Genomic DNA, 72089 nt, shown 5'->3' with positions numbered 1-72089 from the left:
TTCTAATTTCCTAGGTTTTGAGTAGCAGCATTTCTCTACCCTGGAGTTGAGATTTTTTATCTCTGGTTGCTAAAGACTGAGTCATCGAATTAAATGTTAGCCTATCTGCTTGGTGGCTTCTTCAATTACACAGTTGTTTTATGCATTGCTTATAATGCCTGGTCACGCTTTGGAAGACAAAATATAAATAATTTAACCAGCGGTAACAATATTGCATGATGTCAGCATTCAAGAGGTCCTCTAGGCATAGCACAATGTAGAGGATCTGTGACTACACGTGTATGTAAATCAGTCTTCAACTTCATTGGTGTTGCATAGCCAATTACAGGGAAAAGGAAGGACTCAATAGTTGTAAAGTTACATTTCCAACCAAAGTCACATTGGTGCCCTCTTGATGCCTTAGAAATGGCAGGGAATTCTGGGAGTTGCAGTTCCAACTCATCCATCTCAGTAGAAAGACCCCTGCCTTAGAGACAGTCCACACCAGGAAACCAAACACTAATTCTACATTTATTGTAACATCACAGAAGAGAATCTTACAAGTCTGAAAGTTCCTCTTTGCTTCATCACTTTTACTTTCCCTAAAACTACGGAGGGTCCCTTCTAAGACAGTTTCTCCATTTCCACTTCTCCTTTGGATTCAGATTTCCTTTATCTAGGCTGTGGTGTAGACTAAAATAAGGTACAAATAAAATAAAATAAAATAAAATAAAAAGCCAACATTCCAAGTTATATTTGAAATGCATATCAGAATTGCTAGAAAAGAGGAACAAAATGGTTGTTTTTAATCAGAGTTCTTAGTTCAGAATATCTGTAACTCAATTGTTACTATATATCCTCCACATAATAATGTACATGTAGGAAGCCATAACATTTGTTACTATTTTATGTTTCTCTGGTTGTGGGAAGAAACGGCTGGCCCTGGTTCACATTGTGCCCCAGATGAAGGGTACATACATGCAGTGGCGTAGCGTGGGGGGTGAAGGGGGGGCCGGCCGCACCGGGCGCAACATCTGGGGGGGCGCCCATTAAGCTCGCCGGAGGGGGACGATTCTGCTTCACCGAGGCTCGGAGGAGCGAGCGAGTGGGCGGAGCATAGAAAGCAACCGCATTTGCTGCGCCCAGCCAGAGCGGGATCCCGTCCTCTCGCGGCTGCGGTTCGCCTCCTTTCTCGGGTGGGGGTGGGGAGGCTTGGCGGCGTCTCGCCTCCCTCTCTTTCTCCCGCCGCGGCTCTCCTCCGCTTGGCTCTCAACCTGCAAGCCCGCCCCCCCCCGACCCAGCTCCCGCCCCCATCTCCTTTCCCGGAGGTAAAGGTAAAGATGAGATCCCCCCATCTCTCTTAGATTCAGAAGACCCGGTTGCTGAAGTCGTGAACTCGCCGGGTCGCGCCCGTCTTCACGGGGCCTGAATGAAGGCGTCGGTGTTAAATCTAAATAACCAATCCATCACCCTCCATTTAAGCAAGAGGAACGGATAGGCAGTTCTCAAAATCACTCGGCGGCTGCCCCTGATCTTGAACTTCCTCTTAACCAAGACAAACGGGAGCTCCCAGGTTGAGAATTCGGAGGAGCTTCCCCTCGGCCGTGGAAGTTCACTTTTGAGACAGCCGCTATCTTTGGGCAATTGGTTTCACTGGGTTTCTATTGTGGGGTAAGGAGGGGGAGGGGGGCAATGTACCTTGTCCGGAAGGTATTGAGGAGAGGAGGAAGGTGACTGGAGAGGGACGGAAGTCCAGGTAGCGCCAAGTTCCTGAAATCTCTGCCAGAAAAGGAAGGAAGAGAACGGCGCTTGTCCTAGTCCTAGTTGGGAAGAGGAATCTGCCTGAAATTGACTAGTCAACGGGACTTCAGAGTTTTCCCTTTGGGGGGGTAGGTCCGAGAAATTGACAAGACCCACTCTTGAATCCGTGTTGAATTTAATAAGGTCACTTTATAGTCCAATCCCCTCCGTGCTGAGAAGTAGCCGAAGCAAGTTCCGTGAGATTCATTCCCAGGTAAGCAGAGACTTCCCAGTACGTTCGACTACAGCATCCCTCATCCTTGATTGACCCTGGACGAATTGGTGATGACTGGGACTTGAAATCCAGGACATCGAGCGAGCCCGGGTTGGGAGGGGAAAGGGGGAGGAAGGGGGTAGCCTGGACTGTGGGTCTGCAGGAGGCAACAATCTGGAATATGGACAATTTGGAATAACCTTGGGAAGCTGAGGCATTGTAAGTTGGAAGTCATTGTTTGTTGCCTAACATGTTGGGTCACCCCACACCACATGCTAAGCCATAAACCGTGGTTGGTATCCAGGGTTTAGGACAAGATGGAGAAAACTAGCCAATTGTGGGATCATAAATCTTGATGAAGCCCATCATCGCTCCATGTGATGTATGCACTCAATCTACAAACGTAGTCCAAGCCTATTCACATCTGTTGTAAGGTCATTCTCTTGTGGGGTTTATCTTGACATCCACTAAGAGTGGAACAAACATGCCCCATTAACCATTTTCAACGCCATGTCCTCTCTTTGTCTCATCCTAAATCACAGCTGAGGCACCTTAAAGTTGCCTTGTTTCAGTTTTAAACTAGCATTTTCCCTCTTCTCCAGAGACCCTTTTTTGCCTTGAACCTAACTCAGGGGTAGGCAACCTTGGCTCTTTTATGACTCATGGACTTCAACTCCCAGAATTCCTGAGCTAGTGGAAGAGACTCGAGTGCTAAAATCCACGGGTTAGGGGGCGCAAATTACTTTCCTTGCCCCGGGTGCTGACAACCCACGCTACGCCACTGCATACATGCAAACTAGACTAGACATTACCCGTGCTGATTTTTCAACAGGGCAACAAGATTCTCCCTGGAGGAACTGGTCCCCAAAGTAGTAAAGATTCAAGCTATATGGGTAAAAGCCAGCATATATTATTACCTGGATGATGTGTACTGAAGGAACAGTTTGTGAAGACCACCAAGTGGTGTAAATGATTAAGGTATTGAACTAGGAAAAGAGAGACTAGATTGTGGTCCATTCTTTACCACAGGAGCTCACTGGGTAACTTTGGACCAGTCCTTCTCCTTAAGCTCAACCTACCTCACAGGGTTTTTTCTGGGAAAAATAGAAGACAGCACTGTGTGAACTGCTTTGAGCTCCTGTCCAAAGGAAATTGAACATCTACAGAACCTGTTGGTCAAGGAATTCTGGCTGGAGGAGTTCAAGAGAAAGGCCCTCTCTGCCATGGCTCCTGTCCTATGGAACATCTTATCCACTGAGATGAGATTGGCTCCCACAAGCATGGCTCTGACTGACAAACCCAACCAAGCAAACATCTTCAAGACATTCCAACCTCTTAATATAAAACTTTATTGAGTACACCATTTTGGCACGTATGAAAGCAAAACCAGCTCTGGCAAACCCCAAGCCAAACCTCTATAGTACAAGTGTAGAATTCCCCCCCCAATCCATGAACAGATCACATTGCCCAATTAGGAGCAAATATATTGTTATGAGAAAATGTCTCTGAGTTGGCCAGACAACTAGTGCCTTGTCCTTGAATCTCATTGTCTGCTTTCTTTATCTTTGAGCCTGCATTCCATTTCCCCATCCTCCCCCCCCAAATTCTATTTCCCCATCCTCCCCCCAAGAAGCAATAATTGTTGCACCAGCAAAGCGAGCTTGAAGCTTAGCACCCAACTTTTTATAATTCTATAGGAGCCTGAAGACCTGGCTCTGCCAGATGGCCTGAGGTCCTGATGAGGGAACATCACATTAGAGGTGGTTGTTGAATTAAAAGGCAATTCCACCTCCCACCCCGATATATCCTGTTCCGTCCCTTTCCATCTTTTAACTACATCTTAATTTATTTGTTACGTTTTTAATGTTTTAATTGTCATTTGCTACAGAATAGATGGCAAATAAATTCAATAAATAACAAATATTAAATCTAAATCAAAACCATCATCATCATGAACAGTTGCCTGAAACAGGGAGAGAGATGTATAATCCTTCTATCTTCACCCAGTAGTGACTGAATCCATTTATCAGGTACTGGAAATAAGATTTTCTTTTTAAAAAAAAGATTTGCAATACAATATATATATAAGATACCCAACTACCCTATGTTGTATGTAGATATTCAGTTGACTTTAAAAGCACTGTGTGGCTGCAAAATTTAAAAGCATGACCAATGTTAAACATGGTTTTTCTCCTCTCCAGAAAGCCCAGTCTCTTTAAATGATGGTCACACAACAGAAAGGGACGTAGAACTATCTTGGCCTTTCATGCACTGGGGACCCTAAGGGGGTGGCTGGGGAACAAATAGAATTACTTTTTGCAATTGCAATAATGCTCCCCGTGTTTCTGTGTCAATGCATCACTGATTTGTCAAGGTGGTGTGAGGGTTTTTCTTTTCCTTGGTGATTAAAGTAGCAGTTCCCTCATTAAAGCTTATAAACCAAATAGGGGGCGGCTGGATTTTAACTGCTTCTCACTGTACCACTCCTTGGAATCACCTTATTATAATGCATTGGTTGGGGGCAGTCAGAAGTGTGAACAAAAGGAGAAAAGACTGGCAAAAAGGAGCAAAGGAAATCATTTTTAAAACTCCAGCTCCTGGCCTGCTGTTAATCCCCAATTCTGCTTTGAGAACAAAATATTTGGGATGACGAGCAAATTATGCTCAGAAGTTTATTCTCATCATTGCAACCTTCAGCCGCTTTAAGGAATGCTGGTGACAAGCAGAATGTTCCATTCTGAAGGATGGATTAAGTCAATAATGAACCGGGAATCACAAGAAGGCAAAATCAAAGGATTGCAGACAGTTGAGATTCCTAGATTCCCTTCCCTTAACATTTGGATTTGTTTGCCTACATCTCCTAGAATGCTATAATTGGGGGTTTTAAGGACCTAAAAGAATGGAGGAAAGTCATTCAAGTTGCAAGCTGTTTTGTGCAAGATTGAGTGATCAGGCAAGATTTTGTGCATACTCATTTCTAAAATCTGGGGAAATATTATGAGATCTATTAATTCCTTGTCAACCTCACTAACTAGAGCAGACCAGGAAAACAACTCCACAGGAAATGTAAAACTATTGAGTTTGGCTATAATAACAGAATCTGGCAAGTCTGATTGTGCTATATCTTCTCGTTCTTCCTATAGTTCGGTGAATTAGGGAGGTATCTAAGCCACTTCCCAAAGTCAGCTGTTCTAGACTTAATAAATGTTCAGCCCCTTTTACCTAGATCAGTGTTTCTCGACCTCAGGAACTTTTAAGATATGTGGACTTCAACTCCCAGAATTCCCTAGCCAGCAACCGTAAAGTCCCTAAGGTTGAGAAATAGTGGCCTAAGTAGTGGTGCCTCATATTATCATCAAGACATTTACTTTCTCCATCCCTCAACATTCCTGGCTGAGGGAGAGTGTCCAATACATTCCAAGACCAAAACAATAATACCTAAAAACTCAAACAATGGATGTTCCCCAATCTAATTAATACTTCTTCACAGAGTGGAGCCTATTCAATTTGTAGCTTATCATGCCAAAACACAGCTTGGAGACAGCAAGGTAAACACAGCCTGACAGGTATTTGACACAATACATGTTTTTGTAGCACAAGAAGTTTAGTTTATCATGATCTACATGAGCCAACATGCATACATGGAAAGCAAGATTTGATTAGGGAAACCCTATCCTTGTCCTGAAAATGGACATGCTGTTTCTCAAAAATCCCTTGCAGATAGTTATCCAAGTTTTCTTTCAACACCTCTAGGGAATGAGCAGCCTCTTTTGACAGCTTGTTCTACTGATGAATTGTTTCTACAGTAGGAAATTCTTTCTTAAATTTAACTCATAAAGACCTTTCTGAAAGTGTTCTTTATACAGAACCCTCCTGATCAATGATGAGAGATGCTGGAGTTGTTAGTACCCATCCTGATCTAATCTGAAATCATTTCATTACACACTATATTATTTATTGTTTAAAATATGTTTGACCATGCTAGCTCAATAAGCTGCTAGCAAAACATCCAATACATCAACAGGAGTAGATGTTTGAATATATGTGTATGTACATTTGCAACAACAGCAAATGCTCAGGAAAATCAAATAATAAAAATATGAATGACTAATGTGAATGACCTAGAATAAAATGCAGGAAAAAATACTAAAGCAAAGTCTTCTAACAGCTGGTAGACTGCAGTAGTTTCATGACAGGTATTCTTGATGAAATTCTCATTTTATAGATCACAAATAATGTCCTAATATATTCATCCACGATATATTGAATTGGGCACAAATTTAGCACAGTGGTAGTTACTCCGTTCTGAGCGTTCTATGACAAAAAAAGCCCTGCTGGTAGGTATTAACATTATGTCTCTCAGGAAATTTTAATTTATTTAATCTCATGAATTTTACTAAATTGCTAATTAAATCTGAATAAAATTAAATAGCAATAAAGTAATATTTCTGATGAAAGAAAATTTTTGATATTACATACAATGTTGCACCTTCTAAGTAAGACTTTTCAAATGCGTTTTGCAATATTGAATTGTTTTTCTAAAATATATTAATTTATAGTTTAATTAGCACCCCTCCTAATTAATTCACCAGAGATGGTTTTAAGAAGTACTATAGTACTAAGCATAATTGGAGAGTAAAATCTCTTGATATGAGAGTAGTTTTGCATGTGCATGCTTAGGATCTACTTCTAAAGCAATTAATTTAATTTAAATTAAATTGTACTGATACTTTGGGGTTTATATTATATCTACCAGTTTATACACACACACACGCACACACACACACAGACACACAGAGAGAGAGAGAGAGAGAGAGAATATATATGTGTGTGTATAGAACTAAGGAAATGCTTATTTTAAAGAAAACATTTTCAAAATTCATTAGTTGGGTGTGTCAGCTTTTTAATTTTATGAAATTGGCATCCTTGCTCTGTTGGATAGTTTCCAAACTACAATGAATTTCTTGCTCCAACCAAGTAAAACAAAAACACAGATATGCATCTATTAATCAGTAGAATAGAAGGTTTAAGATTAGTTACAACTCATCCCTCTGATTTCCAACAAACATAGGGTAGATGGATTAATGCATAATTATTATAATTTTCATTTAACAAAATTATTTTAAAGTATGTTCCTACAATCTATATGTGTGTTTTTCTAGATTAGAATTCTCCTTGAAATATTTTAATAATAATTCATTAAAAAGTATTACTCAACAATCAAACTGAAACTTAAGTTGGTTTTTAATTTTGAAATTATAATTATTCTGGTTAGGTTTTGGTCAGGGCTTTTTTTGTCATAGAACGCTCAGAACAGAGTTCCAACACCTTTTTTGGATGGAACCTTGTAGGGTAGGCAAGGCGGGTTGTATGACATGTGTGAGTTCTGGCACCTTTTTCTTTTACAAAAAAAGCACTGGTTTTGGTTATGTTTTGATTATGGCATTCCCAAGATCAATCCTCCAGACATGCAGCCCAATATATTTGAGAACATCTGATCTATAGAGCTGTTGCAACATCTGATCTATGGAACCTTGGTGGCGCAGTGGTTAGAATGCAGTATTGCAGGATAACTCTGCCCACTATCTGTAGTTCGATCCTGATGGGCTCAAGATTAACTCATCCTTCCATTCTACGAGGTTGGTGAAATGAGGAACCAGACTGTTGGGAGCAATATGCTAACTCTATAAACCACTTAGAGAGCTCTGCAAAGCACTATGGAGCGGTATATAAGTCTCTTTAAGTGCTACTGCACTTAAATGTCTTCAACATTCTTAAGCAGAGTAGCACAATGTGGAATGAAATATAGAATAGAATAGAATAGAATAGAATAGAATAGAATAGAATAGAATAGAATAGAATAGAATAGAATAGAATAGAATAGAATAGAATAGAATAGAATAGAATAGAATAGAATAGAATAGAATAGAATAGAATAGAATAGAATAGAATAGAATAGAAAGGGACCTTGGAGGTCTTCTGGTTCAGCCCCCTGCTCAAGTAGGAGAACCTATTCCATCTCAGACAAGGGACTGTCTAGCCTCTTTTTAAAAATCTCCAGTGATGGAGCACCCACGATTTATGGGGGCAAGCTATTCCACTGGTTAATTGTCCTCACTGTCAGTAAGTTTCTCCTTAATTCCAGGTTGCTTCTCTCTTTGATCAGTTTCCAACCATTGTTTCTTGTCCTGTCCTCTGGTGCTTTAGTGAACATGACCCCTTCTTCTTTGTGGCAGCCCCTCAAATACTGGAATACTGCTGTCATGTCTTCCCTATTTCTTCTTTTCATTAGACTAGCCAAACCCAAGTCCTGCAGCCAGGGTCTGTTTTTTTCCCCTTTTTTCCCCAATCCTCAGGTACTTTCCCAGTGCTCCAGGATTTTTGAATGTATGGTGCAATGGTTCTGAGATAACATCTGACAGCTCCTTCAGAACTCTGGGATGTTGTCTGTAGGGTTCCGGTGATTTATATTTGTGAAGGTTGGATAGGTGTTCTCTTACCATTTTCCTGCTTATTTTAATTTTTGTTTCTAGATTGTCTTTTGCAGTGGTTTTTTTGGTATGTTGCGCTATAATTTCTTTTTGTGTGAAGACTGATGCAAAGAATGAGCTAGGCAGCTCTGCTTTCTCCCTACTGCCTGTTACTTCCTTGCCATCTTCTCTCTTTAGCGGACCTACAATTTCCTTGACTTTTTTCTTGTAATTAGTAAGTTGAAAGAAACTTTTTTTATTATTCTTGATTTCGACTGCAAGTCTTTGTTCATTCTGAGCCTTTGCTTTCCTGACTTCATCTTTGCGTGTTCTGGCTGTCTGCTGATAATCGGCCTTAGTTATGTGCCCCTCTTTCCATTTTTTGTATTTGTCCTTTTTGTCTTTCAGTTTGTCAGAGCGGTCTTTGTGCAGCCATGCTGGTTTCTTCTTGAATTTCTTGTTTTTCTTTTTTAGTGGTATTGTGCTGGTATGGGCTTTTATGATCCCATTTTTCAGTGTTAACGTAATATAGAATGAACTGTAAGCCCTGAGATCTATGCAAAAAAGTGGGTTAAAGGAGACATTACCTCCAACCTCCCATAGCCCATACTTTTCCAAAGACCAAATGGGAAATGGAGAACCCTCCTTTTTACATATAATGTTATTCAAATTTTGAATATAGAATAACAGGAAGGGAGGGAGGGAAGAACCCTCCTGAAAATGTTTTCTGGCTTGTTTGGAGTAATCGAGTTTCTGATTAGAATCTGACTCTGGACTATCAGCATGATAAATGTTTGTTAGCCCAATCAGAGACACCTAATAGAAACTGTGAACAAAAATAAGATACTCTTCAGGTTCAGCATCAAAAGGCCTTATATGGAGAAGAAATCCCTGGGAGATATTGTCCACTTGGCTGAAATCCCTTGATTTTTTTTCTTTTTGGCACCAAGTCAAGAAGTCCATAATATACCACTATATTTAACATTTATGAGAAACTATGTTCACCGATAAAGGAATTTATGTTAGCATTTGGGGTTACAGTTTTAGACACACTTTGGATACATCTTTTTTCCTGCTGAAAATCAGTGGAAGATTTGTACCTTCAATGGTTAGTGTTTTTCCAGCAAATTTGACAGGTATAATCAAAGGTTGTTTGAACAAATTGGAAAAAAGAGGTTGAGTTATTCTTGATTTCTTTCAATTAGAAAAAAATCATGTATTGTTCACCCAAATATCACTCCTATAAATCCTGGGTCATCTTGCAACCCAAGCAATTCTCACTAGATAAATGCTTATTTTTCTTAATACTTTAAACAAATTCATTTGCAGTCTGCTTAATTAATTCTAACACTTAGAACAATTAAAGATAATAATAACAGCATTTGCATAGCAGTTTGCAATTACAAAAAGCAATGCAATTACACCAATTAGTTAAACTAATTAAACTAATGCAGTACTCATTTATCTACCACTGCTACATTCATTTACACACAGTTCTCTGTTCTGGAAACAGCACTTTTGAAGGAAAAATATGTATATATTTCTACATTGCTTGTTTAGTTTATCTTTATTTCTAGGTTATATATACAATCTCAGGGATAGTTGAATTGTTTTGATAAATAAATTAAATTTAAAATTATTAACACCTCTCTGGCATGGAAGGAACCAGGACTGAAAAGTTAACAAAATGACAAAGCTTAAAGTTGGTTAAGAACTGAGATGAATCAGACCAAATGCCTGTCTTGTTCATCATTTGGATCCCCCAGTGATCAACTGTATGCTTATGGGAAGATTACATAGTAAACCCCCCCATTTATCTTAAACATAACTGGCATGTTATTACCTCTAGAGGTAATATATAATCCCCAACTATAGTATGAACTGGTACAGTTTCAATAAAGCTGTAACATGTGGTTTTTAAATATGTACATTGGCACTAAAAGGTCTTGCTGAGATCTGACATGCAGACTTAAGAGCCTATGAGGAAAAATATGGGAGTGGGCCATATGCCAAACAGAAAGGAACAGTGTAAAGAGGTTACAAGACCTAGTTCATCTTCTGAGGGTGGAAAAAGACAAAAAATATGAGAATAGAGGGTTATCAAGGGAAATCAACAGCATGGCTTCAAATCAAGGATATAACGTGGTGATCTTCACCAACCTGGTGTGCCCAATTGTACTGTCCTAAATGTCTCAATCATTATGTTGGCAGAGGATTATGGTAGATGTAGTTTATAACAGTTGGAGTCCTCTAGGTTGACAAAGGCCACAATAAAAATAATATTTTGTTGCAGTGTGAGGGTCTTTTATACCAACTTTTCTCAGTTGGATGACCGGAGGAAAAGGGAGGGGAAAGCATTTTACATGCGTGCATGTGCACGGGGCCACGAGCACACACGTGATGCAAATGGGGCAGGGCTAGCACTTGTGTGATACTTGCTAGGCCTGCCCCATTCTTGTGAGGCACAGTGCCATCCATTTTTGAGCCCACAGCACAGCACAGCGGCATCCCATTTTCCCCTGAGGCGCAGAGTTGTCCTGTTTTCATGCCCCATGGCACAGCAGCCTGTTTTCAAACCATGCAGCACAAAGCCATCCATTTTTGTGCCCACAGCGTGGTGTCATCATCCCGTTTTTTTTTTTACCAGGTGCGGCGGCATCACATTTTCACATGCTGCTACCGTGAGTGGGTGAGTGTGCATGCACACATGCACGCACTGGTCAGCCTGTCCTGTGGCCCGGTGGCCAGCAGGTCACGGCCCACAACCAGTCCATGACCCACAAGTTGGGGACCTCTGTTTTATATGCAGCAGATCTCTTGCCCTTGTCCTTTCATCTGTGTTGGCACACAATAATCTCAGTCAACTCATGTCCATCAAACCAGCTGTGACAGAAGAAGAACTACTCAAGATTTCAAAAATGATTTTGCAGAAGCTTTTTTTTTTGAGATTGGCTGCCTTCACAAAAACACATGGTTTGGTTTCAAGGTGTTTCTGAAAGTTTGGGGGATGATAACAGCGACAGAATGGTGGTGCTGTTAACCTGAAGTTGCACATGACTAGTGAACAGCTCCAAAAAGTCATGACTTTTCACATTGTGATTTTAAGGAACAGCAGCAAAAGCATTCACTCTTGCGGAACAGAAGCAACAAAATTCACAAAGATGTTTTTGTACTACAGCTTAACATTTCTAAACTGTTGCTTCAGCTTGAATTGAATTCAAAATACTCTATTCAGATGTACAGTTTTAGCATTTAAGAATCTGCAGAAGCTATCAAAACACTGAATGTGAATTGGAAGCCCCCTTGTGGAATGTAACTATTTAGAAGAAACACCGTGGATTTTATTTAACTGCGGTTACACCATGGACTCTGTTATCATTTCTGGCACTCTAGATGATCTTTTTATTATTATTTTCATAATAATAGCTGCTACAGGTTTTTTTTTTCATTCACCATCCGCCAGGCCCCTCTGCAACTCAGTTTAACCCAGAAGACTTGGAATTAAGCTGATTTTGTGCCATTGATTTAATAGGACAAAATCATCTTAAATCCAATTACTTCAGGTTAACTGAGTTGTGGAACAGTCGGTAAGAGACAGACAGCAGTGAACAAAGGCAAATGCAATTATTATGAAGGGGGATAAAAATAAAGCTCCAAGCATCAGAATTCTACCCTGTCATTTTATGGAGTATCAACAGAATTCAATAATTCTACTCGATATTTAAAGGGCTTATGTTGTTTGAAGCGTTTAACTGGGAATGAAGACTTGCCTGATCTCCTCTTTATATCTGCTGGAATCCAAGAATCTCCTAGTTGAGTTTTGCTGAAATGATATGCTCTACATATGGACCGCTCCTTGCACCACTCCTATTTTTAGAATTACTTCCATTTTATTAAGGGACAATGCTAAAAATGGTCTTCGCATACTTTCTATAGTACCAGATTTCTGCAAATTTTGCACTGTGCAGATTTCCCAATGATAAGTTCCCCAAAGTGACTGTCAATCAATATAACTGTCTCAATTTTTTTCCATTCCTCAACATGAAGCAAATTCCTTTATACTCACACACAAAAACCTGCAAACCTTTACAGAAGGTAAGCTGCTTCCATAAAACAAAGGAAGTCCATCCAACTACAAATGTTTGTCGATCAAAAACAGGTCAGAAAGCAATATCCTTAAAAATACCATTCCATCGAATTATTTCAGATAGCACCAGGTTTTAGAGGTTCCCCCAAAGGTGTGCCTTGCTAACTTTGACTGATTTAACTAAGCTGAATAGGGACAGGTAAGGATAGTGTATGGATGAGAGATATTGGGAAATCCCAGAAGGCAATGGCAAATATTGTTGCCAAGATGTATCAATAAAGTCATCAGGAATCAACCTTCACTTAAAAAGGCCTCATCTTATTTTCCTTGTTGATATTCAAGAAAGATTTTGGCAGCTGGGACAGTGGTTAAATACGGAAGGTAATATGGCCAAATTACTGCATACAAATAATATATGAGCTATGTCTGATATCTCCGGAGCAACACAAATACTGTACATTTGTTCCAGAGATAGATGGTATAGCTCATATATTATTTGTATACCAATTGCATAAGAAAGATGAATCATTGGATGAATGGCCCATTGGCATCCATACTGTAAACAATATATTTCATGTGTGGTCAGAAACCAAATATTACATACAACTCAGCCCTAGAACTGAGAACTGCATACAGATGTACAGTTTGTTGCAGATATAGGATTTGTTTTTCCTTTACGTTCTGCCTTTCTCTTTTGTTATACATGGTCTTATTATTTTCTATTTTGATATGACCTTATGGCTAATCAATAAATTATGGTGGTCACACAGTGTCTATACTGGGTTTGGCACTTTTGTCCACCTATCAAGTCCTTCCCAAGGATAGGCAGATGTGGATGTTTAATGATGTTAAAGGTATCATTGCAGGATGTAAGCTGTCCCAAGGTGCCTTTTGCAATTGACTGATGATCATTTCGTCAATGCCGATAGTGTTCAAATGGTGCTCCAGTTGTTTTGAGATTGCACCCAAAGAACCTATTACTATTGGGGCTATCTTGTCATGTTGTTCTATTTCTGTTTGCAGTTTGGTATTTTGTTATCTTCTCCAGTTCTTTCTCTTCTATTCTGCTGTCTATTCTCCCAAATACACCATCAAGATTTTTTTAGTCTTTCTTATCGACAAGTCTGTATGTCTGTTATGTACCTAAGGCACCTATTGCTATAGGGACTATCTTTGCTCTACTCTTGTTCTACTACTATTAGCAGTTCCTTTAATTTTGTGAATTTCTTCAGTTCTTTCTCTTCCATTCTGCTATCTCCAGATACTGTAACCTACATTATTATTATTTCTTTGTTTTCAGTCTTTGTGATTTGCTATGGTTCGTCACACAGATGTTCAGACTGGATTTGACATTTTTATCCTCCTATTGAGCCATCCCAAGGACTTGGGATAGGCAGAAGTTGGATGGTGTTAGAGGTATCATCACAGGATATAAGCTGTTCTGAGTAAAACCGTCTTTTGCAATTAATAGATGGTGAATTTGTCAATGCTGATATTATAGAATAGAATAGAATAGAATAGAATAGAATAGAATAGAATAGAATAGAATAGAATAGAATAGAATAGAATAGAATAGAATAGAATAGAATAGAATAGAATAGAATAGAATAGAATAGAATAGAATCTGGAAAAGACCTTGGAGATCTTCTTTTATCATTATTATTTATTGTCAAACTCCCCACTGCTGTTTGAAGAGAGAGAAGCAATTACCACAAAAAAGCTGCTCACCATTTTAAGGCAAACTAGAGGGTTAGGAAGCTGAGCTTGTCGACCAGAAGGTCAGCAGTTTGGCGGGTCAAATCCCGAGTGCCGCGTAACAGAGTGAGCGCCTGTTACTCATCCCAGCTTCTGCCAACCTAGCAGTTCGAAAGCACGTAAAAATGCAAGTAGAAAAATAGGGACCACTACGGTAGGAAGGTAACAGCGTTCCGTGCGCCTTTGGCGTCTAGTCATGCCGGCCACATGACCACGGAGACGTCCTTGGACAAGCGCTGGCTCTTCAGCTTTGAAACGGAGATGAGCACCAGCCCCTAGAGTTGGAAACGACTAGCACGCATGTGCGGGGGAACCTTTACCTATATCCAAGAAAAGACTAAAAACCTTATTGCAAGCCAAAACATATAAAGGGCAGGAAGCTGTCACATATGCATACCAGTGACAAAAGGAAACTTTCCAGGGTTGTGAGTTTGGCAGAGACATTTTCATGACCACAAACACAACCAGAAAGTACTGGACTGGGGAAGGCCTCTTAGATTTACCATACAGCCTGACTCAATCAACTCAACTCATTTCATTTTCTCCCATAGCTCAATTTTATATCATCTGCTTTTCACCATCAGAAAAGCTGAACAACAAAACACTAAACATTTTCCCTGCACTGCTGGAGAACATAGGATATTGCACACATAGATAGCATTCCACTACCTGGGAAGGTATGCTACTATGGCTGGACATGAGATTTTAAATCACCTAATGACTAGATTCGCATGTTGTGCTGAAACATATTTTTGTTAAGTAAAACATAATGCCTTGGTAAGGCCACACTTGGAATACTGCATCCAGTTTTGGTCACCACAATGTAAAAAAAGATGTTGAGACTCTAGAAAGAGTACAGAGAAGAGCAACAAAGATGATTAGGGGACTGGAGGCTAAAACATACAAGGAACAGTTGCTAAAATTCGGTATGTGTTGTTTAATGAAGAGAAGGACTAGGGGTGACATGATAGCAGTGTTCCAATATCTCAGGGGTTGCCACAAAGAAGAGGGAGTCAAGCTATTCTCCAAAGCACCTGAAAGCAGGACAAGAAGCAACGGATGGAAACTAATCAAGGAGAGAAGCAACCTGGAACTAAGGAGAAACTTCCTGACAGTTAAAACAATTAACCAGTGGAACAACCTGCCTCCAAAAGCAGTGAATGCTCCAACACTAGAAGTTTTTAAGAAGAGACTGGACAGCCATTTGTCTGAAATGGTATAGGGTTTCCTGCCTGAGTCCCTTCCAACATCATCATCATCATCATCATCATTATCATTAATAATTTTATTATTATTATTATTATTATTATTATTATTATTATTATTATTATTATTATATAAAACTTTTATTCATAAAACATGAAACTCAGTCAACTGAACACTCAAACTGACTGGCACTATTGGTTGACACGGATTGCTGCCAGCATCCTAGGTATCAATCAGGTATCTCCTTAAAATGTATTATTTTTAAATAATAATAATAAATAATAATAATAAAGTATTATTATTATTATTATTATTATTATTATTATTATTATTATTATTACTATTATTATTATGAATGTGTGAAACCAACAATGTGGGACTACAGTAATTTATGCCGGAGCAAATGGAATGCTTAATGGTATCCACTTTTTATACATGCAATCAGTGTAATATAATCCACCTCCCCATAGTGTAAAAACAAAGAAACAGAGAAGATATATGTGTGAAAATTTCAGACTGTGATTAGTTTAAACTTTCTCTCATTTGACCATTACCCACCAGGATAATAGCTGGATAGCAACCAGTTGCTTCCAGGTGCAATTCAAGGTTTTTACTACCTTGAAAGTTCTTTATGGAATGGGTCCAGAATATCTACGGAACCGTCTTTCCCCAATGAGATTGGTCTGCTCCACTGGCAGAAGGGGCCTATTGTGGATCCCGTCAGCCAAGGAATTCTGGCTGGTGAAATCTAGAAGGGTCTTTCTGCCTCGGCCCCTGCCCTTTGGAATTCCTTGCCACAGGAGCTAAGATCCACCCCCTCTCTTTTAGCCTTCAGGAGAATACTTAAAACTTGGCTAGGCATCTTGGCTGGCATGGGGTCCAGAAGAAAAAGCTGCTGGTTGGAGGTAATTCATACTCTAGCAGAGAAGCCAACCCTTGTATTTGAGATTGTTTTACTTTTTGTAATTTTAATTTAATTTAATATAATTCTTATATTTTTAATTGTCAAATGTTTATATGTCTTATTTTGGTTGTGAGCCACTCAGTTGTCTTAAACTGCAAGATCGGCAGCAAATAAATTTGACAAATAAATAAAGATATAAATATATAAATGTTAAAGGCTATCTTCTGAATGACCCAGCTTGTACTGAAGTTGGTCCTGTTGAGACCCATGACATTAACTTTGGCTGGATTTTATTCCTTTGCATAGATGTTATAAAATGTATCAATATAGAAAAGAGTCATAATTCATTTTTTAAAAAAAACTTCCTATGTTTTCATTTTATACACATAGCTATTAATTTCAAAATCATTTTTACGATTTTGGTCAACCCCCCCACCCCCCAACATTTATATATGTAAGCAAGGAGAACAAACGTGTTTTGTATGAAAATTTATACAACTCCATATATTTTTATGCTGTTTATTTGAAAATTAATTTTGGTTTAGGGCTCTGAGACAGCAAACACTGTCAAGATTTGAGGGCTACCTGAAAAGCCTTGGGGACAGCATTACGCTTATGCATAAGAAACAGCAAAATAAAATAAAAATAAATGAATTTCCAAATACGTCATGGCTAATCCCTGGAGCTGCCCTGCAAATGAATTATGGAGGTTTGGCAGTGGGACTGAGTCGTTCTTGTGAGTTTCACAGAGAGATTTATCTTATTTTCCCAACTTATTTTCATATCTTATTTCCTTTTCTTTTTGAATTAGACTGTAAATTAAAAAAAGAAAGCAAGCAAGCACAAAGATGGAATGAAGTCTCCTTTCTTTACCCTCCTCTTGGATTGATAAATTAAAATGGCAAGATGAGTTTTTGTATGACCCATCCTTGAGGATTTGGGAAAATTTAGCTGATGCAAAACAAGGCATTAATTTGAAGAGGCCAAGCCTCTTACAATGCTTAGAATTCTGACAATGATGAATGGCACCAGTCCAAGCAAATGGTAATTTCACTTTTTGTGACAGTACTTTAGAGCAAAACCGACTTTCTTCACACAAAGAATTTGCAATCCCATTGAAGAGAGGCTGTACCTGAATATCAGAAATCCTTCATTGTTTAAGTATCATCTGATATTCTTGATTGGCTTCAGACTGAAGGTTGCAGTTGAATTAGGAGAGAACTGAGGTTAAGTCCTAACCTTGAAAGATTTAGCAGCCATTGAAACACTGCCTTTGGGCACTTATTGGGTCTGTATTTATTAAAAAAAACTTTTCAGTTCAATGAGGGGAGGGAGAAAGCACAAAACTTGTCACATTCATCAAGTGAAGCCACTGGAAAGACATCTACAGAACACCCAAAAAGCATAATCTTTCAGAAAAGCTGATAGAAATGGTAATTGGATGGGTGAGGGATAATGCCACTAAAGCATGGGTAGGAAAGAATATAGTTAAACACAACAAAACAACACAGAGACAAAATCAAGGTCACTCACAGAGAATGTAACCTTTTTAATTTATGAAAATGTACATTTGGCATTTGTATAGTAAAAAAAACAGTGATTGGGCATCACATAAACCATTACATTGATAGGAAATTTATTTCAAGATAGAGAGAAAAAAAATCAGGCTAGAGATCAAATCTGCTTTTTTTAAAAAAAAGAAAAAGAAGAAGAAGCATATTGTAAGGTGATATTAAGGGCATCGTATTTCTGATAGTTAGCAAACTGACATTCCGAAATGTGCATCCTTGTTTTAAAAAAACATTGTCCCCAAGGTATAGAAAAATCCTCTTTGACGACTGCCAAAAATTCTAACATTGTCTCCTTAATAGGGAGCAGAAATGATGAATCATAAAAACCCTATTGCCTACCTTCCTGCTTTCTTACGAAAAAGCTAATCAGAGCCAGCAAAGCAAGTGACATGTATAAACAGATGAGCTGTACATGGATGCAAGATTGTCCCTTTGTTATCTTACATAAACACCTCTTGCGTGGAATATCAAGTATTTCTGGCACATTGCAGAGCCTGTGTGTCATGGGTCCCAGCCAGCTGTGCACAAAGAGGAAGCACTCAAGTGTTATGTCGATTCAACTTGGGTTTTATGGCACGGATGCAGGTGTCTCCTTTTCTGACGAAGACATCAACCAAGGAGATACTTTACACAAATACGTGCACAGGCAAGAAATCTGTGAAATGTCAACTTTCTACAGAAATCAAACTTCCTGAGAGTTATCTTGAAATTCAAAAATCATAAGATATGAATGGCCCTGAATTCTTTAATAACCCCAGGAAACTACGTTGTTGGCTGTTGTTAGTTGCGAAGTCATGTCCGACCCATCGCAACCCCGTGGACAACGTTCCTCCAGGCCTTCCTGGCTTTATCTACCTGAATCTATCTATTCCTGGATATTTAGAGTAATACAGCTCATCACTAAATGGGATCCCTCATCCCCCATCTGTACCAGTGGAATCTGGCTGTCACACCAAAATTAAAAAGCTTCAGAAAAAGAATGTCTTCAGGACAATGGAAAAACGAGGCAAAATTCTGAGCACCATCAACATCACTCTTTTTTCTGCAATATAAAAAATAGGCCAGGCTTTGATGAGGTGGTTCTAGCCACAGTGCTGACTTTTTTTGTCACTCTTCCTGATCCATAAGCGCCCTTAGTGCAGATAGACTTCGTCATTAAAATCTGCATTGACACTCTGTCTGCTTTTTATTTATTTATCTGCTCACACCCTAAAAGTATGTTTTTCCATCTATAATGAGCACAAGGCTGCTCTGCCTGATGTGAAGAAGAAAATGGCATTTTTCCATTCCATGTACTGTACAAGTAGCAACTGGAATTTGGGATTATTGTTTTCATGCTAGCAATGGGGCAGTTTCATCTAAGCAATTAAAGGCTAAATGCCTGTGGAGATTTTCAGCCATCCAGGTCATGGTCCTCCCAAAAGTGCTTTTTCAAAAGGCAGCTGGACTTTCTGAGGAAGCTTCTTGGATGAGAAGCGAAATGTTTTCAAGCAAAAATAAAGAAAGCCCAGTTGCCTTTTGAAAAAGCAACTTTGGAACAACTAAGGGCTAGTTTAGGGTCCCAAAGATCAGTTTTTCATTGTTTTCAGTTGTTTCCTTTGCTAAGGAGGGTTTTCTCTTTCAGCCCTGAATTAGACCCTTTTTATGTTTCCTTTTTTTGGTTCAAGAGCCAAGGTCTGATATGATGACAATCACAGTGAGATCAAGAAACTGGGGAAAAGGTCTTTGGTTTTGAATGGTGTGTGTGTGTGTGTGTGTGTGTGTATCTTTGCTTTGTTTTACTTTTTAGTTGTATTAGCTCATTCCAGTCAACCTATTCTCCAAACACCTGAGGGCAGGTCAAGAAGCAATGGATGGAAACTAACCAAGGAGAGAAGCAACCTGAAATTAAGGAGAAATTTCCTGACACTTGGAACAGCTTGCCTTCACAAGTTGTGAGTGCTGCAACACAGGAGGTTTTTTAAGAAGAGATTGGACATCAATTTGTCTGAAATAGTAGAGTGTCCTACTTGAGCAGGACGTTGGACTAGACGACCTCCAAGGTCCCTTACAACTCTCTTATTCTGTTAGTCATTATTCTTTTTAAGTTATGAATAATTACTTGTATTCTTGTAGGCAAATCTCCAAGGCCCCTGGAATGCCCAAAAAGAGACTCCAGGATTCACATGGGACTTAGGAGCTACTGTACAGTATATATGTGGGGTCTAGAGGAGGGTGTGTCAAAATCAAAAGGACGGCAGACAGCACTGCAATAAAAAAAACCTCACTCCTTTTGAACATACATGGTTAACATGACATTCCATCTGACCTCCATCTTGCCAGTTCAGGCCTCCCCATACAGACACCAGTGCTATCAATTCCTGTTCTATGATTTAAGATGACAACTGGCATCTACCTGGCATATGCATGAATGCAAACACATCCTTAATTTCTAAACTGCATGAATAGCTAATAAATAGTGATGGTTTCCTTACTTCAGTCATAGGTCCAGGTTGGGGATTCTTAGAAGGATTATAAGGTTAAAATGTATATGAAGAACTTAAACTTTCATTAAGTACTTGTTACTGGGAAATTACAAGGCACCATTATTCTCTTTATAGCCTTTTCTTTATGTGTCATGGAATAGCTGCCATTTCTGATTAGTTGTTGGTTTCAAACATAGCGATAACTGGATGTGACAACTGTTTTGGATGTGAGAAATACAGGCCACCTTATGCAAGAGTTACGATTACAGCTATTTGAAATGGTAACTGTCTCATTAACAGACTAAAGCGTCTGAGTAGATTATCCAACCACATTTTGCACTCATCGTGCATTCATCTTAGATTAAGAATAGCAAGGATTTTCAGTGACTGAATACACCGAAGAGGAAACAACCACAAACGTAAGGCAAGTGTCCAGTTAAGAAGCTCAAGGTGGGAATCACCACCTCAAACTAGTTTTCAGTTTGTTATGTGAACATAGTAGGTAAAGTTGATAAGTATTGCTAAGCACATTGATTTGTGCTTTAGATTGTAAGCCGCCCTGAGTCTTCGGAGAAGGGCAGGATATAAATGGGATTAAAAAAAAAAAGTAAGTCAGATTTTAAGGCATGGGTAGTTGATCTTCATCAGCAGTTTTCCATATGCAACCTATTGGCTTTTCTGTGAAGATTCATCCTGAAGTTATAGCCCTTCCTGTTCTTCTGCAATAAGACACATCAACACAATCTCTTCTTTTCTTGGACAAGAGATAATGGATTCATATAGTTAACTCCAGGGGAAAAAACATAGGTGGTATTTTATTGCAAATCTTGGAAAGGAAAAAAGAAATGTCTGTATTCTTCGGTGTAAAAGCTGGAAAGATTTATTTGTGACCAAATTCCTTAATCAAATTTATATTGATTTGCTAAATTTGTGCAGGACAAGGCTAAAATGGGACATAACTACCATCATGCCATATTACAGTATGTGAACGAAGCCAGATGATGTATTTCAAGTTTGAGAATATCTTGAAGTTATTTCTGTCCACATACAATAAGCAATTTATAAGTAAACTGAAAATGTTGAAATCGCTTCTTAAAATGTAGTCATTGGAAAATTACAGAATCACACTGGATTTGCCTGAAATAGAAAAATAATCTGATACACTCAAGGGTATTCTATCAACCTCATGAATACATTACAAAATGCCCTGATTGGCACAACTTCCATAATTTTGGCTGTGGAACTAACACAATTTCCAGGAACAAACAATATATGGTTTGTATAAAACTGCAAATGAGTTAATATTAAACTAGCCAAAATGTGCTTGTTGTATAAATGCAAATGCTTTTATTAATTATCCTCGTTAATTATGTTATATAAATGCAGCTGAAGAATAAACAGAATAACAGATACATTACCCAAATATGCATATTTATATGACTAAGGAAAATCCCAACCCACCTCATTGCATTCACAAGGAGAAAAATATCTGCAGACTTAAGGAAATCCGAAGTTTTGCAGAAATATGAAAACTTCTCTAGAAACAAAATCCTAAAGGGCAGGGTAGGAAAAACAATAAAGCAATGAGTATTTTCTAGGCTAGAAACTGTGAAATCTAATCCTGGCTTAGGCACAAACTTAGTGAGTGATCTTGGGCCAGTCACTCAGCTGTAGGTAGGAAGGAAGCAATGGCAAATTATTTCCGAAATCTTGCCAAGAAAACTGCAGGGACTTGTTGAGGTAGTTATCAGGAGCCAAGACTGACTCAAAGGCACCAAATAGTAATAGTAATAAAAATAATAAAATTGTGTAATAAAGGGCTGAAAAATAAAGACGCAAATAGAGGGACTGGAGTCTAAAACATATAAAGAAAGGTTGCTGGAATTGGGTATGTCTAGTTTAACGAAAAGAAGGACTAGGGGATGACATGATAGCAGTCTTCCAATATCTCAAGAGGTTGCCACAAAGAAGAAGGGGTCACGCTATTCTCCAAAGCACCTGAAGGCAGAAAAAAGAAGCAACCTAGAACTAAGGAGAAATTTTCTGACAGTTAGAACAATTAACCAGTGGAACAACTTGCCTCCAGAAGTTGTGAATGTTCCAACACTGGAAGTTTTTAAGAAGAGATTAGACAACTGTTTATCTGAAATGGTACAGGGTTTCCTGCCTGAGCAGGGGGTTGGACTAGAAGACCTCCAAGGTCTCTTCCAACTCTGTTATTCTGTTAATTCTGTAAATGGATGGGATGGGCCATCATGGAAAAGTCTATTGAACTTTAAACAGAAGCATTCCATGTTGCATTTGCATTTCAGAACAGTTTATCTTTTTTGTTCAGGATATGAATTTTACTTAGTCCTAACAGTCCCAAGAAATACTGAGCAGATAACAACTGACTTTCCCCATCTGACACCTCTAATTACAGTGTAGTGTCTTTAATTGGGTGTAGTAGTCCAATACCTATTGAGGTTGAACATTTCTATATTTGGTGTGCGAAATAATTATTTGAGTAATATGCAGAATTGGGATGCCTCTTATGATGAAATATTGATGAATGGTTATATGGTTGTCCATTCTTTCCCCTCCTCTATTCTGCTTGCTCTTCTGAAACTATATTTGGTAAATCATCTTACCAAATTAGTATGGCCCTTCTGGATAAATATGATTTCAGTTCAGATTCCAAGATGTGCAATTACTGTATTTTCCAGCGTATAAGACGACTTTTTAACCCATGAAAATCATCTCAAAAGTTGGGGGGTCGTCTTATACGCGCAGTCGTCTTATACGCCGCAAAATCAGCGAGCCCGGGAAGGCACGCCCTCCCCTCTCACTGTGGAGGAAGCAGGGCAGGCTGGCGTCTGGCGGAAGCCGGCAGGGCAGTCCTGCGCACGCGCGCGCTCCCCGGCTGTTAAGGAGCACTCCTTAGCAGCCGGGGAGTGCGCGCGTGTGCAGGACTGCCCTGCCGGCTCCCGCCCAATGCTCTTCCCTCTTGAGGCAGCATCCCCGAGGACTCCTTAGGAGCCGGGGAGCGATGCTGCCTCAAGAGGGAAGAGCATCGGGCGGGAGCCAGCAGGGCAGTCCTGCACACATGCACACTCCCCGGCTGCTAAGGAGTGCTTCTTAACAGCCGAGGAGCGCGCACGTGCGCAGGACTGCCCTGCCGGCTCCCGCCAGACGCCAGCCTGCCCTGCTTCCTCCACAGTGAGATGGGAGGGCGTGCCTTCCCGGGCTCGCTGATTTTCCAGCGTATAAGACAAAAAATCTTGAAAATCATCTCAAAAGTTGGGGGGTCGTCTTATACGCCCAGTCGTCTTATACGCCGGAAAATACGGTACAATTCTCCAACTCCTATTCTCTAAAGAAAGGTTCTTTTTTAAAGCCTATTTTATATTGCTGTGCCAAACATGTTGGTTTTTTTTACCTTTCTATCAGCCAATCCAAGTGTTAAATCACTTGGGGGGCGGGTTTTTCCCCACTTTTTAAAATTCTCTTTTTTCTAACCCAAACCACATTCCTATCTGGGATTTGGAAGTGATTTACCATCAACATTTGGATCCAAGACCAGACTAGTCTAGCAAGCAATCTGGGACTGTGGTGTGGAGTCACACAATTAAACAGAGGCATGATTGAGAATGTAACAAATGTGTCTTAGTTTCTGGCACACAGCATAAAATCTCTGGTTTGGATTGACCTCGCTTGATATAAATGTTAAGAGGCTGGCCTTCTGGGACTATCCCAAGGCAGACTATTGGCCTACTACACTGACTAGTAAAAGATCTCCAGGCTTTCAAATGAAGGATTAAAAAGAATTTTGTTACAGAGTCTGCTGGAAGCACATTTGAGTGTTTTGCCACAATGGATATGTGCTGGATTCGTGGTGGGATAAATGCTAACCTGAGTGAAATGTAGCTAGCATTCAGAGGTAGAAGTTTAATTTATTGTTAAGCTGCATTAAATAAGAGATCTCTGTTATAGCTTTTTAGGCTTGTAAGTACATCTGTACATTTAAGACAGTATTTCTCAACCTTGGCAATTTTAAGACGGGTGGACTTTTAACTCCTAGAATTCCCCACTTAGCCATGCTGGCTAAGGAATTTGGGGAACTGAAGTCCATCCCTCTTAAAGTTCCTAATACTAAGAAACACTGGTTAAGATAACACTGAAAAATAAAGTTTTTCCATCATTTCTGAGATTGGTAATATCTGTGCAACATCACAACCTCCATTTGTACCTAGAGCTGGAAAATCTTTCTCAAACTTTAGTTTAAAAAATTAAAGTGAAAACCTGTCAAGCTACAAATCTTTTCCAAGGCAGAGAATTAAGCAAATGGATCTGTCTTGGTCTCTTTCAAATATAGGTTTTCCCAGCCTTACCAGAGATCAGCCTAGGGCTAGGCCAATTCACATTCCTGGTCTTAGCTAATTGACCACCTTTTATTTATCATAGGCTAATCTCTTCCTCTAAATCCAAGAAATTAGGTCATTGTTGTTATGAATTTGGCATATTCCATGGCTGCATTCTGGCATTAGAATCAGGAATCAATGGCAAGGGGGTAAGAAATAGAGATTTTTCTTCCATATTATCTCTGCTAAAAATTGATAGAACAGAATATCATGCAAAATTCTGCTGCACTAATGTGGAATGGAAGGAGATTGATTTCCCATTCCTTATTCAAAAAATCTTAGAAACCCAAATAAACTGGACATTATTTATTTGGGAAAACGTGGTAACAGAATGTGCCTGTCCAAGTTTTATGAAAGGGCATTTTGTGGCCAACTACAGGATGAATTATAAGCATCTTTGTGACATATTCTCTGTTATGTACTGGGCTCGTTAGTAATATCACGTGGGTTGCTGGAGCAGCTAACGGCTCTCCAGCAATCCAGACTACAAGTCTCCTGTGCTACTATTGGCTATCCCTAGGTGGCAATGGTTGCTTCAAACCTATTGGATGCCGCCTAGGGGCTAGATTATATATTGCGGCTAGTTGCAGCCATTTGTTCAGTTCAGATTCTGCACAAAATAAACCATGAGTTTTCCTGTACTCATTTACCTCATCTTCATTCCTGCGCCAAAGAACCCGCTACACAACACTGGTGATGAGGGTGGGATCCTGCTTCCCTGAAAAAAAGCTGAAGTCTACAAGGGGAAGGCATTCCCCCCACTCAAGGTCGGCTAGCAAGCTACGCTAGCGACATCATGCTCAGTGGACTCATTCCCTGAGTCTGGGAAGCAGGATTCAGAAGAAAATGCAGGAACCAGCAAAGACAGAATGCCGAAGGTTGGGAGACTTCGAGAATTCGACATGAAGCATCCAGAGGAATGGCCATCCTATTTGTCCCAGGTAGAAAACTACCTCTGGGCAAACCAGATTGCAGAAGAAGGACTGAAGGCCGCAACGCTACTCTGCCTGTGTAGCCCAGCAACCTTTGATTTGGCCGAGAACCTTTTCACTCCGACACCGATAGAAGTGGTCTCCTACGCAGGCCTCAAAAAGAAGCTAACCAGACATTTCCAGCCCAAGATGTCTAAAATAGCTTGGTGGTTCAAGTTTGACCAGAGAGTGCAGCAACCCGGCGAATCAGCTTCAGAATTCATAGCGGGCCTGAGGCAGGCCGTAGGCCTTTGCAAATTTTCAAACTTAGAAGAGCGACTACGAGACCAGTTCGTCTACGGCCTACAGAACCTAACGCTTCAGCAGAGACTCTTTGCCAGACCAAACTTAACGTTTTCAGAAGCACAAGACGAGGTAATGGCTGACGAAGCCGCCGGGGGCGCACATTGATCAACTCAGAAAACGGTTTCCAGAATGGCCACTAAGTGAGCACTGCATCATAAGTCCCTCCTAAGGTCTTCAAACCTGCGGCCAAGCCAGTCCTCACATGGACTCAGAACTTTTCCTTCATAACTGAGGAGGAACCAGAGGGAGAAGTGGGGAGTCCAGGAATGCAACATGGATCCCTTGAAGGAGCAAGCCAACCGGACTTCAGCAACCGCTGTGCCTACTCTGCTGATCAGTCTGACTCTGGGGTGGGCCAACCTGGAGAGGCCAGCCAGAGAGCATCTAATCCCCTTGACTCAGGAGCACCAAGGGACACAGGTCTACGCAGCCCACTGGGTAAGCTGGTAGGCCACAAAGTGACTGGAACAATGAGACGTTCCACTAGGGCACACAAACCTCCTTCATATCTTGCTGATTACGTTGTAAAATAAAGAGCTATAATATTGTTGTATTGCAGCTTGCCACTGTACTACAGAAACTAGCGTTATGATGTTAACTGTCTGGCGTACTGTCAATGAAGGCATATTCATTCAGGTGCTATGATGTAACTGTCTAGTGTGCTGTCAATGAAGCCTATTCATTCAGACGTTGTTTAATAACATTGTAACCTATATGGGTTTTTTTTCTATTACTATTATTTAAGTTTGTTTTGATAATCAGTCTTGATAATTGCATTAAGACTAACTTGTGTTAATATTGTCTGATCTAAGAGGGGAGGGGTGTTATGTACTGGGCTCATTAGTAATATCACGTGGGTTGCTGGAGCAGCTAACGGCTCTCCAGCAACCCAGATTACAAGTTCCAGTGCTACTATTGGCTATCCCTAGGCGGCAATGGTTGCTTCAAACCTATTGGCTGCCGCCTAGGGGCTAGACTATATATTGCAGCTAGTTGCAGCCATTTGTTCAGTTCAGATTCTGCACGAAATAAACCATGAGTTTTCCTGTACTCATTTACCTCGTCTTCATTCCTGCGCCAAAGAACCCGCTACACAACATTCTCTTACGATTTCAACATGCCGATTCGTATTTTGTGCCTCATAGCTTCAGCACCTGACCAGTTTATTCATTCATCTTAACACAGAAAAAAAAGAGAGAGCAAAAAGCCCAATTCTGTGCCTACAGTTCAGAACACAACCACCAAAATCTGAGAAAGCTAATGATTAATAACCGCCAGCAAGTGAACCAAACATGACTCTATTTTCATCTCCAAACCCGCCACGCATAGCAAGGCTGAGCTGCATTAGACTGCGTGTTAATAAGCATTATTTAATTAACAGATGAAGAAGCCCTTCAAAAGCCGCCCAGGCAGATTTTGAACTTGATCTTCCCTCATTTGATGTCCTGCAAGACCAGATAAATGACAAGTATTTCAAGAGTCTGCAAACGCCTTTCGAACAGCTGCACAAAGTTCACCCCTTCTTTCCAGCAGGTTTCTCACTTAAGAAAAAAAATACGCTTCATTACATCGCCTCTTACTTGAGCTGGAAAGATCTATTCAGAGAAGATAAGCCTCTTAGAAATGAAGTAGCGTTGAATATAGGTTTTGAGTGACGGCAGGAAGGTTTATCCATTCAGCAGACAATGCTGCTTTCTCTGCATTAATCTAGGAGGCGGACAATGATCTGTTTTTAAGGCCGCATCTCATCTCTTTTCCCACAGCAGAAGGTGATTAGAGTTAGGAAACAGGGGCTGTGAAAGAAAACTGAGCGCTATCTCTCCAGCCCTCCTGTTTCCTGAATGGGGAAGAGGGAAGTTCTAGGCCAAGGACATCAATCACAGATTCACAATCAGGATGTTTCTGCTTTATCTGATGGGGCTGAAAAGCCTGGCAAGGGTGAGGGCACAGAGTCTATGACCCTAGGGGGCAAAGTGGACGTCTTTCTGAAGATAAAGGCATAGATAGGAGAAATGTTCATCATCATCACCACCACCACCACCATCATCTTTGGGGAGGGGCGTCTATACATCGTAAGTTCCAAGCTGAGTGAACCACTAGTCCAAACTTGAACCGGTTTGCCCAACTGACCATCTTCTCCCTTTTATTTATGTGCTCAACATCTAGATAAACTCAGGTCCATTAAAATTAGGGAAAATAAAGATATAATAAGCAGCCTTACCCAAAGGAACAATGAAAGAAACCAACTTCCCACATCACGTCCAGCCTTGAGAGGCCCACCATACACATTAACACAAGACCTGAGGGCACACCCATGTGTTTAAAGTTCACCTAAGGGTGGATAGCATGGGAGCCAAATGAACCTTCAGAGAGATGATATTCCAGAAGGCAGGCATTGTAAGAGAGAATGCCCCTTTCTTGGCTCCTGCTAGATAAGAATTACTTGACAAGACAGAAACATGACAGCTATCTAAGTCTAGGTCTATCTGGCTGATGGTACAGGGTAGGCAGATACTACAAGAGACTACTACTACTATTACAGTTGTGTCAGGAGCGCCTAAGCACTTCCAGGTTGAACGAATTAAATGGTGATATCACCACTGCCTGGGGGAGCACTTCATAAGCATCCCATCTGAGACAAAATGAAAGGTTAGTTAGAGCTGGGGCTGACAGGCTTGTTGCCATTTTTTTCCAATCCAGTTAATAGTTTTTCAATAGAATGAAATTACAAAGGGAGTGTTGGGGAAGTTGGCAGGCTAACACCATATCCTTCCAAGTAGACCTCAGCCATTTTCCCTTTGCAAGATGTGATTTAATTGTTCTTTTGTAGTTGGAATTGATGATTGGGTAGGTAGATGGTGCTAGTCATGAGTTGAAGTTAGTTGCTCTGTAACATATATTCTCTGCTGTCTTCTATTTTTTCAGGGATATGAGATTTTCATATAATTAGAATGGACAATTGGGATTGCTTTCTGAGAAGACTATGCATAGCTCAGTGACAGCACCTATTTCTATATATGGACCAAAGCTGACCAAACTAGCTCCAATCTTATTCAGCTTTGTGACTATAATAGCAGGTACCAAAAGAAAAACTGAGGCTACAAAATTCAGTCCTTTAATACAGGCAGTCCTCAAATTATGACCAGTCACTTAGCAATCTTTCAAAGTCATAACAGACCTATCCAGAGCCAAGTTCTGATGTCCTCCCCATCCCTATGGTCATCTGATTGCATTTTGGGTGCTTGGCAACCACCCCAAATTTACAGCCATTTGCAATATCCCATAGACACATGACCATGATTTACAACTTTTTTTGCCAGAATTCAGCATTTATTTCCTGAAGCCTGGCTAAAATGGGCTCATTTAACAACTGTGGCATTTGCTTAATGACCACGGCATTTGCTTAAAAACCACAGTGGTTGCTTAACGAGTGTGGGATTTGCTTATCTTTACTAGCTGTTGTCTAAAGCAGTTGCCTCACTCTGTTTGCTGGATATCCAGCCCAAGACTCATGGCTTCAACAGCTAATTGCCTCATTGATTATATGCCATCAAGTTGGTGTCAGCTCTTAGCAACCATGTTCTTCAAAATGATCTTCCTAAGTTGTGCCCATTGCCTTTGTGAGTCTATCCACCTTGGACTGGTTGTGCTTTTTTTTTCTTTTCCTTTCGTTTCCCAGAATTATAGACTTCTCCAGAGAGCTAGGTCTTCACATAATATGTGCAAAATATTATGATGGGAGCCTGATCATTTGTGCATCAAGTGAGAATTAACTGCTTGTCTTATTTTCAAGGCATCTTTCATTTGCCCTCTGTGTTCTAAGCCTCTTGCAATATCCATCAGAAGTTTATATACCCTACCCTAATTTTAAAATACGTACTGATCAATATTTTCAATATATTAAAGACTGGAGTATACTTGAGTATTGTGCTTATCACTCACTTGCTTTAAAACTATAAAGCCAGTTTAAACTGTATTGCCTCTCTTGTTATTCTAATGAGTAGGCTTGCCATGAGTTTTAGTTTCAGGAAACTCAATCTGAAACATTTTAAAGATGAACATTGTAAGAATGGCAGAAAGTAGGGCTTGAGGCTGCCTATTAGTAGTAGGACCTGAACAGCTGACTGGGAGGGAATAGAAGCAATTTGTTACCATGGACATATTATATTTATACTTTTAAATTATACCAATTCCTCCTAAAAGTACATCTATAATGGTTAAATGTATATGCAAAAGATAAATAGATATATGCCCAATCAAATTTTGCAAAATGTTGCAGGGCAATTGTGCAGAAAAACTTGTGCTATCTTGCCATTTTAAATCAATTCCCATCTACCAATATAAGCGCATAGCATATAACAGTCTTTCAGACTGGGAGAAGAAGAAATTGCATGCTGGCTCTTCAAAATAAAAAATAGGAAATGGATAAGGGCTCTAATTTTCCTTAGTGAAATTCGGAAAGTTATAGCAATGTGATCTGCACATGTATCTATTTAAAAGCTAAGAGAAGCATGCTGTTTAAAAAAGCAACCACTAATGTCTCCATAAAGTAAAGCGTATTGCCGTTTTCTATCGTCCCCTTTCATGCTCCAGTTCCTGAAAGTGGGAGCAGAAAAACTCATGTAATATACTCCCCCAATGAATGGCGTTTTTTGTTACCCTTATCTTTGGGCCTCCGCATTCCTTAAAACACATCTGTCAAAGCACAGCATGATAACCAGTTGCTAACAACTCCTGTGCATCTACTTCCCAATCTCACTGAAAGACACTGACCTCCCAGAAAGATACAGATATCAAGCCAAGGAAATATATCAGTATATCGAATTCTGTACCTAGCCAGCACCCTGCTATTTATGATATTTATTTATTTTATTTTATTTATTTTAATTCCATTTATATCCCGCCCTTCTCCGAAGACTCAGGGCGGCTTACAAGCTTAATTCACCGCTGCAGTCATCACCCTCTTCCTCACCACTTTTTTTTTTAACGTAGAAGTCCTAATTGTATTGTCTTGAGATGTTACGTCTAATTTCAGGAAAGGGTGCTATAGGTATGGCAAACAGGTTTCTGGTTGTTTTAATCATGCCCTTATTATAAAGTCCAGCCAGTTAAGAATCCCGTTCATTTGCTCAGGCTGAAACCTTGATCACATTTGAATGTCTGGGGAGCAAAAGGTGCTTAACAGGCCCTGAATTTCAAAAATGGGAGCAGAAAGTCTAGGCAACATGTCGGAGACCCTGAAAGTTTTCATTCTGACTCCTTAATGAGGCCGACCTTTGACCAAGGCTGATGAGTTCCATACCTGTCCTGGTGTGTTTTCTGAAAACCTTTGACATGGGTTGAAGCTTTGACGGGAGATATGACTAATGAAGTCTTGGTATAAAAATAATGGGCTGCAATTGCAAATAATCTGTGTGAAACCAAACTCCTTAAAAAGTTGTCTCTGCTCACTCTCTGTTGGTTCAATGAGTCAATAATATGAATCAGATGGCTCCAAGGACTAGGCCTCCAAATATTTCCTCTCAGTCTCTTTTCTATAAATTAGCTGCCATTTTGTGCAATTTTGCTTGCCTCCAGGCGTGTCTCAAATTGTAGTTCCTGCGACTGGAGCTATTGCAAAATGTGTAGACTAATACATAATGCTTTTGGAAGGTTGTTAAATATAGAGTAACAGCTCTTCTTGTGAGGTCAAGAGGCCCATTTTGCTACTACTAGAGGACAATTATATGCAAAGTGACGGTGGGAAAAACATATTGAGTATTTGATTTCTGGAAGAAAGTCATGGAAGATCAAAACATTTTTCTCCATCTCCTACTTCCTCCTCTGGGCCATAGTCATCTCAGCCTCTGTTTACTGATTGACCCTTTCCCATCTGAATAAAATCTAATGAATACCTTGAAAAATTTGGTTCAGTTACCTGACTCAATTACACTCCATTAGAGACCCCACAAGCGTATCCTAAAATTTGCTCTCCCTTCCATTATTAGAAAGGTTAAATTATCTCTTTGTTAGTTAAGTGAGCAAGGACTGCATTTTTTAAAAAGGCAGAGATTTTGTTATCAGATCAGAACGTAAGAGACACAAGCTAAATGAGAAAGGGGTATAAGGAAGCAAGAGCATAGCACACACACCCAACGTTTGATTTATTTATTTATTTGCATAGCCCATTTCACTGATCAGGTGACTTCCTTCCTTCAAGAACTTCAAAGAAATAGGCAGAAATCAGACAATGACATTATGAAACTGTCACATTTGAGCAACAGCCACTGGTGTCTGCAATTGTGGTATTATTGATTATCAAAATAAATGTGACTTTCTAGAACCTCCTTCTCCTACATAGGTAAGAAGGATGTCCTCCGCTCATGTTAGACATCTAATTGTTATGTGTCTACAGAACAGCAGTTGCATGTTGGAAGTATGACATTGGTGTCTTGGGTGAGTCTCCCAAGGAGCTCTTTGTCACAGTTTGCAAAGAGAACCACAGGGCATATAATTACTCTTGATTCATGCTAAAAAAAACATGTTGCAGTAAGTTATTATTTCATGTGCCATAAACCTTTAGGATCATTTTGACAACTGGCCCTGAAGCCAGAACTAGCTCTACAAGTGATGCAACAAGCATTGATTAATTCCACTTTCCCACTCTGTGTCTAAAGAAAATGAGTGATATAACTGAAATTTACAGACTTAGGCAATGGGTGGAGAGAGGACCGTTTTTATCCTTTTCTTCTAATTTTAGCATCAGTAAAGTTAAACAGGAAGAGATTCAAAATATTCAAAGGAAACCAATCTTCACAAAGGGTGTACCTCCACTTTAATTAATCATGGGTAAAAACATGTATAGGAAACTTATTTCTTCTGCTACGGTTCCATGCCATCTCTGTCTCTTCCTCAACTTATGAGACAAACAAGGCTTAAATTGTCCTCAATTATAGTGATGTAATTCTTCCCCTCTTATTCCAAAACTTTCCAAGGGCAGCCCCAAGAGATTCAAATCTGGTAAATTTTGTCACCTACAATCATCCAGGTGACAGGTAGCGACTAAGGTGGATCAGACAGGAAGCACAGCCACAAGAGGTAATTTCACTTTATTATTAGATTAACAGAATTTTGCAAGTCTAAAGGTACATTTCTCACCCATCCCCTTTACAGCCCGAGAAACTAGGGGGGGTGTCTTCTAAGGTCCTTGCCCCACCCACATTCCTACTGTGGGCTAACCTGCCTCTTATCCTCTTATCTGGCAGTGGGCAGAATTCGCCTCTAGTACTGCATTCTAACCACTGGGCCACCACGGCATCCAAAATGATTGTACAGCTGAATAAAATTCAGAAACTGAAATAAGACTAATATGATTTCAGGAAGTAAGGAGGATCCAACAGCTTTTTTGTCCCATTCTAAAAGTGTACATTTATTTGTTGTCAATGTCATGCATGCTATTTCCACCACAAGAAGAAAACCTTTAGTCAAATAAGCCATTGAGTTGCTTACAACCATTCACACATTTGTTTTTACTGTAAACAGAAAGTTCAAAGATCCACATTTTGTTGGAGGGAAAACGCATGCTAATGCAATGAATATATCGTACAATCGATGGGAATTTTGATGTTTAAAAATTCATCTCTTATCGTTTTTATTTGATTTTACAGTATAAAGTTTAAGGGGGGGAACTAAAAATAAATATGTAGGAATGCAGATAGAGGTTACAAGAGAGACAGAAACCATTTTTAGATTTGTTTTACTCCCTACAGAAAGATTGTGAAAGCTTATTGTTACCACTTTAAGTACATTTTCCATGGTTAATTAAATAATTTTTCACTTGATAAATGGATCCTTCTTTCAGAAAAAACATGACTGCAGTTGAAGGTCAAGAGGGCATTATATATTAAAATGGGCACTAGAAATCTATTTTATCTTTCTCATTATAATATGGAAACATCTTGTACGTTTTATTAATTGTCTGTCTGTCTCTCTCTCTAACGTTTTGAGCAATTTTTCAATATGATCTCACTCTGCCTCAATGCAATGAAAATGTCTACTTGAAGTTTTAAAATAATACTTATATTTAACCTCATGATTACTATGGTCACTCTTTTCTAACTAGTTTACAACTCCTGCTGAAATAGGAAATTCAATATTGTTGTATGTGTGCTGACTTCAAACTTCAACATTTCCTTAGCTCCCTTTTAAGAACATAGTTCCCTCTGAGTATTTCTACACAAAAGACACAAAGGGGAAAAAATAGATGGATACGCTATTAAGAGCCTGAGTACACAGGTTATGCTATGTCAGGTTTTCTTTTAATCATGGTTTGCTAACATCAACAAAAGAGTCCATTCCTGTTTCCATTAATCTTACTTTATCAGAACACTGTCCTTGTAAGACAGGAATATCATATTGCGCTTTGTGAGTTCCCCAAAATGTCTTCTCCTTGAAATAATCTATACAACAAAATATCACACATATGGTATTTTGAAGGATTAAAGGAGCAGGTGTCACAGATCCTCTTTTAAAAATGAAAGCATGATAATATTGAAATGGGTTTCAGAAATCATCCACCTGTATTCTTCTTGCAATTCTTATCATTTAAATAGCTCTTCTAAAAATTAGTGGACTCACTGCACTTAACACCAATTAAACAGTTTCAGAATCAGACTTTTAATTAATTTTAAAAAGTTACACTACCCATCAACAGTTACCTAATTTAGCAGAATATATTAACTCTCTGCTGTATAAATCATAATTAAAGTTGTTACTGTACTTATTATGCACTTAAATAATGCTTCATTAAAGTTAAATAGTTTCTACAAGCAATTTTGTACATTAAGTGACTTATATATACTCACATGAGCATGCGCACAAACACACATACATACATTATAGAGAATGTTTTAAAATTAGTTTGCATGTTCTTTAAAGAAATATCTATTAAATCAAAATAATGCAGAATTTCATTATGATAAGAAATTTTTTTATGTCCCAAAAGCCCAGGTTTTCCCCCAGGATCTTTGCTGCTCAAGACTGCCTCCTTATAATTCAATTTATAGCTTATACTCACAACTAAAGTATTTAAACATTTGCAGAGGTTGTCATAAGTGCTTTTCTTATTTTCTGTCAAATTCAAGCCTACACTTTAATACAGTTAACTGTAGCCACTTCGTTTCAAAACTCAAGAATCCAATTCTCAAACATTTACAATGTATAAATTCACTTACTTTGCTATAAGGTATGTATGCTACAGGGAAAATCCTTTTTGAACTAGAATAGAGGAATATTAAAGTCAAAGAAAAGATACTTTTAAAATGAGCTTTATTTCAATAAAACTGGTTTGGTTTCCTAAACATTTGCTTTTCAATGCTATAATGCGTCCATTATTTTATGTGGGTATCAAATGCTCCCCTCTCTGGGATTTTTATTCTGTTTTCTGAACATTTTGTGGATATACAATTATTTATTTGGATTTCCTAATGGAATTGAACTTAATTGAACGAGTACAAAACATTATTATTTATTTAAATGAGTGTTTAAATTGATTCTTACAAATTTTAGATTTGCCAGTACTCTATAAGGAAAAGAAACAATTATTATTTGATATAGGTGTTCATATTCTTTGTGTTCATGCTGCATACGGAGTTGTTTTTAGTTACAGGTAACATTATATATAAATATCAGCCAACAATGGCACAGCGAGTAACGTTTGAATCAATTCAACTAACACCAAAATACCATTTTTATTTAACTTTTAAGGACTTATATTCAAGTCAATTTGAGTTTCGGCAATATTTGACTTTAAAAAAAAAATCAAATAGTGTCCATATGAAGGAGAGTATTTTCAGCTGGGGGATCCCTGGTGCTCTCTGAGCTTGGTTCTTTTCTTGAAGAGATTTCATTACCCAAACTACATAACATCAATGGTGCTAGAATGTCCGAACCAAAAAGACACCAGACACCAAATGGGTAGTCAACATGTCCAGCCGTCCATTATCCACTGATGATGGTTCCTAGTTTGGGTAATGAAACCTCTGCAAGGAAACAGCCAAGCTCAGAGAGCACCAAGGACTCCTCCATGTCCAAACGGGGCTCAAACACACGTGCAAGTCTAAGAACTACAGAATTAAAAGACTCTCAAGTACAGACACCCAGTGAAATCACTGCCCTGTTATACCAAAGAACATCGTAGAAATCTTGAATTTTTAAATAACATTTTTGAAAACATGCAAGCAACTCTCTTCAGTTACACTAGCGTAGCTTGAAATAACTACTGAATAAGGTGACTTTCTCCCTGTGGAATATCGTCCCTGAGGAGAAAAGATTAGCCACCACCTTGATACACGGAAGACATGGTTTTGCCAGGAAGCCCAGAGACCCCAAGGTAATACAGAGCCTGTCAAGGGGTTTATTTGATTGTTTTGATCAGGCAGGGGGTTCACTGGGTCTTGTATTTGGGGTTTCAACTCTTATCAGCTTCCACAGCTGCCACTATGAGTGAGTTGGGTGGCCATTATGCATTTTCTTAATACATAAATATAATAAAAATTGCATTAAAATAAATTCAGTTCCAAAAATAAAAGCTAAGTTTCTTGTTTGATTATTTTCTTCTGTGTTTAATTTTTGAGCAGATTTACAGCTATATAAGCATGAACATTTGCAATGTATGGCAGTGAAAGTTGGACCATAAGAAAGGCTGAGCGCCAAAGAATTGAGGCCTTTGAAGTATGGTGCTGGAGAAGACTCCTGCGAGTCCCTTGGACTGCAAGGCGATCAAACCGGTCAGTCCTAGAGGAGATCAACCCTGACTGCTCTTTAGAAGGCCAGATCCTGAAGCTAAAACTCAAATACTTTGGCCACCTAATGAGAAGGAAGGACTCACTGGAGAAGAGCCTAATGCTGGGAAAGATTGAGGGCAATAGAAGAAGGGGACGACAGAGAATGAGGTGGCTGGATGGAGTCACTGAAGCAGTAGGCATGAGCTTAAATGGACTCCAGAAGATGGTAGAGGACAGGAAGGCCTGGAGGAATGTTGTCCATAGGGTCGCAATGGGTCGGACACGACTTCGCAGCTAACAACAACAACAAGCATGAACATTTCCTAATATCCCCTATCCATCAAGCCCAACATATTTTCTGATATTAAACTTCTATATTCCAGTTCTATCATTTTTCTCAATAACCTAAAATGCACACAACTAGCTGTTTAAAAAGTATTGGGTGAAGGAGAAACTTCCTGACAGTGAGGACAATTAACCGGTGGAATAGCTTGCCCCCAGAAATCGTGGGTGCTCCATCACTGGAGATTTTTAAAAAGCAGGCTAGACAGTCACTTGTCTGAGATGGTATAGGTTCTCCTCCTTTAGCAGGTGGGCTGGACTAGAAGACCTCTAAGGTCCCTTCCAGCTCTATTCTATTCTATTCATTTTGGAACATATATACATATCTTCATTAATGCAAAACCACCTTCTTCTAAAACATTAGCACATTACATATTCATGGATAATATATCAGGTTTCAGGAGTTTAAATGTTGCCAAGACAAATGAAAACAGATTTTTTTTCTTTCTCCCAGGAGGGATTAAATTTCTTGCTAAACTTATGGCAATGAGCATAAAATATAATAATAATGGGTTGACATTCCTAACATGATGCCTTGTCCTGGTTTTAAAATCGGCAGAATAAGGAAATAAAATAATGAATAAATAAAATAAAATAATAACAAAATGCTATGTTGAAAATAAAGAAAAAGAGGAAGGAAGGAAGGAAGGAAGGAAGGAAGGAAGGAAGGAAGGAAGGAAGGAAGGAAGGAAGGAAGGAAGGAAGGAAGGAAGGAAGGAAGAGAAAGAAAGAAAGAAAGAAAGAAAGAAAGAAAGAAAGAAAGAAAGAAAGAAAGAAAGAAAGAAAGAAAGAAAGAAAGAAAGAAAGAAAGATCTCTACAACCAATCAAACTGAAATACCAGACCAGAGGGCAAAGGGGTATGGAAACTGAGAAGACAGACTACCACGGTCTTTCCTGAAAGTGCCTGGATTTTGAGGAGAGTCCAATCTTGCTTGACAAAAGTGTCTTTGTATTGTGACACTGGGGAATGAAGGAGAGTTAAGGAGCCCAAGGTAAACAGGCCATGCCTTGTACATTAGACCCCATTGAGAATTTTCAATCATAGGAGCTGCAGACAAGCCCAGAGTATGTGATGCTAAATTTAAGATCACCAAATATGGACAGCCTCAGAGTAACAGTGGGTCAAAGGTACTCACCGCATTCAGAAGAGTGCTTTCTCTTGCAATTCATGTCACCTTCCTTGTCTAAAGCCTGAGCTGCAAGTGTGTCGTTAGAGGGTGTAGGAAGAAAATATAATGGTCATAGGAGCCGCAAAGTTCAGAGAGCTTTGTTTTGTAGCACTGCTGGCATAGCATTTGGGGTTTTAATGAAATGCCTTGTCCCTTCTTAAATAAGAAATATAGGGAATATATTTAAATCCTAGCAATCACACTTTGACTCATAAATCCAACAGGGTATGGAACTGGATCATTGGAAAAATGGCTTGTCTTCAAATAATTACATTTGTTCATCCCTCACCTTTTTTTTCAATTTAATTATTACAATCATGGTAAGGCTAGTAGTGGTGTATCTGAAGATCACCATGTCAATTTGGGCACAGAATGTTGCTGCACATGTTAGACAGACATGTGTAGGTACTGCAATTGTTGAGCTAGCGGCTCTGATTTTACACAGCTTGTGTTGTGCTTCAGCAGTGCCTAAGCTTGACAGCCCCTGAGAATAAGACTACACCAAAATTGTGCCAGTATTTCCCAGGTGATCAAGTAACTTCGGGAAGAGTTTTAATGTGTAATTTTAATGTTTTTTTTCTTCCCTCCATGAAAGCATTTTCTAGTAGAGCTGCTTGGCTATTTGCTGCTTTAGCATACAAATAACAAAAGCTGTTATGTCCTCTTTCACATGAGAACCCCCTAGACCTTTTGGGCACCAGGGACTGGTTCCACGGATAAAGGATTTTTCGTGGACAAGAGGAGGTGTGGTTTCGTGTGCTGCCTTCATGCCATGCATGGGGCTTTTGCTTGTTTGCGTGGGCCTGTTTCTGGCATGCTGCGGACCGGTGCTGGTCCATGGACTGGGGGTTGGGGACCCCTGATCTAAAACATGTCTACCATCAGTCTACACCACGGGTTGGCAACGTGCGGCTCCGGAGCCGCATGCGGCTCTTTAAGCCGTCTCCTGCGGCTCCCAGTCCTCCTCCGCCGTTCTGGAAAAAAAGTGGGACGAAGGCAGCAGCTCTCCAAACGGGCGGTGGCGGTTTGGGGAGCCACGCGCACAGCTCTCCAAAACTACACCGCCCAGTTTGCAGAGCTGCTGCCTTCATCCATGTTTGACGAAGGCAGCAGCTCTCCAAACGGGTGGCGCCGCCGCTTGGAGCATAGCTGGCTCAGGAATTCTGGGAGTTGAAGTCCACGAGTCATAAAAGAGCCGAGGTTGCCGACCCCTGCCCTAGACCTAGAATCTAGTCCTCACATCATTTTTCAGCCCTGACTCCAAAGGGATCTAACCTTAACCTTAACTTGAGCTCTATCCCTAACTCAGGTTTCATTTTCATTGTCAATGGGATTTTCTACCCATTGTGTAGACCAGGGGTCAGCAACCTGAAACAGCAAAAGAGCCACTCAGAACCGGTTCCGTCACACACACAAAAAAGTGGGAGCCGCAAAATGTGTGCGCGCATGCGTGCACACATGCACAGAACAAGGCAAAATGTGCACGGACGAAGGCAGCAGCTCTCCAAACGGGCGGCGGCGCCACCCGTTTGGAGAGCTGCTGCCTTCGTCAAACATGGATGAAGGCAGCAGCTCTGCAAACTGGGCGGTGTAGTTTTGGAGAGCTATGCGCGTGGCTCCCCAAACCGCCACCACCCGTTTGGAGAGCTGCTGCCTTCATCCCACTTTTTTTCCAGAACGGCGGAGGAGGACTGGGAGCCGCAGGAGACGGCTTAAAGAGCCGTTGGGGGCCACTCTTTTAGATAAAACTTCAGTGTCTGGTACTTTGTCTTGCCATCTGATGCTTAATATCTTTTGAAGACAAGTCATGTGGAATTGCTATACCTGTCTTGTACATAGCTCTGGAGACCGGGGCTGATTCCTTGATGTTTCCACATAGTGGAGCACAATTTATCAAAAGCAAAAATTGTCACTCCTCAGGAGAAGATACTGCCAAAAGGTAGTTAAAATGGTTCACTATCTGTAGTTTCTGCCCTTTGACTGTGACTTTGGATTCTGTGTATGGTACATAACAGGCTAGTGCATGACTTCTGTCTTTTGGATGATGATAGTAAATCAAAAGTTATCACAAACCATGGAGAATTTATCCATACCGATTTGCATATATGCCTCAATATTACATTTAATTATAAAAGGTAGTTGTGGTATCTTTTTCTCATTTTTAATATTTAATACTTGTGGTAAATGATTTGGTCAACACATTTATTTATCATTAAATAAATATTATTTGCTCACTTAACCCAATTTTCTGGGATTGCATAACACACTGGACCTGGGCTGGATTTTACACAACATAAAGGTAAAGGTAAAGGTTCCCCTACACATGCGTGCTAGTCGTTTCCAACTCTAGGGGCCGGTGCTCATCTCTGTTTCAAAGCCGAAGAGCCAGCGCTTGTCCAAGGACATCTCCGTGGTCCTGTGGCCGGCATGACTAGACGCCAAAGGCGCATGGAACGCTGTTACCTTCCCACCGTAGTGGTCCCTATTTTTCTACTTGCATTTTTACGTGCTTTCAAACTGCTAGGTTGGCAGAAGCTGGGACGAGTAACAGGCGCTCACTCTGTTATGCAGCACTCGGGATTCGACCTGCCAAACTGCCGACCATCTGATCGACAACTCAGCATCCTAACCCACTGAGCCACCGCGTCCCTTTACACAACATACGAGACTGCAATTAGCTTGGTTGAGCTATGGTACCACATCATGCAAATACATCTGATGTGTTTCATGGGTTTCCAGTGCTGTAGCATCCAAACCATCAATCAAATTTATGCCAGGTATTCTCTGTGATTTTTTTGCAAAGATCAAGCAGTAGCTGTTTTCTACAGACATTTAGGAAGAAAAAAGGTCAATATAAAATATGAAACAAAAGAGAGAACAAGCATGATGACCTGTAGAAGAAATAGAGGCAACTAGGTGATTCAACATGAAGCATGCAATATGAGAAGCTCTATAGACATCATGGTACTTTGGTTCCCAAACCTGCACATCAGCTAATGGTGCCACAGTTCCTTTCCATCCACTTCATACACGTCTCTTGAAAATTCAAATTTTTAATGTTAAGAAAGATTAAGAAAATATTTCACACTTATTGCTGGCACTTCACTGGCACATCATCATACACAAGCATATTCTTTTGTAGCACTTCTGTCATAAACCACATTTTTCAAAGGTTTACTACTTGGATGTGTTTAAATCCCACTGGGCATACTCACAGCACATGATGAGTAGAAATGCAAAAGAGTTTGTTTAATAGCATTGTCCTTTTTCAAATGCCTGTGCTTTGGGTTGCTCTCTGCAAAACCTGTAAAGTTCTCATGACTTGAGGTTATATCTGTCTATCTATCCCTCCATGCCTCCATCCATCCATCCATCTGCTTAAAATACCTACACGTTTATAAAATGGGCTAAAAATAAAGGCCATAGCTAGAGTGGAAAAGTAGTTTTTTTTCTTTTTAAATAATGAATGTAAAATTAGGGCTACCCGTTCTGAACTGCTAGCATCCAGATGATTTAGGCATCAGGAAAAAAGCATAGATTATCACGATCTCTCATGCTCTGGACATGTCCCACTTGGACTACTGCAACGCACTCTTCATGGGTATGCCCTTGAAGAGAATCCAAACATTTCAGCTGCTTCGGAATGCGATGGCATCAGCAGTTATGTATGTTTGTGGTAAAACACTTTTCACCCCTGCTTTGGTTACAGTCACTTTTCCAGGTCCAATTCAAAATGCTGATGTTGACCTTTAAAGCTTTCATGGCATAGGACCAGGATATTTGAGGGACTGCCTCTCTCAGATTTCATTTGCCCAATCAGATCTAGCAGAGACAGCATGTTACAGATTCTGGCTATTAAAGAACTACATTTGGTGGGCCCTAGGCAGCAGATTTTTCTGTGGTGGCAGACATATTGTGGAATCTTCTTCCTACTGAGGTGAGGTTGGCCTCATCACTTTTGAGTTTCTGTCAGTCCCTTAAAAACTGGTTGTGTCAACAAGCCGGGAGACTCCAGGGATGGGTGAACTTGGGAGGAGACTCGATTAACATCCCTTCATCTGTTATTTCCTTGTGTGTTTTGTTTTTAGTGTTTTTAAATTAACGATGACAGTGACATATATATGTAATTATTCATTGCTCATTGTTCTTAGCTTTGTTGTATCCCACCCAGAGTTGCTTTATAAATGGCTATATAAATTAAATAAAAAAACAATTTATCAATCTGATTAATGCAACCATTTTCTTCTGCATATTACTTCAGAAAGATTATATTTTATGTAAAGGACTGTTCAGTTTAAGATAAGAATCCAAAACCAGCATTATGGAGCTGGACTAAGTCAGCTACGGATGTGTCCATGTTGTTTTTTTGCTGTGCTACTGACCTAGCTTCCCACTCCTTTCTTCCAAGATGTTTTAAGAATTGCCTTAACATTTAAATTATTTTCTGTGGAATTCTTGATGCTGTCTGAGTTTGTTTGTTTGCAAACATTTCTATATCCAACTAAGTAACATCAATAAAGGAGAATATTTGTAGCTCAGGGTCGAAATGAGGGTCCTTGGTGTTCTCGGAGCTTGGTTGTTTTCTTGCAGCCATTTCATTACCCAAACTATACACTGATGATGTTACCTAGTTTGGGTAATGAAACGTCTGCAAGAAAACAACCAAGCTAAAGAGCACTAATGGCAGAAAGTGAAGAGGAACTGAAGAGTCTCTTGTTGCGAGTGAAGAAGGAGAGTGCAAAAGTTGGGTTGAAACTAAACATTAAGAAAACCAAGATCATGGCATCCGGCCCTCTCAATTCCTGGCAAATAGATGGGGAAGAAATGGAGGTAGTGACAGATTTTATTTTCCTGGGCTCCAAGATCACTGCAGATGGGGACTGTAGTCAAGAAATTAAAAGACGCTTGCTCCTCGGGAGGAAAGCCATGGCAAATCTAGACAGCACACTAAAAAGCAGACACATCACCCTGTCAACAAAAGTGCGTATAGTCAAGGCTATGGTCTTCCCAGTTGCAATGTATGGCAGTGAAAGTTGGACCATAAGAAAGGCTGAGCGCAAAAGAATTGAGGCCTTTGAACTCTGGTGCTGGAGAAGACTCCTGCGAGTCCCTTGGACTGCAAGGCGATCAAACCGGTCAGTCCTAGAAGAGATCAACCCTGACTGCTCTTTAGAAGGCCAGATCCTGAAGCTAAAACTCAAATACTTTGGCCACCTAATGAGGAGGAAGGACTCGCTGGAGAAGAGCCTAATGCTGGGAAAGATTGAGGGCAATAGAAGAAGGGGACGACAGAGAATGAGGTGGCTGGATGGAGTCACTGAAGCAGTAGGCGTGAGCCTAAATGGACTCCAGAAGATGGTAGAGGACAGGAAGGCCTGGAGGAACATTGTCCATAGGGTCGCGATGGGTCGGACACGACTTCGCAACTAACAACAAAGAGCACCAAGGATCCCTTGTAAGTAACAGTATCTGGGCACTGATGATGTTACTAGTTGAGTAGTGAAATCTTTGCAAGTAAATAATCAGGCTAAGACAGCACCATGTACCAAGAACTCAACAGTTCAACCTTGAGTTACAGATATTCTCTACTATTATTTTCCATTTATATAAGCAAATTAGCAGGAAAATTTCTATTTCTATTTTTTAAAAAAAAAAAATCTTGTTTGGGAGGTGATCAGTTTCTTTATTTTCTGTCTACTCCGGTGATCCAGTAAGGATGAGCTTTCGTGAATCACTCCATTAGGAATACAGGACACAAAGAAGGTAGTTTTTTCCCAGGATAAAAAGAAGAAAGAGACAGTGCACACTTTCAAAGTGGTGTTTAAGTAACATTTATCTGTTTAGGAATGATCCATGTCCATCTCTACGCTACTTCAAATAAAAAAGAAATCATAGCATCATAGAAAGTAATAGTTGTACAGGATCTTAGTGATCAGCTAGTCCTACCTCCTGCCCAGTGCAAGAGTCCATTGAAAAAGATTTTCTATCTGGGAAGGCAAAGACTTGGCATCCTACAAACCATAAAGTTTATGCACATCTCTCTAGTTCTGAAAGGTGTAGATGGTACACAAAATGTCTGACAGAAAGCTGACTTACACTAGGACAACAGTAGAAGAGCACCAATTCAAGGCACTATTACTTCATCTGTGACTGATCTAAATGATAAGATGAGGAACGGAGGAGTAAAGAGAGAAAACAGAAGATTTGAGTACAGGGTAGTTATTTTGGAAAACATCCTATGACGGGTTGTAACTCTAATTTTATTGTCTAAAACAGCACAAATTCCATATTTTTGGTTTTAAAATGTGCCTCCCTCAACAAATCTTCTTAAGCACCCAGATGCCTCTTCTTATTAAAACGTAGGGTAATAATTCTTTTTGAAAAAAAGTAATCAGGTCATCTATACATTATTCTTAAAAACCAATGCCCCATTCCTCCTGTTAAAGCCAAAACCTTCCCCTTTTTTTGCTTCCTTTGAAAACATGCATTGTATTTTCTAATGTGCAGCCCAGTTGTCTGGCAAATCTCCATTCCTTTTGCCCTGACAGACTGTTTGTCAGTTCAAGTCCCCTTGTCATGTATCTCTACCATTGCCAACTCATGCACGGAGACCTTCACTTTTACAGCTACCGCTTGCACCCTCTGCAACCTTTGTCATTGATCACTGATCCAATCCACTGCCCACATGTTCTTCAAGTGCCTACACAAGTAATGAGGTACTTGTGGTGTAAAATTAAACTGTCAACTGTCAGCGATTGATAACCACAGCGAGAGTTGACCTAGAACACCTGCACTAGTGGCCAAGACAGGTGTGACACGTTTGATCACTGAGTCCTACCAGTCAGCCTGACCCAAGAGCGTCCCTTTCATGGATTTGGTAAAATCCAATGACAAGAAATGGCAGTAGATTTCAGGGCTGGATATAAAATGTTTCAGAACAGATAACTGTAAAAGTTAGAACATGGTTGATCAGCAGCAGAAATTTGAGCTCCCTACCGGTATGAGCTACTCTGGATATTTGTTCCTCACTGCTAGTTCATAGAAGGGGCTCATATAAAAGAAGGAAATATGAACCCCAAACATTTCCAGAAAAAGAACTGCCTAGTTGTTGGTGCATTTGAGAAATCAGAGTTAAAATCGGAAAAAGAGAGGATCATATCTAGGATGGAGCAAAGAAGTTGAAAAGAAGTCTTATTAGATTCAGGGGCTCACTGCATACATTTTACATGCTTAACGTTAGTAAAACATTTTAAATGATGAACACACATCTATAAATTACAAGGTTTCATATGTAGGCCCAAAATGCAAAGTGTTACAAAATCAAATGTCTTACAAATAAAGCGTTATTCAAGGAATCATGGTTGGCTGCCTTTTCTACTGGAGACGATATTAGCTCATACTTGAGTTTTGACCCTAAATAATGTCTGACTTGATCTGTAAAAGGGCCTTGTCAAGGCTAACCTCCAAAACATATTTCTGCACTAAGTGAAATTGTATGCCTTATGCAGTTTAGTTTGTAGAGTAATAAACACTTCAGTTGATTTTTCAACAGGGCTCATAAAAAGGGTCTGATGTTAAGAGCACATGTTTATTTTTTTTTAAAGTCACTTCAGCTGTACAATGGGGAGTGAAAAAGAAAACCTTTTAAAAAAAATCCATCCTTTAACACAATTAGAAGTTATCAAACTACAAAATTATCCGCATAAAACCTAGCTTTATTTAATCTGAAGAGCTAATTATGATAAAGGATTTATAATTACCCATTAAAGCAAACAACAAAATTATGGAATTCTGGGGAAAAACTGGTATTAAAAATCCATCCATTCATTTTCACATATTTTTTTTCAACTTTCAGAGATTACTTCCTCATTTCCCCTTCCCATGTCTCTCTCCCCAACTCTGGTCTTCCCTAACCATTTCATCTTCCTCTTTTCCCCTTAGCTAGTTTTTTTTCTCATTCATCAAAATTGTCACCCTTTGTGTCAATGTTTTGGGTGAAATCTGCCAACTCTCACCTGGGGCCTTAGTTTCTGCATGTGTCTGAGTGCAATGAGAAACAAACATCAATAGTGGTGGGGTTTTTTTTAGATAGCTTAAAGCCTCTGGTTCTTGTCTTGATTTACATGAGGTAGCATACCACCAGCACTGAGCATAAGATTTCAGTGGCACCACTGACATGAATTTATTTGCTTTTGTGGAAAGCTCCAAATAAGAACACTTGCTTTGTTATGTTTGCTCACCAGACACAGAAAAATGAGAGACAGAAAATGCCTATCTATATATGTGTGTGTGGCTATGTCCCAGAATGCATATCCATATTTCTGTATAAAGGTGAAAAGTAAATCAGTCTTTCTAACCAGAGGAGATAAACTTTAGATTCCGTAATTCCTAAGTAGCCCAGTCAAGGATTAGGCCAACTTAAAACTATGGGAGTTGAGGTCCATTACATCCCTGGCATCAGATGAGGGAAGGCTGAGATAGACCAACTTTCCCAGATAGAATCAATACAAACCCACACATTCAAGAGATGGTATAGTATAGGAGATGACATGATGAGACTGAGGGAGAGGTCAAATGTGTCCCCAGTCTTGAGTCCCTTCACGCTCACAAGAGATCTAAGTCCAGCCCAATTTAATTATCTACTGAAAATTTCCTTTGACTGTTAGTTCAGATTCTTGTAGAAAATGTTAACAGATAACAAACCTGCACTTGACAGATGGGTAGGTACAGGGGGCTAAATTACCTTGTTGATTGAGGAGGGAACTATAGCTACCTTCTTTAAAAGCCTGGAATCCCCTTATAGATCTTTTGCTCAAAATGGAAAAAATGAACAGCTGATTTCATGATGTTGATGAAAAATGTTTGTTTATGTGAAGAAAATTGTGATATGCCATATGGGAGGGAGGGTGCAGAGGATAATTGCTATGTTTGTTAACAGCTGCAAAGAAAGTTGGAAGTGGCTTCTTTGGATATCTTTCTTTTTTCTTGCATTTTACCCTTTAAACAAAAAAAATATTTCTTCTTTTGTATATGCAGCATTTTAAATCTTTGTAACATTTTTTAATCAAAATTATGCATTTAAAAAAGAGAGAGATGATTTAGGGAATGTCATAAGATTTTTGCATGCGAGATGTGAACCCCATCCATTTACTCCCAACCCTTTCCCACTCCAGAGAAGCCTCTAGAACAGGGGTAGGCAACCTCAGCTCTTTTATGACTCATGGACTTCAACTCCCAGAATTCCTGAGTCAGCAATGCTAACAAATGAATCTGGGTGGCTTACAAACATCATGAAAACAGAGGTGCAAACATTAAATATTAAATAAACCAAATTTAAGTTAACAAACAGAGGGGGACCAGGTCAAGAGAGGAATCACTCTGGAGTTGTTACATTCCCACAAGCTACCCAAGTCTGCCCCCCTTGAAATCCATTAACTCATATCTTGAGGCAATTTAGCACAGATCACTAGTTGACTAGATTCTTATTTGTGTGCATGAGCAATAAATCAGCTTAACTGGAATGTAACGTGTGATTCTGATTGCAATTAAATATGATGGCTTCTCAGTTAATTACAACTCCTGTCCCATGAAAAATTGCAGTTTGGGGGCTTCTTGCAAAAGAAATCCCAGGAAAAGTCTCTGAGGGAGACAGGCATTTCTAGGGATTTTGGTTCTGTCCCCCATGGTGTAGATCTTAGTTTGCAGTGATTCACCATATGTGGGGGTATCCTGATCTATCCAATAGTTGCTCACATAAAGATTCTTGACAAAGAGGGGGGGAACCAAGACTCCCTTGCAAGACTGACTTCTGTAGAAGATAGGAACAGATCCTCCTATTCTATATTTCTATATTCTATATTCCCATCTCATTACTTTCTCACATCTGACATAACATCACTACTGGGATTGCCTCTTTTTCTTTGTCGTAATAAAACTCTATCTCATAACATAGACTGGAGTCCTCAAAAGCTCATGCTGTAGCAGGTCTGTTTGCCTTTAAGGTGCCACTGAACTCTGTCTGGTTATATGACTGAATACTATGTAAATCAAATAAGCTAATTAAAAGAAACCATTAGCACATTTGTGCTTGTAGTTATCGCTCTAAAGAATGACTATTTACAAAGTGACTGCAGCAAATATTAATATTAATCTTCATTCTTCATTCTTGAACTTGCCTAGAAAAAGACACTTGAATCTGTCTTACCTCCTCAAAAACAAAATTAGGGCTCAATTTTCCTCTTTTATGTGATAAGCTATAGCTTACTATAATTATTATTAAGCTGTATTGATACAGGATAGCATTGGTGGATAATGTCCTCATTCATAAGAACTGAATTACATTGCCTACCCCAGCACTGGTAATTTTGCATGCATTTATTTAATTTATTTTAAGGCTGCTTCACTCCAGAAAGACTCTAAATAGTACACAATTTCTTCCATTCAGGAGAAATCTCTGCCATTGGATCCAATTCCAGTTTTAAATTATTTACTTTTACGTAAATCACAAAAGCACTGAAGAAATGACAATTTAATATCCTTTTTAGAAGGGAAAAAGTTCACCCTGATTGCACTGAAAAGCAATGGCAGGGGGGCAGTGAGGAAGAGATATGTTGGGGCTGGGAGGGTGAGAGGGAGAGAGCGAAAGAGAGAGAGAGAGGGAGTGGGGGAGAGAGAGAGAGAGAGAGAGATTCTGGCACAGTTGCACTATATTAAGTTCATGTGATGAGAAGATAGAAATCTATTAACTTGCTGTTTCCCTTATTGACACAAAAATCTCTGCAGACCTTACAGAAGCCATATCTCCTTTGACTTTTACATTCATAACCTCACGCCCCGCAGTCCCAGACCAAATGTAAACTCTTCGTGATGAGTGAAACAGTGACACCAGTTCAGATGCTAGGCTGCCTGGCAGGCAGTGGATGGAAAGTCCTGAAGGGATAAAATCTGGCCTACACTTTAATTTGACTTTAGGGGCAATTTTTATGCCATATGCTACTACCGGCACTGAATCAAAACACTTTCTGTGGAACCATATGCTACCTGGTGCATATGCTGAAAACCGAAAGATACAACCTCCCGCATATCAGGATGATGTATTGCAAACATAATTACATCAGAGTAAACGTGCAGCCTTGTTTCAGGAAGCAAACATTTGTTTCTCTACTGCAGTCCCACCCTCTCTTTTTCCTAGCTCCGTATCCAGCTTAATCTTCTAGTGTAAAGAAACTGAAAGTTCATCTCTTCCCTGCATCATAGTTAACTGTGCACAAGAAAGTAGTGCAAATGCAAAAAAAAAAATCCTATCAAATGTTTTAGAAAGTACCTTCATAAATATTTCTGTACGGTAAGAATGAATCAGCAGGGTTGTCTCATTGTATTAGTTTTAACTATACGTCAATTGTAGCTGTGAAATTAATTGAATGTGTTAGGAAGATTACCATATTTGGCCTGAAAAAAATCCAGTGAGCACTAGAGGGCAACAAAGAGATGAAAAAAGTCGACTCTGTCTTCTAGCGTTTTTCTGGATTTTTGCAATCCAGATATGATAGTTTTAATATGATAAGGCTGCAAATAATTATGGCCTTTGCCACACCTCCATTAATATCCAGTTTTGATACAGCAGCAGTCTAACAAAGAATTATTCCTAGGAACCGGTCACAAATGATTCAAAACACATGAGTGACCCTAATAAATGGTTATGGGATCTTAATATTAGCAGAGCTTTTGTGTGCAGCCTACAAAACATAACTAAAAGTGATCTGTCCCTTTGGGACAACCCAATTTGACCTCCCATCAGGCAGCTTGCTCAGTACTCGTGTATGTGTGTATGAGCTTTTCCTAACCTGGCACATGCCAGGTATGTGCACATTAAATCACAGTACACCATTCCATACATCTGGAAAACATCAGACTGAGGAAGACTGAGCTACAAAAACATTAAGGTATTTGCATTAGACCTATCCTACTAAAGGAGGCAGTGTCCGTGCCTTTAGAGATTCAGGAGGTGGTCATGAAGCCTAAAATGTTTCTTCTGGGGCAATCCATCCTTTTCTCCGGCACTTATGGAATACATTTTCCAGCAATACTTGTCTGATGTAATCTCTCCTCTCATTTAAATGACAGCTCAAGTCTTTAAGAAGAAAGTTTAATACACTACTGTCTTAGAGACCTATTTGTATTATTGATTTTAACAGTGTTCTACTTTAGATGCTGTTGGTGGGCGTCTTTCAGGTGTGAAGCCAGGATAAATGTGTTTCTAAACAGAAAATAAATTAAGGATTGCTGGATCAATGTTTGTACATTGCTAGCCAAGGGAGAATTAAGCATAGATATTCCTAGGATCAGAATTGGTCTTGCTATGCAGGTTGGACAGCCATCAACTCAAAGCATCCTTTAGAAAATAAGGTGAAAATAGAGGCATCAGACTGAAGGATGCTGCAACACAAAAAGTACTAGAAGAATGGGCATGTTTCAGAAATCTCAGATTATTTAGGCATTCTGGTCTGGAATTAATATATTCTAGATCAAGTTCTACATATATCAGGCTACATCTCCCAGAATTCCTAGATGATCCACCATTAATTCAGCCTAATGCATCCGGAGGAACCACTCCTGCAACAAACTGGAGTATGTGGAAGTATTTCCTCAAACTAGAATTGCATCTTTTTATGCTTTGCCCCAGTTTCCGAACTTTGGATACTCTCTTCCACTGCCCCCTTATACTACTACATTTGTGTCACAAGCACCTACCAAGGTGCTTCCAGGTTGAAAGGATTAGCCATTAGGGGACACTCAAGGGACCCCTTTCATGTCCCTGTTATTTTCCCACCAAAATGGTACCTATTTATCTACTTGCATTTGCATGCTTCCAAACTGATAAGTGGGCAACAGCTGAGACAAATTGACAGGAGCTCATTCCATCACATGGTTCGCACTCCCAGGTTTTGAACTGCTGAGCCATTGACCTCTCAATGGTCTTCTGACTTAGTGCCCTAGCCACATGATCCACCCCGATTAAAAATAAAATACCTCCCCTTGTGCTTAAGCTGCCTTCCATGCCTTCCACTTTGTTCTTACTCTTTTGTTGACGACCAACACACCCCCACATCTCAGTGGTTAGAGTTTGCAATCAGCTGTTCATGTCACAGACTAATTCATCCCTCTTCAAAATATAACTATGTACTGCCAAGTTACATTTTGAGCTGAAACTAGCAGCAAGTGTATTTGCTGTCATTGCCTCCCGCAGAAATCCAGCTGATCAGGGCTCTAGTCAGTAAATAACTAGAATGAGGTGGCATTTTTTGCAATCAAACCTAAAACTCAAACGCCTTTAGAATTGCACACATGCATGCACCTATAGGGGAAAAGTAAACAAAAGAGATTCCGGGTGCCCTTTCAAAGGTATTTGAAACTGCTACATCAAAAAGTAGAGTTGTTTACACCATTTAAAAGACCCACCCTACATGCTCCTTAGCATTTTGCAGTATAAAAATATTATTTCAGAGACAAGGATGTAAACCTGATTCAAAACAGGATTTCAACCATATCCTGAGAGTGAGGCATCTCTTGAGATCGCCCTCCCATTTTACGGGCCACTCCAGAGGCCTGCTGATTTTAGTTTGCACTGCTTGTTCCAGGGTCACAATATCAGGAAGCAGGAGATGCCTCATCAAAGAGGAGAGGCTGGCCTTCACCACTCATCAACAGGACAGTCGCAGGTTTTTTTAAAAAAAAAAATCCGAAGGAAATGCATCTCCAGTAACCCATTGTTAAGAACTTCCTTTTGTCTTCGAGCTAGCTGCAAGATGTCTTAGGGCCCCCTTCTTAACTCTCTTTTTCCAATAGGTAATTTTTCCCTAATTAGGACTCTGATTACAAGAAAGAATGTGTTATCCAGCATCACAAAAGGCATCTTATCTCTTTCCTTTCACCTCCTCCCAGCCATTTTCCGATTTCCCAGATATGTACTCAACCCTCAGATCTCTGAGCAGAAGAAACAGGCTGGCTGGTGGTGTCAGATTTAACTCTTGATATACAGATTAGGTGCCATGGCCACTTCTGTTATTACAAATATATGAGTCTCTGTTTAAAAGAACAATTATGCTATAATTGCATACTTAAAGGTATAAATCTGGAAGGGGGAGCATGTGGTCCTCCAGACAACCCACCAAAGCGCCAATTATAGCCTAGTTAATGGGGACAGATACTGGGAGGTTATAGCTCATAAACATATTCCCCAACCTAATTACTTAGTTTAGGTATGCAAAAGCTTGCAGCAGAGCGTAACAATCTTTAACCATCTCTACCTACATATCTATATACTACTAAAATGCTCATTGTCATGACCTTTAATTGCCTGCCACAGTGCATTATAAGGTAACAATGTTTGAACCAAGATACCTCCGTTGAGCTAACTTACAGAATGTGACCAAAATCAAGATTTGGGGGAGTCATGGCTACTTCAATACTACTGGCTGCTGCTACATTGCTGGGCTGCTGTTGCAGTCATGTGATCTTCATTTTCAATGTTTCATGACAGTTTCCCAGCCAATCTCTCAATCCCTCACTCAGTCCCCCAGGATTTAGCTGCCTTCTGAGGAGGTGAAGGAAGGGAAGGTTTCCAATGCTCCCTGTCAGATTCTCACAAGAAATCTCATGGACATGCCAGCAGGAAATCAGAAGTCATTCCTGCTCCCACTGCTTTTTTGCCAAAGGGGCAAAAAAGGGTTGTTTAGTATTTACTTAATATTCTATTTTATGGTATTCTGATCCTGTATAAGTGAATAAAAAATGTATGCAATAAATTTTTACTCCATGAAGAATGCACTTCTCTCAGAAACAACTGTTTGCTTGATTTTTCTGTATTAATTATACGTTTTTCATTCAATTATATACCCATTTTTGAACAATACGTTTGTGTTTAATCAGATGAAACTCTTCAAAATTAACAATGATCCATTTAGCTGGCTTTTTACTTTGTTTCAAATATAACAAACAATTTCATAGTATTTGGATCAGAAGGCACCAAAAATTCCAGGACTATTAGGTAGAGTAGGAAGTAGAAAATTATCCTGGAAGAAGATCGTGGTGAACGACTTTCTTACTGTTGCCCCAGAATAATATACATGTGTCCATAAATTCAACAAATTCAAGTGCATGCTTTCATTGGTTTACGTTATTCCAAATTGCTATGTTATTTAACATATTGCCTTAGTTTCTGCTTAGTTTCTACTTAACTAGTTTTTATATTGTCTAAATTTCAAAAAGTTCTTTCTGCAGTAGATGTGATCCAAATTGAATGTTGTATTATCCTACTTGATTTGCTTCAGCCACAAAGCTATTGCACTGTGCTGAAACAAATGGCTATCTTAAGTAATTGTTCTATAATTTCTGCTTCTTTCCAACTCCTTGAAAATAGCAGAGACTGTCCAACCTTTGAATAATAATTTTTTTTAAAAAAAATCTTCCAAAGGTTTCAGTAAACATTTTCTGTCACTCAGTCATCAGGTCAGCTGTAGCACATTCTATTGTTTCCCTCTGGTTTTTTAGAATCTGACGTGCAGAAATGTACTGTCTATTTGAAAACAACTGCCTGGTAAATTGAATGACCAGCAACTCTAAATAATATGTCAAAGCAAAAGCATTTGGAGAAGTTTCCCATCAGCTACTGTTAAATGAACAAAACAATAGAGAAGACAGAATACTGTAAAAATAAAGATGTTTGAGGTTTATGCAAGATTAGGCATTTCCAAGGACATCTTTAAATGATTATTTATTTTTAAATAATAAAATAGAAAAATGTCCTTTCTCCCTTGGACCAGAGCTCCAGAATCTAGGCCCGTGGTGGCAAACCTATGACACGCATGCCACAGGTGGCACGCAGAGCCCTCTTTGTGGGCACACGCGCTGTCACCCCAGTCCTAGGCCTTTAGCTGGCTTTTATAAAACCTTTCCGCTTTAGGCCTCCGCTGCCGTGTGCAAAAAGAAAAAGGGTTCAATCAATCAATCAATTTCAACTTCTCGCAGGAAAAAAAAATCTTGCAAAGTTGGAATTGGTTGATTGAACTTTTTAGTCCCACCCAGTCTGCTATTACCACCGCAGCCATGCACAGCCAATGGCCCAGGCCCACCCAATGGGCCACACTGACCCAATGGGCCATGCCCACCCAGCACCCAACGATACATAAGTGGGTTTTGGGTTGTAGTTTGGGCACTCAGTCTCTAAAAAGTTTGCCATCACTGATCTAGGCTTTCATCTAGAAGTCTGAGAAAAAAATTCTCTTCATAGAAAGAGAAGCGATCCACAAACTGTATATTTGAGAGCCAAATTGGTTATTGCAAGCAAATACTTGTAACTGTTTGGATTCTTTCTGAAAAAGAAAATATCTTGGCAGTAGGGAAGAGGGGCAGGTAGAGAGATTGGCTGAAGCATGTCGGATAAAGAGAGCAATGGAAGATGTTCATCTCCACAACTCACTTTCTGCAGTACCAGCTCTGCAGTCTGCAGCACATCCCTATACCACAAACTGCTTATTAGTCATATGCAATGCTATATCCCACATGTGTGTCCTAAACAGTGTTTCTCAACATGCTGACTGGGTGAATTTTGGGAGTAGAGATCCACACATTTTAAAGTTATTGAGGTTGAAAAACATTGTACTATAGAATTATAGAAAGTAGCACTGTTTCTGGGTTATTGTATATGCATACATTACCTAGTGTCTGTTTCCAAATGCACAATTATCTATCTGTTAGATTTAGATCTTGCCTTTTGTTCCAAAGGTGGCATAGTTAGTATTCTTCCCACCCACCCACCCACCCATCATTGTCTCCTAACAACAGTCTTGTGAGGTAGGTGGGGTTAAACAAGAGCAATTGTTCAAAATTACTCACTGAGCCTCTGAATATGTGGATAGTTTTGAATCTGTATCTCTTCGGTCCTTGGTCAATAATTTAGCTACTATAAACACTCATTTTTAATAGCAACCCTATTGCAAATCAGGATGAGGAAGTAAAAGACCAGGCAATTATCCTATGCTAAAAAATTGTGCTATTAATGGGAGCCAGTATATATTTTTTTTCTTTTTCCACTTTAGTGCTCCTAAACAACCAATGAAGTGAATTAGGCTGAAGGCTGATAACTGAGTGACAGATTCAAATTTGGGCAAAGGAAAGTTTCTATCAGACATTACCAATATTCATTGTATCCAGGGATATCCGCTGGAGAAGTCAAAAAGTCAAGATGGTGGCCACAACCAAGTAATTGAAGCCCTGTCCTTTTAATATACCTCATGTTTGTGGCCACCATCTGATTTTTTCAAGTCCCCTTATACTTCTCTGAAACGTGCTCAAGGAAATGTTGCCATTAACACTGCTTTTATCTTTTCTAAAAGATATTCTGTTTTACCTTTCAACGCAGTCCTCTGCTACTGGTACCATGAATGGTGTCTCAATATAATTGTATACATCTTAACTAAAGCAACATTTTCAGTACAGTGTTAACCTTAAAGGGAACCACAAAATCCACTTTCTTACTTCCTGTAACAGTGCCACCTGCCTGACCGGAAGAATAACAACAAGAGAATGTCATTTAAAGTTCTCCATACTGAACCCTCTATCCACAAAAAAATTGCTTCACAAATTCATACATATGTCAACAACATATAACTCAGGGACTCAAAAATGAACATGGTTCATGGTGGTAGTTAATGTTTTATTTATACCAGAAGAAAATTACTTCAAATCAACAAACAGGTTCTTCCAGCCTAGTGGATTTTTAAAAAGCATTTCCTTGTTTCGATTTGTCAGAATATTCAAGACAAGAGAACATTCATATGCCTTTAAATCAGTGATGGATGATATTTTGCTCATAAATGACATCTAGACACAGGAAGCTTTTGCCTCATGCTGCTGACATTTGGTCGCCCAGTTAACAGGCCATTTCAGAGCCAGCTTTTTTCTTGATGGCTTTAGTTGAATGCAATATCTTTGGGGGGACATTTTCCAGACTTTGATGATTTTCTGAGATTTTAAATTTGTCCTGCCTAATCTTTGCCCATTGATATTTAGTACAACCTTTAAATTTAATTGACTGGTAGGCAGAGTTTCATCAGATAAGAAACAATTGCCCACCCCTAGTTTCACCTTCCCAATATGATGTCTATGGAGATTCTCAATCATCCAGGTCATGGTTGTCCCAAAGGTGTTTTTCCAAAAGGTAACTGGATTTTCTTGTGGGTTTTTTTCTTTGAAACCATTTCACTTCTCATCCAAGAAGCTTCTTCAGTTCATCGAAGAATGAAGACGCTTCTTCACTTCTTGGATGAAAAGTGAAACATTTTCAAAGAAAAAACCAAGAGAGTCCAGTTCCCTTTTAGAAAAGTGCCTTCAGAATTCCCAGTATGATGGCAATGTGGCAAACTTGTCTTCTTCTGCTCTTCCCGATCCTTTAATCCAACCTTAATTCCAAAATTACTGTAATGATGGATTCTGTTTCTAGGAGGGAAGAAATAGGGAAGATAAACTTTGTGTGCCTTAATTCTTACTCTTTGGGGATACTGACAGATGAATACAGCTTTCTCATCAGCATGCTATATTCATCTATAAAAGCATTTCCCATCAAATAGAATTTGAGTTATTCTCAGACTGACAGCAACATATACCAGTGGTTGCCACTCAACCTCTAGATGGGGACCCAATCAAACAAATGGTCAAAAGACCAAAGGAAAAACTAAATGTGCTTTAATTTAATGAGCATGTAAATTAAATTATGCTTAAACTGATTGTTCCCCATGTAATGAACAATTTCTAAGTGCTACATCAGTCATAATTTGGTTGTAACTTTTAGAATTTTTCAGGTCCTTTGAGGGGTCCTTGGAGACTCAAGTTATGCCTACCAATCATAGGGAAAGGGTTGGAAGAGAAAGTCCCTTGAGAAAATTAGTGAAGAGCCCATTAGATTCAAGGAACAGGTTCCCAGTTCTGTAAATTTGAGCTATAATTTCCAGGGGTAGAGGAAGACAGGAGCCTGAGACGATAACATGCTTTTTTCCCCTTTTCCTCTTTCAAAATTAAAAATAAAGATTGTCTTTTCTTAGATAATAATAGCAAGTTCTCATGAGAACAAAGATCACACCTGTTCTGCAAATACCCCAATAAACATTTCTTTTAATCTAGCCAAATTAATGCATGCCAAAAAAAATGCTAACAGTTTCTTTAAAACTGTTTCCTACTTCTTTTCCACACAAGCTCAGGGATGCCAAAGGAGGCAATCTTCCTTCCTTCTTTTGTGCTTCATTGGTATGCAACTTTAAAAGCTTTCAACAGCTTCATTTCCATTGTAGTTCCCAAAAGCTGTCGCCATTCTGGTCTGACTAAGGGATTATTTTTCTGCTTCCTATCTCTGGCTATTGCAAGGTCTTGGCCATTTCAAACAGCTTTTCAAAAGATTCTTGAGTTATTGAAATAGGCTGCAGAGAGCTAGAGCCAAAGAAATGGGGCTCTTTCTTTTCCCCCACCCCCACCCCCCACCCCCTTTTGCCAAACATTCAATCATCGCTAATTCATTTTGTTCTCACTGCAGCAGGTTAATTATGACGTCTGTTTCAAGTTTATTTATCTTTGCTCTGTGCATGTTTATTGATCAAGTGGGGGAGCCCTTCTGGAGAAATTGCTTTGCTGCAATAAGTTGCTCTCAAGTGATTGAAATGAGGGATGGTATTTAAAGAGATGGGCCTACAGCACAGGAAACAATAAAAAGGCAGCAGAAAAACACAGAGAAGATATTGATGCCATAAAGTCTGTATTGTGTTCTCTTTTTGCAAGAAATACATCCGCTGATATTAGCAAAGCTAGATCATAAATTTACTGGGGCTTCAGGTCATGCAGCCAAATAAGGTAGCTTCTCTGGGATACCACAGCAATTCACTGTTATATATTGTACCAGGATATGCACACCTCAGTTCAAAGATCCTAGCATGCCCTTAGATGCACCCTTCATTACAACTCTATCACTTGAGAATTGTCTTGCTTAGCTATGGAAACTTTGGACTCAGTTGTGGTCATAAGTTAAAAACTACCTGTACGTATTAATTTGTTTTACATAAGGATCATTTTTCAAGAATACCACCTCCACTAGGAGCTGAAATCATCCCATCTTCCTACTACCCTAGCGATCTCCCCTGCCTTATTTGGCTATACTGTATGTGCATTGTCTTTTCTTGGGCATTAAAATATAGGATTTCACAGTCCTGGGTCCAAGTATTCCTTATGCAGTCTGGAAATGTAGATCTTCTGAATCTAAAAATGCTCCCCATTTCATGGGTTCTTTCAGGATTTACCACAAAAGTAGGAAGATGGAGACTATGAATGTATCGTCCTTACAGAGCCACATTCTCTCTGAAGGACCTCAAGGAATAACCAGCAGCTGTAGTGGAACTTTGTCAAATGGCAAGTGTCACTGTGCCCAGATTTTGTAGCCAACGGTATGGGTAAACCTGTACCCAGCTTTCAGCTGTAACTTAGCTTTGGAAGGCAGGACTTAGCTTTCTTTCCTGGCTGAAAAGACTGAATGCTATCATTTGAAAGAGTTAAACTGAGAAGAGTAGTATACATTACAAGGTGATGGCCATAAATAGATTGATGACCTGGAATTTATACATGCTAGATATGACAGTGCATAGTTATGACCCATTTAGCTCTGTCACAGATAGGTGATAAATCCAGACTGTTCTATACTATACTAAGGATGGAAATTTGTACCCTTTTGATTCCTGCCAACTTTACAAGTCCCTGAAATTTTCTTGACACTTCTTTTTAGAAGTAATTTGTCATTGCCTTCTTTCTGGGGCTGAGAAAGTATTGCAGGCCAAAAAGTCACCCAGCTGATTTTTGTGCCTAAGGCAAGACTAGAACTCCTGGTCTCCTAGGCTTTAGCCTGGTGCTTTAACCACTGGTCCACTTCACCATCACTAGCTTTGGCATATGGAGAGTGTAATGTATTGGGGTTTTTGCTTGTACTGATTCACGTATCTGTTTAAATGCTGCATTAACGGTTGCTCATTGGTGTGTATGTGTAACAGCTACTGACTAAGCCAGACTTGTTGTCTCCAGGACTATCATTGATAGATTTGGGGCAGGAATAGCTTCCTTCAAATCAATTGGCCACTGCCTAGTGGCCAACCGTATAAATAGCTGCGCAGCAGCCACTGTTTCAGTTCTATTCTGTTTGACTGCAATAAAGCATGTTACTGTTTGGAACCTTCGTCTCACTTATTGCCTGTAATGAACTGACTACACAACAGAGAGTGCATGCAATAGCTGGAATACTTGTTTCCATAGCTCTCATTGAGTATTTCGTGTTAGTTTAAAACAAAAAAAATGACATATTTCACTGAGCCTTGAATCTCCCCCTCCCTCTCCCAATCATACACCAAACACCCAGGGAGAAAATGGGCACAAGCCAGAAAGATCAGCGAGTAGAAGGCAGAACCATGGCTTGATAGAGTATAATAATTTTCATGAATTGTCCTGCCATTTCTTGTAAAAAGAGAGATCACAGGTGGTGAGAAAACCAACTTCTTACATACTTCTTGGTTTCTTATTAATTGTATAGAAGAGAACATTGCTTCAGAAAACACTTTTCAACCCAGTATGGAATGCTGGTTGATCCATTGATAATGTACATTTATATCTCTTCCTCCACCATCGCGTTGGCCCATTCTGCTGCCCCGTTGGTACTGGGGTGGTATACCGAGCTGAGTCCCTGAGATGACCCGATGGAACGGATGACCTCACACCAGAAGCGGGCTGTAAATTGCACCCCCCATCCGAGATTATCTGCCGGGGCACCCTGTGCAGGCAGTATACCTGCGTGATGAACATCTTAGTGAGTTTCCACGCAGACGGTAACCTCTTACATGGTACAAAATGGGCCTGCTTGGAGGCCTGAACTGTCCACCACAGCAGGTGATTAATCATATGTGTCTCCTTATTTTCCAGGTGGAGCCCTGGTAGAGGGGCCACCTGTCAAGCCCTGTGGGCTTGCCACTTCAGGGAAGGGACAGGGAGGGGAATTCCCCTTTGCCTGGGAAACCCTCTGCCTGACCTCTGAGCAGCTGAGGCTCCCGGCTGCATGCTGACTACTGGAGGCAACGCTGGAGGGGGGGGGTGGAGGCCAGCTATGCTGGTTTTAGGGATGGATGCTAGATGCTGGCTGGTTGGATGGGAGGTGGAGCTAAGGGGATTGCCTGTATATAAGGCACTGGGAGCAAGTCACTCCCAGTGCTGACTTTATTTGCTGTTAATTGCCATCAATAAACACAGGTCAGAACGTTCCTGCCTAGCCAGCTACCTTGTTGACCATCATTTGTGGAACCAGGGCTGGTAAGGACTCTGACACTTTACATTGGGGTGGGATTCCACAGCTTAGAAATGCATATAGAACTCAGCAATAGCACTTAGACTTATATACCACTTCATAGTGTTTTACAGCCCTCTCTAAGCAGTTTACAGAGTCAGCATATTGCCCCCAACAATCTGGTTCCTCATTTTACCAATCTCAGAAGGAGGGAAGGCCGAATCAACCTTGAGCTGGTCAGGATCAAACTCCTGGCAATGAGCAGAGTCAGCCTGCAATACTGTATTCTAACCCCTTCGCCACCGTGGTTCATCTAAATCCTAAATTTCTTCCTTGTGTTTATCCTGGAAGAACACATCGCAGTAAAAATAATCTCAGGGATAAGATTATATTCTTAATTGTCAGCCTCATTGGTTGGCTTTAGATGGTATTGCTTATGCTTTAATTAAATTTTAATAAATTAAAAATATGTTGCTGTTAAATTGGCAAAAACATGAATTAAACCAGGCAAAATCATACAGACATCTTAATTCTATCAAATTAAATCCACTAAACCTAAGATGGCTTCCTTTTGAATGTACAGGGTTCTCCTATGGCATGCTGTTTAAAATTGTATAAAGTGGTTCATATATCTAGCTGATCAACTTAGTTCTCTGCACATTATTTTCTCATCTAATTAACTGTAAACATTTTAATCCTCCTTCAAACTTAAAAGACTCTAGGTGGTGCACAAAGAGTAATGCTAGCAAGCTAATGCAATAATTAATACACAAAATGTAATGAATATAAAAATTAATGTCATATTAATCATTGCACTTCATAATATGTTGTGTGGATATTCCTGCCAATTGAGATCAAAAGGCCTCCATGTTTTTCTAAAGGGCCTCTGTGATCCCTTGGAAGTCTTGGTGGGATAAGTTATTTCCTTTTTTAAGGAAACAAATAGCTCAGAACTACTAATACAAAGTCTAATATTCACTCCCTAGCAATTTTAATTCTTCTTATAAGTCCCTGATCCACTGTTGTATCTAAAAGAATTTTCAGTCCAATGATTCTTATTGACCGAAACCACTTAATTATTACTGATACATTACATTATGAACTTTGACTTCAGCCCATGCATTTGATTCCACTTTCACAGATGACCTCTAATGGACATTGCATTTGAAGCATTTTGGTCCTGTAATATGACAGTTGTCCAGGTCATCAAAATTAAAATGTTAGGACACTAATCTACTCTGTTAATCTGCCCTTTGTTTTAATACTTTCTCTCGATTGGTTTGGATAACTGGGCAAAGAGCCAGCTTCCTGTCTAGTTTGGGACTGAAAACTTCTTTCCTTGGCAATAAATTACAATGGAAGGTCCTGAATAGCTCCCGGTTAACGTAATTGGTGTCTCGGACAGCTCAATATACCTCCCTTTGATGTATAGACAAGGAGAGGAATTTAGGAATTCAATTTCAGACACAAGGAGGCCATTCTCCAACTTGGAGAGCCCATCTCTAAAGGAAGCTTAATTAGCGAAAGGAGAAAACAACTTCAGATTCACCAAGGTTGCTCTCTGACAAATGCATTGCTTTTCATGAATGAAGCTCAAGTCTTGAGCAGGCTGTTGTCTTCATTTCCTGCAATCAATATCTTTTTTTTTCACAGCAAGAAGTAATTCAGCTTTCTGAATAGAAACACCCCTGTCTTGAAATTTAAAAACTCACATCTGCAGGTTACATAAACCAACTATCCAAAGTAAATATTAAGTTTGCACAAAGTTAAGATTTGCATGTTTCAAAAGCAGATCCCCAGCATTCTTTACAATCATCTCCTAGTTTACCTCATAAACTTTTTTTTTCAGTCTAGAATTTTATTCTGCCTGTGGCTTACCTATATCTAGGACTGAATCAATGCAGTGATCCATAGTGTATCTAAATTGTGGGTGTGGATTAATTACATATTGTGCTGACATGCTTGGGTGCATAAAACATGGTTAAAGTTATATAGGAAGGAAGGAAGGAAGGAAGGAAGGAAGGAAGGAAGGAAGGAAGGAAGGAAGGAAGGAAGGAAGGAGGGAGGGAGGGAGGGAGGGAGGGAGGGAGGGAGGGAGGGAGGGAGGGAGGGAGGGAGGGAGGGAGGGGATGAATCAAACTTCTCATATTGACTTTCTTCAAAAACTAAAATGCAGCCAGATTCAGGTACAAAAGAGGGAGTTCAGGTACATTTAGGGAGTTCTAAATACAGGAATATCTAAATACAGGAATGCATTCTAAATAACAAATTTAAAAGGAGCTCGCCATTTTTCACAGACACATTGTGTTCTTTATTACATCGGTAAGTTTAGGTAGTTTTGTTGCCAATTGAACTAATAGAAGATAATGTATCCAAAAAACAGGGAGGTACTTTGACTTGTTTTTAAATTGTCATACTCCTATCAATGTATGGACAGAAGACACAATTCTGTACCAATGTTACAGATTTTGAAAGTGGATTGATCAGTTTGCCATCTGGAACTCAAGCCCTCAGTTTTACAAAGTAATTTTGCAGTTCTACAAGTCTTTGGGGGCCCATGTAGAATTTGTTCCACGTTGATTGGAATGGACTGTGATCATTCATTGTCATGATCATATGATATTGACATTTTACTATTTAAGTAGGTTGGTCAACCAAATGTCTAGCAGTCAATTGCTTAAATGGTATCTTACTTAAAATCCACCCATTTCTGTGTCATTATTAGATCATTTGAATTGCACCATCAGTTGGATAACCTCTATTTAATATCAATAGTCAAATGAGCTACCATCATAATTTTAAAAGATTCCACTGGTTTAGTGTGCTAGATCAAATCAATGATCAAATTAGTACTGTATCCTTTTTCTCTCATATAAACTTTTTTGATGATCACAAATAGGGTATAAAATAATTTTTCTCTCCTTTCACTGAACCCCAATGGTAGATGTCCAGTGGGATGTACTGCTCCTATAATCCTGTAGATTATCGATGGTAGATGACATTGAGAATCTCAGTGTTCCTCAACTTTGGCAAGTTTACGTTGGGTAGACTTCAACTCCCAGAATTTCCCTGCCGGTTTGCCCTGCTAAGAGATTCTGGGAATTAAAATCCACCCATGTTAAAGTTGCTAAGGTTGAGAAACACTGCTCTGATTCCTTGTCAGTTTTGAGCTATTCTGAGTAGGCAGAATCCCGAGCTAGTTAGGGATGCTCAATTTCCCCTTTAAAGGAATGGGCTATATACATATCCTAGGTATATTTCAAAGCTGCTATTCTATTTATACTTACAATGTCATCTAAATTCAAAGATGTGTTGGCTGGAAGGAGTAAAAATCAGGCACAAGCCATTTCTGCCAAAAGAAAGCACTTTTGCTGGCAGAAATCCCTTTCTATAGGCAGAAAACATTTCTTGGTATACTTCCAGGAGAAAAATTACTTCCAGATCTTCTAAACGAATTGCCCTACTGGCCAACATATTCCAGCAGAGAAGCCAGAAAAAGGGGCAAAGAAATTAGGAACAAGCTTGAGTTGAATCACATCACAACCTACCCTAGATTCAATCCAGGAACACATTAGAGTGTCAATGGAATTAAGAAGGGGTTGACACCCAAACTTTTTTAAAAATATTGTATTTATTGGGAACTTCATTTTCTAATTCTCCAAGTTGAGCCAGGCCTACCTGAAAAACATTGGCTTAACAAAAGCACAAGTAATCTTAGACTCTTGATTTAATAGTCTTATCAGAAGCTCTCTTCAGAAGATAGCATATGTTGTTTAGCTCATTCAAAGTGTACTAAGTTAACTTGGCTGTACTTGGGAGGTGCTTTTGCTGGGTAGGACCCTTAATTCCTGTCCCAAAGTCCTGTCTTAGTGTCATTATTAAGGATAGCATCAGGCCATCTAATGCAATTTCAGCAGGGCTCTGCACACTTAAAAGATAGAAAACAGACCCACCCAATTCACTAAATTGGATGGCGCTGAATACTCCCTTTGGGCACAGAAACATGCCTAAGCTTCTGTAGATTGTGTCCATTAGTTTCACTGCTCCTCGAGAAGATAAGGAGAGAAAAACATCTCTGTTTTGCTGCAGTTGTTTGTGGCAAAACGTGGCTGTCTTCAAACTGCTGATGCCAGCGAGTGCTTATCCCACCTTTTAAAAGGTCTGATCAATTAACCCTTTTACATTTATCTTCCCAAGAGTTATGGCAGATTCAAAAAAAAAAGGGAGGAAATAAAATAAAAGCACACCCTTTCAAACCATGCTAATGTATTCTTCTGAAGCAATTTATTTAGCAGCTTAGAGAGACTGTTGAGGCTATGAATGCAAGCCAGATTATGTGAGGAAGACCCCGAGCTATAGCTAATGGGGCAGCTACAGATCCCCCCAAAATGATTTTGCCCCTCATCTAATGATACAAATAGCAGTCTCTAAACAGCAACTCTCGCATTTCATACATATGGCATTCTTTTGGTTGTTATTCTTGTTGTCTATTTTATTTATGTATTGGTTTTATTCTGCTTTACTATCTTAAGTAGTCTGTCAAATTTGTACTATTTATTAAATCTATTTATTTATTAAATTCATATGCTGTCCACCCGATTGATAAGGCAACTTTGGGCAGCTTGCAAATAGTAAAAAGATAAATGTAAAAACACTTAAAATTGTTAAAAGCTGCATAAAAACTACAGCCAAGGAGAATGGATGGCAACGGGTTGAAATCTTTTTCTCACCTCATCAACCAACTCCAGAAGTGAGCACACACACCCTCTAAAAATGGAATGTGCCTATTTAGTTAGCACATGGCAACAGCTAAGGAAAGGACCGTATATAATAAGAAAATCAATATTCCAGAATACTAAGCATCCAAAATCTTTCCCATGCTCATTAAGTCAGACCATGTCCTTCCTCATGGTCATCCCACTATATCTGTGCTTTTCCCAGTTCCCACACCCCATGGTGACGATAGGAGAATATCCGATATGTTGATGGAAGATATGAAGTCCCATCATATGTACGTCTGTAATCAGAACTGGCCCTGCAGTTGAGCAGAATGAGATGGCCGAACCAGGAGACCAAAACTGAGAGATAGAAGGCAGTATTAAAAAGCTCTTCTCTTATGGCTTTCCACTCTGTGCTTCCTAAACTAGCCTGCTAATCTGTGAAATAGAAGCGGCTCTCCTGTAATTCTTAGTTGCAGTGGAGAAAACTGTGGGCGTAACCAGGATCAAACCCAGTTCCTCTCTTTGCCCAATCCTGTCAGATCCAAATTGACCCCTCATTGTCTCTAGAAAAGCCTATCGCAGTCCCGTCCTAGCCAAAGAATAGACCGGCTCATATTTCAGCTGAAGAACAGTCTTAACAAAGAAGTTGCAAGACAGGGAAGCCTCAATATTTCATCTTCAATCAGGGACATCACCTCACCCTGAATTATTTCAACATTCCATCTCCTTAAAAGGGAATTCCTTTTGATGATCCATTTGCTTATTTTCTTGGCTACCTACAGTATTTTCAGGAGTCATATCTAATACAAAAGTTCAAAAGCATCAAAAACTTCCTTGTGCAACTATTTTACTAAATATAAGCAGAACAGGTGTCTTCAAGTCAGTTTTTGATTCCTAGCAATTGCCTGTACTAGTCCCATTTTATTGGCAAGGTTTTTCAGAAGTCGTTTGCCATTGCATTCTTCCTATGGCTGAGAGAGAGTGACTGGCCCAAAGTTATCAGGTTCCTTGGTATCTAAGACAGGACTATAATTCATAGTCTCCCCATTCCTAACCTGAAGAACTATCAAAAGTAGTAAGGAATCAATGAATACCAGGTGAGTGGCCCAAGTCCATTCTGCCAGAAAAGGCTATCACTGGACACATCTAGTCATTTAATACACACTCAATCTTTGTTGCAAGGTACACTGTCCACATGAATTAAAACTTACAGTTCTAGAATTCCCAGCCATTTTAATTCCAATATCCTTGGACGCACCAATGTGGAGAAGATGATAGTAAAATGCATCACTTTAGGTTTTGTCTTATGAGTAAAGAATGGGATTGAGATAGTACTGACACATACAAAAAAATCCTGGCTTTCATTGTCACGTGTATAACATGATGTAATGTGATAGAGGTCAATAAATTTGGCCACTAGACAAGGAAAGCACATTACTGACTTTATGGCCAGACTTAAGTACTTTACTGGAATGAATCAGTTAGCAAGATATCTTTTACTTTAAGCCAATGTTCTAGCACAAGAAATTACACAGCATCTGTGTATGCAATGCCAGACCATGACACAAGCACAGCCAGTTGCAAAGCAGGTATATTAACTTCTCATTTCTTTTTTAAAATTGGAGACAGAGAAAATAGATATCAGTGCAAAAGGCCTGAGCTTAAACTTTCAAACCAATGGTAATCCTTATTCTAGCCTTATCTTTTAAGTTTGTTAGAACTTTTTATTATACCAGTTGTTGATTCTATGGCATCAGTGTGCCTGGTCTTTGCCATCAAGACGATTACAGGGAGAATATATACCATGGCAATACTTTGAATTTCCTACTTGTCTGCAGCTTATAATAATAATAATAAAGTTGGAAGGTACCTTGGAGGTCATCTAGTCCAACCCCCTGCTCAGGCAGGAAACCCTATACCATTTTGGACAAATGGCTGTCCAGTCTCTTCTTAAAAACTTCCAGTGTTGGAGCATTCACCACTTCTGGAGGCAGGTTGTTCCACTGGTTAATTGTTCTAACTGTCAGGAAATTTCTCCTTAGTTCTAGGTTGCTTCTCTCTTTGGTTAGTTTCCATCCGTTGCTTCTTGTCCTGCCTTCTGGTGATTTGGAGAATAGCCTGACTCCCTCTTCTTTGTGGGAACCCCTGAGATATTGGAACACTGCTATTATGTCCCCCCTCGTCCTTTTCTTCATTAAACTAGACATACCCAATTCCAGCAGCCATTCCTTATATGTTTTAGCCTCCAGTCCCCTAATCATCTTTGTTGCTCTTCTCTGTACTCTTTCTAGAGTCTCAACATCTTTGAGAGATTTCCGTGCTGGATTTCATTTGGCAGCAAAGAGGGGGGAAATGTACAAAGGAGAAAAAATACTATTGTGTATGTACCCTAAAGGGAAAGAAACAATCACATTGACTATTTAAGTATCTAAACAGTATTTTTAATATTAAATAATATTTTCTGTCCTGATTCTAAGTCAGCTTTGAGATGTGTCAAATCCGTTAGGATCTGCCACTGCTTCCTTGAGTTGGAGAGCTGAAAAAGGCTAAAGAAACGAACTGGGAACAATTTTCAAGTTGGCAGGCAAAATCTCTCAACCTAGCTTTTGTCTTAAGGATGGATGGATGTTAAGAGGAGCAATATGCAGGTAGTGCTCAACTTGCAGCTGTAGCTAGGACTGGAACTTCCATCACTAAGCAATGAGGTCATTAGGTGAGTCATCACATGACCATGCCTGATTTTTTTAACATTTTTTTGCTGCAGTCATTAAATGAATCCTGCATTTGTTAAGCAAGTCTTGCTACTCCCATTGACTCCCATTGACATAGCCAACCAGGAAAGTTGTAGACGGTGACCATGTAGCCCCAGGAAGCTGTAGCCTTGCAAATAAAGTACAAGCAACTTGCCAAGCACTCAAATCACAACCGCATAACCATGAGGATGCTGCACTAGCCATAAGTGTATCGATCAGCTGTAAGCCACTTTTTTCAGCATGTTGTAACTTCGAACAATCACTAAATGAATGGTTGTAAGTCAAGGACCACCTGTAATTTCCTTAAGATGAGCAGCATAATCATGGCCCTCTCTAGGCATCATCTGATAACCTCATATGATGGCTTGGATACCTCTGTAAAAAATACGGTATCACCCGCATTTCACATGCTAGAAGGATGAAAGAAAGCCTGAAATGTTTGCCAGATGGGGTAGTTTCGTGCAAGAATTTGGCATGCTTAATGGCTTTGTGAGATTTGCCCTAGTAAATTTTTAGGTTTTAGCTTTCGATGTGTAGCTTGGTCTGTTTGCACTGTGCCCTGGCACATAGACAGGCACAATAATTGATAGTCCAAGCCAGTAAAGTGGGAAAGATCTCTACAAATCTAAGCCTATCCCTTCCTTCAGTGGATGATCTGGAGAAAGATTTACTCTCTTGTGCAATATTAACAGAGCAAGAATTAATGGCCTTTTCTAATGATTGGTAACGTAAGCTTTTTTTGAACAAGTGTTATTAGCAAACGAGGAGAGGGAGAGATCATAAATTAATTTAGATTTATAAGAGACAGCATTAGGAAAGCATGTAATTTGCAATTTAAATTTCAGCAAAAGCAACCAGCAGGGCAGAAGTCAAATGGTCTGTTTTCAGCACGTCCACACTGAAAACAGCACATGCACACCACCTGTTTACCAGGCTGAAAATCACATTGTGTTGCTGGTTGCCAGTGAAGAGGGGGAGAATTTTGTTCACCTTGCATTTTAATGCTAGGTTAACACAGACTGCATTTTCAACCCAACAAGAGCCCTTCTCTTTAAAATGAGCAGTTCTCTGAATCTTACAACATGCTTATCCAGTAAGAAATGTAGGAATGGCTGCGCACAAAGAATTTATAAATTCAAGAAAATGAAATAGAAAAAATAAAGAATCATGCTACAGAATGCATTTGTTGTTAGCTGCAAAGTCGTGTCTGACCCATCGTGACCCTATGGACAACGTTTCTCCAAGCCTTACTGTCCTCTACCATCTTCTGGAGTCCATTTAAGCTCACGCCTACTGCTTCAGTGACTCCATCCAGCCACCTCATTCTCTGTCGTTCCATTCTTCTATTGCCCTCAGTCTTTCCCAGCATTAGGTTCTTCTCCAGTGAGTCCTTCCTTCTCATTAGGTGGCCAAAGTATTTGAGTTTTAGCTTCAGGATCTGGCCTTCTAAAGAGCAGTCAGGGTTGATCTCCTCTAGGACTGACCGGTTTGATTGCCTTGCAGTCCAAGGGACTCGCAGGAGTCTTCTCCAGCACCATAGTTCAAAGGCCTCAATTCTTTGGCGCTCGGCCTTTTTTATGGTCCAGCTTGCATGCACTGGGCTAAATTGCATAGATTAGAGAAGTAACTTCTGCTATATGAAAACTTCACAGCCACTGTGAAATCTAGAAATAAGGACCGAGTTGCTGATCCTTCTCTTAAATTCCCATAGCTACGTAGAAGACATTTTACAGCAGTGTGGCACAAAAGCAACCTCTGTGGATTTATTTTTATTTATTTTCTTAAATGTTTAAAAACCTCTAATATTCAAAGCTCTCTGGGTGGTTTGCAATTAATTATTGTTACTTTGTGCCCTCAAGTCAATGTTGACTATTGCCTAGACTAATCTTTGCATTTTCAGAAGTGGTTTCCTCTTACCTTTATCCTAGGGCTGAGAAAAAGAAGCTGGCCCAAGTCACCCAGTTGGTTTCATGCCAAGGCAAGACTAGAATTCACACTTTCCCAGTGTTTAGCCTGGCGCCTTAGCCCTCATGCCAAAGTGGTTCTTTTATTACAACAAAGCAAGGTCAAGAGAGGTTAGTCTAGACTGGAGGTGTCAGATTCATTCAGAAAATTAATCCGAGGTTTAGAGAACTTTATAAGAAGCCACTTAAATGGGAAAGGGCTGTTTCTAAGGTAGGAATGCATCTACTTTTCTTCTGCTATCAGTTTCATAATTCATAAGTATATAATTCCTTAGTAATAAGTATTCAAGGGACGCGGTGGCTCAGTGGGTTAGGACACTGAGCTTGTCGATCAGAAGGTCGGCAGTTTGGCGGGTCGAATCCCGAGTGCCGCGTAACAGAGTGAGCGCCTGTTACTTGTCCCAGCTTCTGCCAACCTAGCAGTTCGAAAGCATGTAAAAATGCAAGTAGAAAAATAGGGACCGCTACGGTGGGAAGGTAACAGCGTTCCGTGCACCTTTGGCGTGTAGTCATGCCGGCCACATGACCACGGAGACGTCCTCGGACAAGCGCTGGCTCTTCGGCTTTGAAACAGAGATGAGCACCGGCCCCTAGAGTCGGAAACGACTAGCACGCATGTGCGGGGGAACCTTTACCTTTACCTTTTAATAAGTATTCAAGAGCCAGTTCAGTGAAGTGATTAAGGCACCAGGCTAGAACCCAGGGCACTGGGAATTCTAGTCCTGCCTTGGGCACAAAGCCAGCTGGGTGACCTCAGGCCAGCCATTCTCTAGTAAAGAGGCAAGTACAAACCACTTCTGAAAAAATCTTGCCAGGAAAACTGCAGGAACCTATCCAGGCAATCTTGGAGAATCAGATAAATTGAAAAGGGGAAAAAAGTAAGTATTTGGCTTAAGGCAGAAACCTTAATTGTACAATAATAGTTTATGTAATCTACAGTTGTTTATTAATGCTATATTCCATTTTGGATGTAAAATTGAAGCAATTCTAGGTTCATTAATTAACATTTCAAATCATAGTTAACACTGATACACTTCTTTTTCTTCTACTTTAAAGGTCTAAGTTATCTAAATATTAGAATGTTAACAATTTCCAGTCAATACTCCGTGTGTGTGTGTGTATCAATGTATCAAAATAATATAATTTATATCTTATAATAATACAATAAAAAATCATAGTACAGATCTTCCTGCAAACTACAGCTATTGTTTGACAACATAAGCTTGTATATAATATGAAAGGACTCAGTTTAAACAACAATATTATGTTCACAGTTCTGAGAATAACACTCAGGAAGTGATAAGAAAAAAAGAGCACAAATAGGGCAGGAATACAAAGAAGAAATATATATGTAGCAGATAAATCACCAGTAATATTACCTTCATACAACAGTGAATAGATGACGATGAGGACAAGAAGGCCTATTCTGTGATAATTATGTTTTGAAAGATTTGGCCTCTCAAATCTTTCCAAAGCTTAAGACATCCTTAAGACATCCTGTGAACACCCTGATTCTAACCAATGGAAAACAGGCTAAGTTGGAGGTCTTAAACGGGACCACAAAAATTATGCTAGTAGACCATATGCAACCCATGAGCCTCATATGAGATTCTCTGGTCTACAAGGTTTATCTTGAAATCACTGGGATTTACTTCTGATCAGAGACTATTAGACTGCCTTGTGAAAAGGTTTTAACTAGATTTAATCAGATAAACCTATTCAAACCATTGTTTATCGAAACACCACCTGCATTCAGGGGAACATAAATGGAAATGCTCCACCCACTTTGCATCTGGCAACTAAATTCAGCTAATCCAAAGACAGAGAGAGCCAACCTGGAGATTTTTCAAGAGGGCCCAACATGTACAGTTCCACAGAAATATTTATATAT

Source organism: Vipera berus, assembly GCF_964194415.1.
Source record: "Vipera berus genome assembly, chromosome: 5".
Taxonomy (NCBI): Eukaryota; Metazoa; Chordata; class Lepidosauria; order Squamata; family Viperidae; genus Vipera; species Vipera berus.
This window is presented reverse-complemented; position numbering follows the sequence as displayed.